The following is a 72089-nucleotide window of genomic DNA, read 5'->3' as shown; positions in this document are numbered from 1 at the left end:
TCACAATGTTAAAAGGGTGTGTCTAGCTCCACATATGGGTGTACCTATGTTTAAATGCTTGTTGTTGAGAGATATTTCTATATAACATAATTAACAATTTTGAGACGTTTTGCATACAGTATTAATACTAACATTGCTTTCTGGAATATGGGGTTTCTTGTTTGCAGCTATATATTCGCTGTGAGATTTCTGTTCTTCGCACTCAGCACGATATACATGATTAATGTGATGCTTATGCAATAAATTCCAAATGCAATTTGACATTGTGTGAATTCATCCCTAAGCATATAAGTATGTTTTTGGTGTATTAAATGTTATTTTATTGTCAACATTAGACTGCATGCATCTTGTAGGTGCTACCTAAATTAAATTAAGGGTTAGAAGTAACTGAGCTATGAAGAAAAGTTAGCCAGGTTGCTATGTTTACATGGGGGGAAAAGCCGATTAAGAGGGGACATGCTTAACATCTAAAAATATATCAGGGGTCAATATAAAGGAGACTCAGGGGCTCTGTTCACTTTGAGGTCTATGCACAGGACACTTTGGCACCTCCAAATGAAGGGTTGCGTTATGGTTAGGGCAGTTAAGGTATGGAATTCTCTGCTGGAAGAAGTAGTGCTGGCACACTCATTAAATACATTTAAGAAAGGTTGAGGCAAATTTCTAGTGGACAAAAACAGTCATTTATCAGTGGAACCTCTAGCTTAACATACCTGATCTTGATCTAGAGTTACCTCATCTGGAATTAGTAGGCGAGATCTCAAACGTTTATTTACTATAGATTGGAATTGATGGGCAAATGTCTTTCTTCAACCTCACTATGGGCCTTATTCTAGTTCACTCTTTCTGACCAAATCCTTCTTTGATGGACAAAACCATGTGCACTGCTGGTGGGGCAGATGTATCTTGCGCAGAGAGAATTAGATATGGGTGGGGTTTTACTTCAAAGTGAGATCTACTGTATATTGCAGTGTAAAAATAAAGCAGCCAGTATTTACCCTGCACAGAAACAAAATCTAACTCTCTCTGCACATGTTACATCTGCCCCCTGCAGTGCATATGGTTTTGTCCATCTAAGAAGGATTTTGTCAGAAAGAGTGAACTAGAATAAGGCCCTATGTATGTAACTCTGTATATATGTAACTCTGTTTAATGCTGCCTGTCCTCTCTGGGCTTCTTCTGGAGATGAGTATTCTCATGACTGTATTACACAACTGCTTATTTCAATCACACAAGTACTGTATTTTATAGTTAGCTGACCACTAGAAATAAAAAGAATATAGGGCAATTGTTGGTACTTGTGTATTATGTAAAAAATCGCGTCGCATCACATGCAATCATATCGCATGCGATGCGATGCGACGCGATTGGACCCGATTTTTAATTGTACAGGCACCCAGATGCCTGATTCCTATGTTAAATGCCCCCCCCCCCCCCCAGACCTGATTTTTTATTGTACACCCACCCTGATGGGTAATTACTACGTTAAATGGCCCCCCCCATTGTTAACGCCACCCCACTATCAACGCCAACCCGAAGCGTGGCGAGCGCAGTGAGCCCACGAGGGGCGGCAGTACGCGTCCTCCGACCTTTTCATACCCCCACTATCCACGTCAGTGTGGAGTCAATTTAACAGTGTGATAGTGTGGCGAGCGCAGCGAGCCACCGAGCCCGAAGCGTGGCGAGCGCAGCGTGCCCTGCGAGGGGATGCGGATAACTTCACATATATTCTGCGGCCCCTCGCAGGGCTCGCTGCGCTCGCCACGCTTCGGGCTCGGTGCCGAGCTGCGCTCGCCACACTATATGAAATCAACTCCACGCCTACGTGGATAGTGGGGGTATGAAAAGGTCAGAGGACGTGTACCACCGCCCCTCACGAGGCTCGCGATAATGGCATGCAATGCAACGCGATATTAAAATTGTATACTCTGCCTGGGAAAGCCTCAAATCGGGTCCCATCGCATTGCATCGCATGCCTTAATTAGTGGCATGCAATGCGATATATCGGGCGCCCAGATAATACATGTCAATACAAGTACCCAATTGTTTTTCTAGATTGCACATGCAAAGCAGCACATGTAGGGTATTTCCTGGGCTGCTTTGAACCTCTGGAATGTTTCCCATGCTCCACTAGACTTTCATCATTAATTTTTTTATGCTAGCCTGCCAACTGTCCTTCTGTTTGTACAATGTCTGCCCTCCTTTACTCTGCCATCTTCTATGTATTGTGCCCACCCATATACCGTGTACGCTCATGCTAACAATGTCCTCTTTGTTTTCTCGACATAATTATGCTAAATTGCAAATTGTTTAATTTTTGTTCTATTGTTAATTTATGTATATAGGCCTGGACTTGTAACCTATTGTCAGTTGTATTTACCTTGTACACTGCTACAGAACACTTATGGCACATTATAATTAAATACAGAAAATAAATATGCCCTTGCTGGGTTTTACCCACATTGTACTTGGGGCCTGATTCAGACCTGATTGCTGGGCATGTTAGGAGCCCAGCAATCAAGGAAAATGCTGCCCCGCCACCATGTCTACCCGTACCTGTGAATGCGTACACAACTAGTAACACACAGGGGGGAATCCATTCGTAATCAGTCACCATCGAATGGACTTCCCCCTGTTTGCAGTAAGTCTAAACTTCCTCGGCGCTGTGAATGCTGTGGGGAGAAGGAGGCCTCTCTCCCAATGGACGGGCAAGGCCTGTGTTTTCCAGGGCACGTCCAGAAAACGCCAGCGTTCCGCCCCCAAATGCCCGGAGCCTGGCAATCAACTTGCGAATGGCCACCAATGACTAGCCATCACTGGCTGTGATCGCAAGGACGGCTCGCACATGGGCACTGTGAACTGTGTGCATTCGCGGTTCGATAATCGCTTATGCTGCAATTTCGCAGCTGACCGTGTGACAAAGGAACAGTTTGTAAATGAAAAGCATTTGTGGGCATACCACTATTGCACTTCATTTTTCGCAATGCGATCACATTATCACATATTGTTCACCCAGAAGCTCCACTAATATCATTAACAATATCGCTCCGTGAGCGAATCTTGTCATGTTTATGCACCTTACGTCTGATTTAAATCAGTTAAACAGAGTATGCATTCATTTATAGATTATATAAGAGTGTTTCAAGATATTCTTGAGCTTCATCGATAACTTGGAGCAATCATCTCCTTTATTGGCGCACGAAAGCAGTGGCGTAACTACTGTAAGGCAGCCCCAGCTGCCGCTTGGGGGAGCAAGGCACAGTGGGGTCTATGTGGGTGCCAGCACCCGCTGGATGCACTGACATTCTGCTGCCTGCCACTGCCCACTGGCTGAGCACCAGAGGCGAGTCAGCCACAGCGTGGGTGTGGTCATGGCAGAGATGACAAATTCGCCCACTGATTCAATTAACTGTACACAGAGCCGGCTATTGGCTACTGTGTAAGGATGGGCGTGCTGGGCCGGCCTAGGATGTGTTGGAGCCAATCAGCAGAAATCTGTGTAACATGAATTTGTATTATTTTTTTAGGAGGGTTTACAGTACTAATAGAATGCCTATTAGAACCTAGAACCACCACTGAAGGAACCTTTCTTCTCATTTGCCACCTCTACACTATAAAAGATTGACTGTTTGATGGTATATGATTTTTTGCACTTTCATTAGGAAAGTCAGTGGTTGTTTTTATTTAAACTAATTTTGCTTTGTGTGCATAACTAAAATAGAACACTGAAATACATATCACTTTCTAATATTCAAATGATTATTAGATATGATCTACATATCAGAACCACAACTCCTCTATATGCATATAATCCCGCTATCCTTGGGGTAGATTAATCTGTTGAAAAAAACATACAGTACAGCGTGCTTCCAATAGAGCATCTTTTTTATATATATATATATATATATATATATATATATATATATATATAAATTATGCATTAGTCTGTGACAAAGGAACAGATGTACTAAGCTAGAAAAGTGATAAAATGGAGAGTCAGCCAATCAGCTCCTAACTGCCATGTAACTGGCTTTGTTTCAAATACCAGTTAGGGTCTGATGGGTTGGTGGTTTATCACTGTCCATTTTATTACTTTTGAAAGGCCTAGTACATCTCACCCAAAGAGTGTTAGGGCAGGGCCTTGCTGACACCATTGAGAACCACAGGGATACAGTCGCTGTTATCATGGACCAGCATGCCAAAGTAATACCCCTTTTACACCAAAACGCCGGCTTTTTTAGACCCAGGTTCAAGCCGGGTGCGACCCGGCGTTTAGTGCCATTTACACCGGGCGGACAGCCCAACCCGCACCCGCGCCCGCCCCCACCGGAGCTTGGAGATGACAGCGCGATGTCATCTCCAAGCGCCAATCACCGCCGCGTGCCGCCGCCGGACCGGAACGCTGCTGGGGGCAGCCCATCACTAAGGTAAGCTGCTAGGCTGCCCCCAGTCCCCGCGCACACTCCCCCCGCTGTCGCACAGGAGGTAAATGGATGCCGCACACAGGCATCCATTCACCTCCCTCCCCCGCCGCCGCTGCTGCTGCTGTCTGCAGGGTATAGCAGACAGCAGCGCCGGCTGTCAGTGACTGTCAGGCTGACAACCCGTCCAACCTGCGGACGCTGCGGTCCGCAGGTTGGACGTTCCCCATTCATGTAAATGGGAGCCGGGTCATCCGACCCGGCGTTCCCATTTACACCGCCCTCTACCCAGGTCCTAGCCGTGTTCTATCCAGGTCAGGACCTGGGTAGAAGTCCCGTGTAAAGGGACACGGCGTTAGGGATTTACACCGCCGAAGATCCGGGTCTGACCCGCCGCTGACCCGCATTTTTCGGCGGTGTAAAAGGGGTATAACTGATGAAGCCAGCGTGGTATGTGCATGCTGGATTGTGTACGTAGAATTGGTTTTGCATTTGCGCTGCTGAGTCTAGATTGAGACTTTGTGAACCACGCTGAACAAAAGGACACCTGGAAACACTATAAATATCAGAATTTTATGTATGAAAAGACATGTTAATAAAAACTGAATGTACACATATAAGTAAATCACATTAAAAAGCAGATACAATATCGCTCAAGTCTATATATGAAGTAGACATTATATACATCAAAGCTCATTCAATACTTGCATATATAATCCGAGATCACATAAAAAAGAGAGAAAGCTGAATTATTATATATAATCAGGTTTAGTTGTCAAGGTTCACATGAGATTAAATTAATTAATTAATTAATTAGTCAATTAACCGATATATTTATACAGATAGTGAAATATGGACTTGACCGATAATTACTAAGCTTATAATTGAATCTAATTATATAATTCCTCTCTGTAAAAAACGTTTTTAAAATGATATGTTTATAAAGCATTCCTCTAGTTGAATATACGTTGTTGTATGTATCTGTATTGTATCTTTATTCATTATTCTGACACCGGACACACTTGCTGTTAGCATTATATTGTTATTTCATCAATTACATGGCAATTAAGTAGATATGCACATGCCTTTAAATAGCATAGAGGTGGACATGAACAATCCGTCTTGAAAAAGTTTCCGGTTGCTTGGGAAACGAAACACGTCGACGTCACTTCCGCCCCTGAGCCAACCCATCTCTGAGGTCACGACTCTCTGTACACAGAGCCGGCTCGTTTGACTTGTCTCCGCTATCACATTTGGAGCCCACCTATTGCCCGCAGCATCAGCAGTGCTATCCCACGGCTTATTCATCTGCCGCATCCCACCGTAGCGCTCACTCACGGACGACACAACATCACGTGCGCCGGGTCGAGTCGCCGTGCCATCAGGCTCCCCGATCCCTCCAGAATCTACTACCAAGGAGGGTGAGCATAACACAAGGATCTATTGCGTTACCTGAAACTTTACCACCTGGCATTGCATGTGCTAACATGTTACACGCAGCTTGGTCCCTATCTTCATTCTGGCTGTGTTGGCTTGCATCTTCCCCAAATTCATCTAACAAACTACCCCCCGCTACTAACACTCTGGCTTATCTCATCCACTATTGACTTCATATTGCTCCTGGAATCCATCTCCCATTTATTAATTAATTTGTGACCTCATTTGAGTTGGCTACTGATACTGCCTTATTCAAGCGCTTGCCTCATATTGAAACCAAGTATATGAGAAGTTACAAATTATTTTATTGTATCTGCTTTTTAATTTGATTTACTTATATGTGTATACTCAGTTTTTATTAACATGTCTTTTCATACATAAAATTCTAAACGTGATATTTATAGTGTGTCCAGGTGTCCTTTTGTTCAGCGTGGTTCACAAAGTCTCAATCTAGACTCAGCAGCGCAAGTGCAAAACCAATTATTTTTGCAAATTCTTGGTGAGTTGCTAGCAGACTCACCTGCACCTGCTGCAGCTGTTAATCTGGAGGTTTGATTTTCTTGTGTTTCACATGTGGTTCCAAAAATTAATTTTACTAAACGCCAGGTCCTGCGGACTGAGGAGGAGCCTAAGAACACTCCTACGTCCACAGATTTTTTTCTTTGATTTGTGTACGTGTCTGTGGAGAAGGAAGTTACCTGGGAGATTTATGGTTCATCCCTGGCTGCCAGTAACAATTGTAGACATCACATACTATATAGCTTGTACTGCATGTCAATACCTTAAGTATTATTGTGCTAATTGTATTCCTTATGATTATTTTTGTAAGCATTTATATGTTTTGCTCATTATGTCATTTATGACATTTATGTAATTAAGGCCACAAACTGGTGTAACTTGTCCTACATGTTTAGAATATCATTTCGTTTTTGTACTTACTGTGTCCACATCTGTGAGCAGTGAAGTACAGAAAAGCTTTTTATAAAACACAGATACAGTAGCATGGAGATATTAAATGGACAATTATAGAAATGCTTGAATAAATACAGTAGGAACATCTTGAATCTATTTTTGTAGGATTCTAGAGTGAGGGCTTCTCACACTGTGCAAGGAAGCGAGTTCAAAAGAGTTGAAGACATATGGCTACAAGCTTGACCCATGAGATTAATTACAGGAGACCATAGGCACTGCTAAAAGTCCTTCATCTACAGATCATAGTAATTGAGCAGGTCAATATGGAATCAGGAGCTGCTTCAAGTATCTTGTCATGTAGAGCTTTGAAAGTCAGTAAGCCAATCTTGAAGATAATTAACCATTTTACAGGCAGCCAGTGGAGGGAATAGAGAATGGGTGATATGTGGCGGGAATGGAGCTGGTTGGTTGATATTCTGGCAGCTGTAAGCAGTGCTAAAAACTTTTGCTGGGAGACCAAGGTAGTTAGCATTGCAGTGGTCTAGGCATGATGATACAAATGCATGTATGACTTTAGGCAGATCTTCTGGGGGAATAAAGTGCTTAATTCCAGATAGAGTATGTTCCTTAGATAAATAAGGATTTGAATGTGGCTGATACCTGATGTTTAAGTGTCAAGCCACCATCCAGGACAATGTCAAGATTCGCTACATAAACACTGGTTTGTAATTCTGAATCCCCAAGTGTAAGTCCAGTTGGTTGGCAATGCTGCAGTCTCGACCATTGATGTTCAGGTCTTATCATCCACTCCAGGAGCTGAGCTAGACAGCCATTTAAGGTTGTTATTGGGCTATCAGTACCAGGAATAAAGGATAGATACCGTTGTGTATCATTTGCATAGAAGTGGTAGACCAGGTCATGGTTTCATGAGCCCAATGGTAGCATACTGGATATACCTCAAAGGGAATGGGGGATATTGTAGCACATGGTAGTGCACTGGTGAGGAAGAGTTTACTCCAGATTAAACTCTGTGACCTGCAAATGAGAAATGATTTGAACCAGCTTAGGACAGTGCCATCCAGTCCACAGACATTTTTAATGTGCTCAATGAGAATGGTCCACAGTATCAAGTGCTGCAAAGAGATCCAGATTGAACAGTCAACTCTGTTTCTTGCCATCAGAAGATCATTTAGCACAAATATGAGGGCTGTTTCAGTACTAATTTGGTAATTTTACTAAGATGGGAGTTCCATTGAAGATGGAATGTTGCCCATAGCAACCAATCAGATTCTATCTGTCATCTAAAAGGTGCGTAATAAATAACAAGCAGAATCTGATTGGTTGCTATAAGTAACATCCTATCCTCAATAGAACTTCAACCTTAGTAAATTTACACCATGTGTTCTCATGAATTCCAATTGGTTTTGTTTTGTAAATTTCATGGATTGTCAGGCTTAGAAAAAGGAAGCTTTGAAGCTGGCCTGTAGTTAGTCATTTAGTCGGGATCTGAATTTGCTTTTTCAAGAAGAGGTCTAACAATTGTTGCCTTTAAGGTTTCAGGAAAAATTCCTGTCTGCTGAAAGCATTTCATTATTATTGCAAATACAGGGCAAATTATGTCATACACCTTATTAGGAGCATGGCTGAGGCCAGGTCCAGATCACAGGTACATACCCTCCAACATGACCCATCCCATTAGGTACAAAATGCTCTGTTCCTGGACTTCCCTGACAGTGGCAGTTACAGAGGTGGGGCTCCAGCACAGTCCAAAATTCAAAGAGGGGGGTCACATCAACTGCCAGTGAGTCAAGGACAGTGATGTTTGAGGTGGCATTAGGTGTGGCTCCCCTTTTTGAATCTTGGACTGTGCTGCAGCCTCACCTCTGCAACTGCCACTGGTATGGAAGTCCAGAAACATAACATTTTGTACCTAATGGAATGGGTCATGTTGGAGGGTATGCAGGTACAGTAGGTGGATGCAACATTCAGGAAGTTTTAGAAATGACTTCTACATCCATTGGGTCAAGCTGTTTCAGTATAATGGGTGGCTTACATTGACTGGCTTGGCAATTTGATATTCCTTTGATTGCACTGTGGAGATTCCAGCCTGGAGGGTGATACTTCATCTGAAAAGAAGTTTGCAAATTCATTTCATCTAGCCTCAGAGAGGGTTTCATCGGACACTAAGCATGTTGGCTTGCAAAGCATCTCCATTGTACGGAAAAGCTGGGCTGGACTATTATTTGCTGCTATGATGTCATGTGACAGGAACTCAGCTTACTTACAGGTGATTGTCCATTGTTATTCTTCATAATGCTTAATGAGTCTTGTCCTCTACCAGGTCAGTCTGCCTCCATCATCTTTCAAGTATAAACCCCTTTTCATAAGCTCATTAACACTTTTGTCAAAACAAGGAACTTGATGGTGTGGTTTGCAATATTGTATACGCCCACAGGGGTGATAATATCTAGTGCAACTATCACTCCCCATTATAGTAATGGACTATGGAACATTAGTCTTCACAGGCACCTAATACTGCAGAAACTGTAGATCCTGATTTGAATGCTAAGAATTCATTACTACTTCCACAACATACACTATAAAGCTCTAATAGAGGGTCTGATTCAGACCTGATTACATGGCTGCGAATGTGTATAGGCCACAATGCACATGCGATGAACTCCTGCAAATATTTTCTGTTTGCTGGTCGTTCACACGGTGAATGCCAGGAAGTAGGCGTCTGGGGGTGGGAAATGGCCGCTCAGTGGGAGTCCTAAAAATACAGGCATGTCAGAAACAAATGCTGGGAGTGACAGGAAAAACCAAGGCGTGCCTAAGGAAACGCTAGTCTGTTAGGCAGTGTGTTTGTGAGGTCAGCTTCATCAAGCTTTTCCATTGCACCGCCGAGCAAGTCTCTGGCTATGTTGTGCCTGCCATGACTTTTTTGCCTATGGGAATGCTCACCATTTCATGGGCATTTCCATGAGAAAGCTGGGCGTTTCCATGGTAATTCCCAATGGTGCAGGTGCGGGGACAGGCAGCTGATGTCAGTGGATGTCTGCTGCTCGCCGGCTTCCCACACAGGAAGAGACATCGAGGTGTCTCAGTTCTGCGAGAGCTGAAGAAATCATGTGATGGTCGCCGACAATCGAATGATTTCTCCCCCACACCCAAGGCTGCAAATGGATGATTATGCAAATCATCCATTCGCATGCCTGCGGGGTTGGGGGGTGTGTGGCCGTGCAGGCGGTGGGCGTCATCTGGGGGTCTCAAAAGGCTGCGAGATTTGCAGCCTTGCGAGTCAACCAGAATAAGGACCTTTATCTCAATATCTCCTATACAATATAATATTAAAGTAGTGACAACCCCTGTATAGAGATTCATCGGTATCTGAGAGTAGTGCTGCACCTTCACCGTCTGTAGTAAACTTGTGCCAATTGAACCATTTAACTAGGGGAGAGGAGGCTGTAAATGAGTGAGGTTCTCCCAGTGTTTCCAGGTAATGGGTATTTTCACTCGGTTACTGGTAGGGAAAGCTAGGTACGCCTTGGTTGCATAGTCAATTCTGATATTGTATACTTAAATGATGTAAACTTAAATGTTGCTATTATAAACTGTTTCAATGAAGTAAAAGTGCAATTACAATATTAGTTTTGTATTTCATCGCTGATTACATTTTGTTACACCCACCATTATGTAATGCATTTACCTAATACAAAACTTATCATGTTAGAGCAGGTTCTATGTGTCTGCTCATTGAGGAAAATCTAATGGTTTCATAGGCATTCATGAAATTCCAATGCTACGGTATGACGTAGGACAGAAATACAGAACTGGTGTTCAGTGGTGCATTAAATGCTATTTTCTATGTCAGCCTGATTCCACTATATGTCTACTACTTGTTACTATACTTGTAAAATGTTAATTTTATTTATAATTATGCCCCCATTGTACTTAATTAATATTGTTATTATTATTATTGTTATTATTATTATTATTATTTATTTTGTATATTTATTTTGTATTGGCTTTGCTGGAAAGGATCTTCATAGGATAAAATATACATAAGCGTTTTTCTATGGTTTTCTAAAGTAGAACAACGTAAGGGCTGAATAGACATGGAGTGAGGTAAACATTCCAGGCTGGGTGTGTACCTTGGGCAGCATGTGACTCGGAGAGCCAATAAGGAACTTAGGAATGGCTTTGTTGGCTAAGATATTGGGGCAGGAAAGGGAGGAGTCTTCCCCTGTTTCCTGATAAAGTTTTGGGTGAGTGGACGTGTGTGCTCTGGCTCTCTTCAAATACTGCTATAATACATAACATCGGTTACTGTGCCCACTCACTGGTTCCCTTCACCCTCTAGTGGCCCATTGCCTGTGTGAGGATACCCAGATCCCCGTGTCTCTGACCGCACGCCCCCGCCGCTCTGCCCGGCCGCCCACTCGCCTTGCGGCGGACGACAGGCTAGGCCTGGATACTCCCGGCTCCCCTGTGCTGGTGTCTGCGCCCCCTACCTTAGCGGCGGGCTCTGGTGGCAGGCGTGCAGCAGTGGCAATCCCCCGCACATAGGTGATAGCTGCTGTAGCCGCCTCGCTCCGGCCTGCGGCAAGGGGGTGTGGCGTCACGGGACGGGTGCCACGTGTAAGCAGGGTCAACATTGATGGCGGGAGGGTCCCGGTGGCTCCGGCTATGGAGGATGGCATGCCGGATCCCGGCTCCACATCGAGGTCGCGGCCCGGCCGTGCCGGGGCCGGGTGACTGGCGAGCGTGCGGCCTCCACTGCACCGGGTGACAGGGTGCATGGGGGTGTTCACAGGGGGGTGAGTCAGGAAACCCTAAGTCACAATGAAGGCTCCCCAGCCGGAAACTATAGGCCCAGCTGGGAGCGCTGGTATACCCCAGGTCACGAGGGCCATGGCTCAGCAGTGGCAGCCTGGGATGGCAGTCGTCCAGGGAGGAGGGCATCAGGCTGTAGCGGCCTCTCCGGTTCTGTAGCCGCCTCACTCCAGCCTGAGGTGCGGCAAGGGGGTGTGACGTCACGGGATGGGTGCTGGTCTTCCGGACTCACACACTGCAGAGGGTGGGGGGGCTTCAGGCCTCCCCATATGTAAGTGGGGTCGGCATTAATGACGGGAGGGTCCCGGCGGCTTTGGCTATGGAGGATGGCACGCCGGATCCCATTCCACATCGAGGCCATGGTCCGGCCGTGCCGGGGGACGGGGCCAGGTGACTGGCGGGTGTGCGGACTCCACTGCACTGGGTGACAGGGCGCATGGGGGTGTTCACAGGGGGTGAGTCAGGAACCCCTAAGTCACAATGAAGGCTCCCCAGACGGCAACTATAGGCCCAGCTTGGAGTGCGGGGATCCCCCTGGTCACGAGGGCCATGGCTCAGCAGTGGCAGCCTGGGATGTGAGTCATCCAGGAGGAGGGCATCAGGCTGTGGCGGCCTCTCCGGTTCAGTGTCACGGTCCAGTAGGGGTGGTGGAGCTGTGGTGCCTTCCCCCGGGATTTGATCCGGCCAAACTGTCTGCGGGTTTGTCCTCAGTGGCTGGGGCCTTGGCCCCACTGGTGGAGGGTTTGCCAGGGGTTTCCGGGGTGTCATGGACCAGTAGACACTGGCCCTCTGCAGTGTACAGGGAACCCAGCCCCAGCTGCTCTTGCGTCGTCAGGGCGTTTAGAGATAATGGGGTCAGCAGTTGCCAGATTAGGCCAAGGGGCCCCGCGAGCATTCAGGAGGGAGGCGGAGGACACCGAGCACAGGGGGGCCCCTGGCCGGCATCGCCAGTCCCCGGGACCTCCGTTACATATTCCCTCAGGTGACGGAGCAGGGACAAAGTATGAGGACGATGATTCAATGGCAGCTGACTGCTTGGATGATGAGGAAGATGGGGATGACGATACGTGGGCAGCGGAACCGGACTCTTCAGGTGAGGTCTCTTCTGGGGATGATGTGGGGTCGCTTGCTGTCGGTTCTCATACTACGCCTTATTCTTCTTCTTCCTCCTCCTCCTCTGCCGGGGGCTCTGACGTTGGCAGCATGGCAAAAGCATGCAAGCACCACGAAATATGCTAAGAAAGAGGCTGGTCGGCAGGTGCGCCGCTCTTAGCGCAGGAAGGTGGCGGCTATTTCGCGCAGGGAGAGGAAGAGGCGGAATCTACCTGGTGTGGTTCATTTTGACTACTTCTCCGGGGTCTCAGGGAGAGATGCCGGGTTAAGATAGAGAAAGGGGACTTCGTCGACCTCTTTAGCCTGACTGACGAGCCCAAAAAGGAATTTAAGGTGGCTAAAGCGAAAGGGGGCATAGGGGCTGACGCCTTCCGTTCGTATGATAACTGACTGGCTGGCTTTTGTGTGTTCGCGGCCTGCTACCTTGAGGACAGGCCTGAAGAACACATGACTGTCAAAAGGTATATTCACATGGTTCATGACATGTATCGGGGGGGTTGCATGGAGGACATATGACGAGTAGTTCCGGCGCAAGCATGATTGCCTTCATATTATGGACTTCGGTTGCATGGATGTAGGAGGCCGACCACCGTTCCCCCTCTACCTTATGCCCCTCCGCAAAACACAGCAGAGGCTCCTGCTCTGAAGCGTTTCACCCCCGGAGCGCGGGCATTCTGGAGGGTGGGTGCAGCAACCCCCAAGCCCTCTGGCACGGGACCCTCTCGCTAGGGCTACTACCCTAGTATGGTTAGGGGCCATGATCCCGTGGCTCCAGCGTTACCCGGACAGGGAAGTGGCTGATTTCCTGCTCAAGGGGTTTAGCGATGGCTTTAGGTTGCCCATTCGGGGCGAGGTGCGGGGGGCTCCTTTAGGAACCTTCAGTCAGCACGCTCGCTTCCTTTGATTTTGAGGGAAAAGGTTGATAAGGAAATTCAGCTGGGGCGTATGGTGGGCCCTTTTTCAGAGCCCCCCCCCTGGCGGACCTGGTCATTTAGCCTGTGGGGGTGGTGCCGAAAAAGGTCCTTGGGACGTACCGGTTAATACAGCACCTCTCTTATCCTGCTGGGCTATCGGTCAACGGTGCCATTCCCTTGGAGTGCTGCTCGGTGATATATCAGTCCTTCGACAACGCGCTATCAATGGTGCGGTCATTCTGGACTGGCGCCCTGATGGCTAACATCTATGTGGAATCTGCATTCTGGGTTCTTCCCTTACACCCCGATGCATTCAGATTCATGGACTTTCGCATAGGAGAGGAGTAGTTCATTGACAAATGTTTGCCAATGGGATGTTCAGTATCCTGTGCATTCTTTGAGAGATTCAGCACCTTTTTGCATTGTTGTGTCGAGGACTCATCTGGGGGAGCGGGATCGCTCAGTACCTTGATGATTTCCTGTGAGTGGGGTTGGTTGATTCCGTGCACTGCGTGACCCTTTTGGCTACAGTTCGTTCTCACTTCCTGTTACAATCTGGGGAGTAACTGAGGTAACTGAACGGCTCCCAGACTGTATGGTGGACGGTTACGATCCGGGGAGTAACTGAGGTAACAGAACGTCTCCCAGACTGTATGATGGTGCTGCCTCTAACCTCACTCTATTGACCCTCCCTGACAGGTGGTCATTGACTGTGGGATGCTAGGCTTCGCCTGTAGCCGCCACAGCTGAAAGGGCGAGTTAGGCCCGCCCAAGCTCCGGTGCAGCCAGGTGTTAGGTGGTGACAAGCCCACAATGACCGCCAAGGATAGGTCCAAGAGGACAATCTGACTAGACTAATAACCCCGACTAAAGAGGATAATGCAGAAGTACAAGTCCCTGAAGTGACACAAGTATGGAAAATAATAATGAAAATACTGCCAAAACAACAGTGATGTGATGACACATCCATTCTCAGCCCATTTTAAAGAAAAGAATACACAATCCACCAAGGGTATAAAGAGTTTCTGTGGTATCTCTTTAGTGAAAGAAGATTGGAAGAACAATAACAGAGATGCCAGATTGGCCCATAGGGAAATGTGATGCATCTATGATCTAAATACACTCAAACCATTTGGGCTTAATTCAGAATATATAGTCAAGTGGTTTCTGATAGAGAATTGTTTTGTATTATATTATGAATTTTTTATTATCGATGATTTTTTACAGTTATGTGTTTTTTAGGTATATATGTATCTATATGTTTATATTTTTATTCATGTATAATGAAATGTATTGTGTTAAATGAAAACCGGGTATTAGCACTCCTAAAACCACTTGGCAAAACTATAGATTTAATCCACTTCATTCTGTCCTGATTTGTGTAGCAGATTCCTGGAGTGAGAGACAGGAAAATGCATCACTAGTCTGGATATGAATGGAAGATCACGTGATGTGTTGTTTACATCACGTGATAGGACTAATACACGCTGTCATAGTCTAGTAGAAGTTTTCCTTGTGGTAGAAACTAGGAAGCACTCTTACGCATATATCTTAATGGAGGATCACGTGATGTTTATTTACATCACGTGACCGGACCTGTGACAGCCTGACTAGTGCCTGTAATCTGCGCTTTCTGCCAGACATCTCCCAAACCGGAAATGGTCACACAGTCAGGTGACCAGAGGTCCGGAGGTCCCCGCCGTGATGCCAATACTAGCGCGATCCCCGGTCCACGGGGAGCACTTGTAAGGCATAAAACGGCTCATAGGACCAGGCCGGATGCATTCTCTATCATCACAGGTTAAAATATTATACAGGAATAATTTTAGTAATTCCATTATTTACGAGTGTGCCTCCCCCATAGTCACTTCCGGTGAATTCGACTTCCGGACTGAAGGGGGAATAAATATATGGATGCACACACTATACACTCCACCTTGAGAAAGACGCCTGGAGCGTCAAAACATGTTGGAGGAGTGTTTTTAACCCCTTCACGACATATGACGTATATATACGTCATATGTCGGTTGCGGGGGAATCAAGCCAGCTCACGGAGTGAGCTGGCTTGAAAGAGAGCAGGTAATGGCTGTATATTACAGCCAGGTCCCTGCTCTCACGGCCACGAGCGGCGAGTTCGCCGATCGTGGCCGTTTAACCCTTTAAGCACCGCGGGCAAAGCGCCCGCAGTGCTTAAATAGCTGATTGGAGGGGGGGCGCCCCCCTCCGGCGCCGATCGGGGCCCCCCGCAGCGAGATCGGAGGGTGCCGATCGGTTGCCATGGTAGCCAGGGGTCTAATGTAGACCCCTGTGCTGGCCGTGTATGCATACCTATTACATCCTGCCTCAGGCAGGATGTAATAGGAAGTGCATAAAATCACTACGTTAAGCCATAGAGCTCTATGGCTGAACCTAGTACAGGCGATCGCGCCCCCTAGTGGTCAAGTACACTAGGGGGCCTTGTAGTAAAAGTAAAAAAAAAAAAAAATATTAAAAGTTCAAATCACCCCCCTTTCCCCATTTCCCAAATAAAAATAAATAAAAAATAAAAAAAATAAACATATTTGGTATCGCCGCGTTCCTAAAAGTCCGATATATTAAAATATAACATTAGTTATCCCGCACGGTTAAAGGCGTAAACGGAAAATAATCCCCAACGCCAAAACTACGTTTTTTGGTCGCATCGCCTACCCAAAAAAAAATAGCTAAAAGAGATCAGAAAGTCGCCCATATCCCATAATGGTATTAATTAAAAAGTACACTTCAGCCCGCAAAAAATGAGCCCTCACCCAGGTCCGTAGGGGGAAAAATAAAAAAGTTATAAGCCGCAGAACATGGCGACGCAAATTCGAAAAACCGTAACATATTCTATTTTTTTTTTAGTCGTAAAACGTAACGAAAACTATATAAGTTTGGTATCACCGGAATCGTAACGACCCATAGAATAAAGATAACCCATCATTTTAAACGAACTATGAACTCCAAAAAAAACGTAACCAGCGCAAAATTGTGGAATTGCGTTTTTTTTTCTTTTTACCCCACATTGAATTATTTCCTGATTCCCCAGAATATTATACGGTATAGTAAATGGTACCATTAAAAAGTACAACTTGTCCCGCAAAAAAAAAGCCCTCATGTGTCTATATAGCCGGAAAATTAAAAAAGTTACGCTTATTTGAACGCAAGGAGGAAAAAAAAAAAATTACCTTAAAAGGCAATGTCGTGAAGGGGTTAAAAGGTCATCCCCTGTCACCAAGGACCAGGTTGGAAATATCCAGCAGGAGCTACCCGGGTTCCATCAACTACCTGCTGTTATCCATGTTTTCTACGGTACGAGGCTTGCCTTATCAGTTTTTATCTTGTGTTAAATAAAGCCTTCTGTTTTTTATCATATCTGCACCATGAGGAGTTCTTTATTTTATTTCATATGGTATACCATCTGATTGGGAACAAGAAAAGATACCTTTACATGCTTGGCATTTACATCTTACCACATAAGACAGTGTGAGCATTGTTTAGAGTTAAAGATACCATTATATGTGTTTCCCCAGTGTCCTGCATGTAAGCACATGTAAGATAATTCTTCCATCCTGAGCACTGTGTGGTGGTCCCATTAAAAGATACCCAGATAGGAGTACACACACGTTATACTCTGTAAGCACGTGTAAGCAATCCAGCTCTGGGAAGTTGGGGTATTTCCCTTTAAATCCAATGAATCGATATACATATGAGAAATCATGCCTGATGGTCTTTTTTTGTTTACTTCTCTTTTTCATGTATGGAGAAAAAGTGCATATCAAAGCTAAAGAAGTGTCATCATATATTGAGAACAACATTGAAACGCACCACTGGGACAGTATTGTTGTCATTGAATATTTTAAGAACATATTTGTGAGAGGATAAGCAGCGCAGTGATCTCTATATTTTTGCTTTGTACATTCCGTTGTTTTGGTAGCATTTGTAGTTGCTATCAATAGAGATTTTTTGCAGCAACTTTGAAGTGAATCGCCGGTTGGTTTACTATTTTCTTGTATTTTCAACCCCACATAAATAAACTGGAGGAATAATGACCAACCTCCTCTTGGGCAACTGACATGCACCACAGTGCAACCTAACCATAGCCTAAGACTACTCACGACACCGGGCATAAGATGGAAGGTAGTGGTTAACAGATGCTTGGGAGTCAGCAGGCTCACACAGGAAAGGTAGCAGCAGCACGTCCCAGGAAGAATCCTGCATAAGGCACAGGATGACTGGACACAGGATGACTGGACAAGACAATCCAGACCAGGAAATTGCACACCAGGAACCAGGAAACTATCACTGGCTCTGCATTGCTGGGGAGAATGCCTTAAGAAGGACTCAGGTGATTAGCACACCTGTGATATCTCCAGCCAACCTGCTAGCAGGAATAATGAGCTCATTATCAATCAGCCTTGTCAATAAATCAAGACTCCAGAAGATTTGAGCTGCAATGGCACAGACTGACCACCGGAGGCCACCAAAGAGTCAAATGCCAAACACAAACTAAACAGAACACAAAACAGAACTGGTTCCTAACACTTCCGGCTGTTCGGCGTGCCGATCGTAGAGGAGAAAACAGAGTGCCCAGTAACCTGCTTGTCATTTCTGGGGATCCAGATTGACACGGTACGGGCTGTTGCTATCTGCCGCAAGATAAGGTTAGCAAGCTGAAAGAAGCGATCGAGAGGTGCAGCGAGGCACGCAAGGTAACTTTGCGCCAAGCTCAGTCAGTATTAGGGCAGGTTTACTTTGCCTGCCCGGTTATTCCCATGGGTAGGCTGTTCTGCCGTAAGCTGGAGGGGGCCACCGCCGGGGTCACCAGGTCTCATCATTTTGTGCGCCTGTCGACCGAATTACGGCATGGAGGACTTCTAGGAAGACTTCAATGGGCTACGCATCTGGCTGTCTCCGGTGGTGAACAACTCTAGGCTGCAGCTGTTCACTGACGTGGTGGGCTCTACCGGTTTTGAGTGCTTCCTAGGGGGCAGCTGGTGCGCTCAGGCTTGGCCTGAAAGATGGGGTAGGGATGGTCGCACCAGGGACATGTTGCTCCTGGAGCTGTTCCCTATTAGCTTGCTTTTCTGGTGCAACAATATCAGCGCGGTTCATGCTGTTGTAATACTAGATTGTAAGCTCCTACTAGATTGTAAGCTCCTCCGAGTAGGGCCCTCTTCCCTCCTGTTGTCAAAGCCCACTTCTCTTCACATTTCACTCACAGCTCTCCTTTACTCCAACACTCAGTGACCATCTTCATACTCATCTCCATCATTGGCCTCAAGCCTCTAGTTGTATGTTGATTGGGTCCTCACTACTTATATTTAAGCTGTAATGTGTATTGAACTGTGGTGCTCTTTATTTGTACTGTATTTTTGTTATTTATTCAATGTTATGCCAAGTTTTGTCTCCATGTATTGTTCCTTGTACAGCGCTGCAAAACACTTGTGGCGCCTTATAAATAAATAAATAAAATTATAATAATGCTATCAACAATCAGAAGGCCAAGTCCCTACAAGTGCTGTGAGTTTTGGCTCAGCTTTCCCTTCAGTGCTTGCGCTTTCATATACTGTTTAAGGCCCAGCATGTTCCCGGGGTGCAGAACGAGGTGGCGGATGCTCTCTCTCGTTTTCAATGGGGGCGTTTTTACAAGCTGGCCCTGGGTGCTGACGATGTGGTGGCCCTCTGCCCTTCTTATGTTTGGCAGGTCATCGGGCCGGATTGGAGGGGCTAGCGGAGTTGTTAGTAGCACCTGCTACCCTTAGGACATATCGCCAGGCTTGGTCAGAGTGGGAGTCTTTTGCTGGAGGGACGGCACCGTCAGTTAGGAGCGGTCAAACGCTGTTGTCTTTTTCTGTGGGGACTGTACAATGCAGGCAAATCCAGGGCAGTAGCTGCACGTTATTTAGCAGGCATAGCCTTTTTTGCACAGCTGAAGGGTCACCCCGATTTCACCAAGGGGTTTCTCATTCATAAGGCAATGAGAGGGTGATCGCAGGCATTTCCCATTGCACCCGATAGTAGGCGCCCCATATATGCCTCCCTCCTGTTTTATATTATAGATGTGGTTGACCGTTACGCATAGGCGACAGGGCACTGAGGTGCAGGATCAGGTGCTCCAAGACAGACCAGGCGGCAAGGGGGAAGTGGGTGTCCATGAGTCCGGTGGTGCTGGCAACAATCTGCCCGGTGGCCTTGTCGAATCACTATGCACAGGTCCGGCCGGTGGTGGACAAATCTTGGCTGTTGCATTATGATAGGTCAACCGTAACCAAATATCAGTTTGGTTGGATTCTGCGACAATGCTTGGTCGGCCTGGGCCTGTCACCAAGGGATTTTGGCACCCATTCCTTTTGCATAGGTGCGGCAATGGCGGCTGCTGGCGCAGGCTGTTCTGTTGCGGACATTAAGTCACTGGGGCGATGGCACTCTGCGAGCTATAAGAATTCGTCCACACCTCCTGCCCTGATGGTCTGTGCGTGTTTGGTTTACTGTTGAGTGGTTGTATTCCTATGTTACCCCTACCCTGATCGTTATTCCTACTTGGGGATTAGTTATGCTCTGCTGTTGCGCCAGCGTCCAGAGTTTTCACGCTTTTTTGCCTGACCTGATGGACTGAATTCGGCACATTTAATTTGGCTAATTTGGCTCCAATTAAGAGCCCCTCAGCAGGTCCAGATGTTTTTTCTCCGGCCGAGTTATCCTTTTCTTCCCTGACCTCCCTTCCACTCCCCTTCCCTTCCATTGTTTTTTTCTCCCCTTTCGTGTCTAGGAGAGGCTTCAATTGGTATTGAAGCAGTTCTACTGCACCAAATTTGTGCTCCTTCAAAAAAAAAATATTTTTGGCAGATCCTCCTAATATATACATCTTACCTGCTCTTTATAAAACCATACTAATCCCTCTTTACGCATTTCTCTCCCTTATAGGTGTGGGTATGGATAGACTCAGGGTGTGGATAGTAGGTCACTCCTTTGTACATTGGGCGGACAGGCTAGTAGCTTCTGGGGACGGACCCGTGTTTGATTGTTGTCCCCTTGTGCATTGGCTGGGAGTTAGGGCGATGTCCTGGCGTGAGCTTAGGGCCTCCCTCCTGGTGAAGGTATGGAAGTAAGGGTTGCCCGAGGTCTTGGTACTTCATTTAGGTTGCAACAATCTTGGGAAAATGTCCCAGTTGGAGCTGCAGGCCTTGATCTTGGACGATCTGGCCGCTATAAGGGCAGCGTGGCCTTCGTGCACCTTGATATGGTCATTTGTAGTTCCCCGCCTGTGCTGGAGAGGGGCGAGGGATTGTCGAGGCCAGGAAAGAGCTTAACTCAGCTGTGGCACGTTGGGTTCTGGAGGCCGGCGCGGCAGTGGTCCCGCATGAGCGAATTAGGTTTAGGTGCCATCATCTTTTCCGGGCTGATGGGGTACATCTAGTTAAAAAAAAAAAAAAACAGTTTGTATCCCAATTGCACACTGAATGAGAAATATACATATAATAATCAAATAATACAGAGATCTTGGTTGCATATATCTGCAGATATAGGGCTAAGCCCCCAGGCCGTACGTCAAGGCATCTCTGTCACTGGGGGTCCCTAACACTGGGTATGGGTCTGGGGTGTGGGCCCCCAATATGCCGGCACAGGCTGACTACTCCAGGGTAGCACACAAATGAAAATTAGTAGGGGTTAATAAGAAGCACATAAGTGCTATGTAAGGAGGTGAAGGTGTGGTTAAAATAATACATACATTGTGATAGGGAAAAACATAAATGTTAATAAAGTGTTAGGGTGTGCTAACCTGGAGCAGACCAGCCATACCAACAAAGAGGGAACCACACTCCCAAACCCATCCCATGCACAATAACAAATTTTTGGGCCTAATAGCCCAGTGTAAGGCCACATGATAATGGCTTACAACATCTGAGAGCCAGCTTACCTGGAGATACCCCTGGCTTCTCCAATAGCACTCAGGTGTCAGCAATCCCTCCTAATGCTGACCCATCTATGCCTCTCTCAACTGCACAACATTTTTATTGGCAAGCTGCTCAATCAGAGGTAATGTCATTCAGGTGCCAACAGGGAGGGGTAAATCTGGTTAGGAAAAAAAAAACAGTTTGTATCCCAATTGCACACTGAATGAGAAATATACATATAATAATCAGATAATACAGAGATCTTGGTTGCATATATCTGCAGATATAGGGCTAAGCCCCCAGGCCGTACGTCAAGGCATCTCTGTCACTGAGGTTCCCTAACACTGGGTATGGGTCTGGGGTGTGGGCCCCCAATATGCCGGCACAGGCTGACTACTCCAGGGCAGCACACAAATGAAAATTAGTAGGGGTTAATAAGAAGCACATAAGTGCTATGTAAGGAGGTGAAGGTGTGGTTAAAATAATACATACAGTGTGATAGGGAAAAACATAAATGTTAATAAAGAGTTAGGGTGTGCTAACCTGGAGCAGACCAGCCATACCAACAAAGAGGGAACCACACTCCCAAACCCATCCCATGCACAATAACAAATTTTTGGGCCTAATAGCCCAGTGTAAGGCCACATGATAATGGCTTACAACATCTGAGAGCCAGCTTACCTGGAGATACCCCTGGCTTCTCCAATAGCACTCAGGTGTCAGCAATCCCTCCTAATGCTGACCCATCTATGCCTCTCGCAACTGCACAACATTTTTATTGGCAAGCTGCTCAATCAGAGGTAATTTCATTCAGGTGCCAACAGGGAGGGGTAAATCTGGTTAGGAAAAAAAAACAGTTTGTATCCCAATTGCACACTGAATGAGAAATATACATATAATAATCAGATAATACAGAGATCTTGGTTGCATATATCTGCAGATATAGGGCTAAGCCCCCAGGCCGTACGTCAAGGCATCTCTGTCACTGGGGGTCCCTAACACTGGGTAGGGTCTGGGGTGTGGGCCCCCAATATGCCGGCACAGGCTGACTACTCCAGGGCAGCACACAAATGAAAATTAGTAGGGGTTAATAAGAAGCACATAAGTGCTATGTAAGGAGGTGAAGGTGTGGTTAAAATAATACATACATTGTGATAGGGAAAAACATAAATGTTAATAAAGTGTTAGGGTGTGCTAACCTGGAGCAGACCAGCCATACCAACAAAGAGGGAACCACACTCCCAAACCCATCCCATGCACAATAACAAATTTTTGGGCCTAATAGCCCAGTGTAAGGCCCCATGATAATGGCTTACAACATCTGAGAGCCAGCTTACCTGGAGATACCCCTGGTTCTCCAATAGCACTCAGGTGTCAGCAATCCCTCCTAATGCTGACCCATCTATGCCTCTCTCAACTGCACAACATTTTTATTGGCAAGCTGCTCAATCAGAGGTAATGTCATTCAGGTGCCAACAGGGAGGGGTAAATCTGGTTAGGAAAAAAAAACAAAACAGTTTGTATCCCAATTGCACACTGAATGAGAAATATACATATAATAATCAGATAATACAGAGATCTTGGTTGCATATATCTGCAGATATAGGGCTAAGCCCCCAGGCCGTACGTCAAGGCATCTCTGTCACTGGGGGTCCCTAACACTGGGTATGGGTCTGGGGTGTGGGCCCCCAATATGCCGGCACAGGCTGACTACTCCAGGGCAGCACACAAATGAAAATTAGTAGGGGTTAATAAGAAGCACATAAGTGCTATGTAAGGAGGTGAAGGTGTGGTTAAAATAATACATACATTGTGATAGGGAAAAACATAAATGTTAATAAAGTGTTAGGGTGTGCTAACCTGGAGCAGACCAGCCATACCAACAAAGAGGGAACCACACTCCCAAACCCATCCCATGCACAATAACAAATTTTTGGGCCTAATAGCCCAGTGTAAGGCCACATGATAAAGGCTTACAACATCTGAGAGCCAATTTACCTGGAGATACCCCTGGCTTCTCCAATAGCACTCAGGTGTCAGCAATCCCTCCTAATGCTGACCCATCTATGCCTCTCGTAACTGCACAACATTTTTATTGGCAAGCTGCTCAATCAGAGGTAATTTCATTCAGGTGCCAACAGGGAGGGGTAAATCTGGTTAGGAAAAAAAAAACAGTTTGTATCCCAATTGCACACTGAATGAGAAATATACATATAATAATCAGATAATACAGAGATCTTGGTTGCATATATCTGCAGATATAGGGCTAAGCCCCCAGGCCGTACGTCAAGGCATCTCTGTCACTGGGGGTCCCTAACACTGGGTAGGGTCTGGGGTGTGGGCCACCAATATGCCGGCACAGGCTGACTACTCCAGGGCAGCACACAAATGAAAATTAGTAGGGGTTAATAAGAAGCACATAAGTGCTATGTAAGGAGGTGAAGGTGTGGTTAAAATAATACATACATTGTGATAGGGAAAAACATAAATGTTAATAAAGTGTTAGGGTGTGCTAACCTGGAGCAGACCAGCCATACCAACAAAGAGGGAACCACACTCCCAAACCCATCCCATGCACAATAACAAATTTTTGGGCCTAATAGCCCAGTGTAAGGCCCCATGATAATGGCTTACAACATCTGAGAGCCAGCTTACCTGGAGATACCCCTGGTTCTCCAATAGCACTCAGGTGTCAGCAATCCCTCCTAATGCTGACCCATCTATGCCTCTCTCAACTGCACAACATTTTTATTGGCAAGCTGCTCAATCAGAGGTAATGTCATTCAGGTGCCAACAGGGAGGGGTAAATCTGGTTAGGAAAAAAAAACAAAACAGTTTGTATCCCAATTGCACACTGAATGAGAAATATACATATAATAATCAGATAATACAGAGATCTTGGTTGCATATATCTGCAGATATAGGGCTAAGCCCCCAGGCCGTACGTCAAGGCATCTCTGTCACTGGGGGTCCCTAACACTGGGTATGGGTCTGGGGTGTGGGCCCCCAATATGCCGGCACAGGCTGACTACTCCAGGGCAGCACACAAATGAAAATTAGTAGGGGTTAATAAGAAGCACATAAGTGCTATGTAAGGAGGTGAAGGTGTGGTTAAAATAATACATACAGTGTGATAGGGAAAAACATAAATGTTAATAAAGTGTTAGGGTGTGCTAACCTGGAGCAGACCAGCCATACCAATCTGCAGATATATGCAACCAAGATCTCTGTATTATCTGACTATTATATGTATAATTCTCATTCAGTGTGCAATTGGGATACAAACTGTTTTTTTTTTTTCCTAACCAGATTTACCCCTCCCTGTTGGCACCTGAATGACATTACCTCTGATTGAGCAGCTTGCCAATAAAAATGTTGTACATCTAGTTAACGAAGGTTTGTTTCTGTTTGTGGAGGATCTGTTGAAGGGGGTAGCGTCAGTGCTTTAGTCTGGTGGCAAGCTGAGGTCTCCGGGTCCGGAGTCCTTGCTTTGGCGGGAAAAAAACGGCAAGTTGATAGATTTTAAGTCTTCATTAAGTTATGTTGCAGCATATCTGGTGTGTTTTTGGTGCGCTCGCCTTTCGTTGACTTAGGCCTTCGCTGAACCACCCGCTCGGGGACAGTGAACCCACCCGGCTGAGTGGGTAGTCAATGCAGTAGGTGGAGCGGAGACCGCTTGTTAAGTTAGGCTGAATTACATATGCTAGTTTTGGGGTGGAGCTTACTGTAGTTTAAGAGCAGTTATTTCTGGGCCACCATTAATTAGGTAATCAATCAAATAAATTCAGCTAACAATTTCTGCCAAACCTATGTCTCAGAGTCATTATTTCAGGTTCCAATAAGGAACTTAGGAATGGCTTTGTTGGCTGGGATATTGGGGCAGGAAAGGGACGAGTCTTCCTCTCTTTCCTGATAAAGTTTTCCCTCCATCCCTTCCCTGTTTAGGTGGCTATAGGGTGGTGCTTAATTGCGTTAGCTGATGGGTGGGAAAGAGCGGCAAGTTGATAGATTTTAAGTCTTCATTTAGTTATGTTTGCTGCGTATCTGGTGTGTTTTTTGGTGCCCTCGCCTCTCATTGACTTAGGCCTTCGCTGGATCACCCACTCGGGGACAGTGAACCCACCTGGCTGGGTGGATAGTCAAATACAGTAGGTGGAGCGGAAACTGCTTGTTAAGTTAGGCTGGTTCTGGGGTGGAGCTTAGTTTAAGAGCCGTTCTTTCAGGGCCACCATTAATTAACTAATCAATCAAATAAATTAGCTTAAATTATTCAAATAAATTCAGCTAACAATTTCTGCCAAACCTATAGTATATCTCCGAGTTGTTATTTCAGGTTTAGTGTGATAAGATAATTAAACTATTATGTTTTACATGCTAGAGGTCACACATCTGCTTTTAGGATGTTTAATATAATATAAAATTGTGAACTGTTACAGAATGTAACCTATCTTAGCATTGACGCACATAAGGTAAATCAGCAATACGTTTTAAGAGCTTTAAAAATATTTTTCGCCCTCCTAGGCACTCAAAAGTGCATGATAGAGTGCTTTAGTGGATAACTAAGAGGTTCAATATAAACACACAGTTCAGTTTTCATGGTTCATTTTACATCCGTATTATTTGTCTCCATTGAGCCTAATTCAAGACTGATCGCAACACTATAAGCAGTGCAGTTTCCAATGGTTGAGGAACTGTGCACTTGCAGAGTTGGTACTGTAGTGGCATCATAGTTGTGCAAATACCACTGCCTGATTGAAATGGTGAAGCATTCAGGGAAGGGGCAGAGTTGGAGAGCATTGCCAAAAATGGGAGCATGTTTTTTTGGTCTCACAAGCACCCTCCAATGGTCCCAATTTTCCTCTAGATCTGCAATTGCAGTTTTTCGCAATTGCAAATGCAGGCAGGAGGTGGTATGCACCTCCTCCTGATTTTGCATTGCTAAGGATCGCAAGTACTCAGTGGCATCACTGAGTGTGCAGCCTGCACCGGTGTGCAGCCTGCACCCGGGTGTCACACTACACTACTCTTAACAGCTGCACTCACATCCGCACCCCCGCTCCGCGATCCGCACATCCTTGCCAGCAAAACGCAACATAGGAGGAGAAGCACTGGTGTAGTCAATCTAGTTATGTATAAATATAGAGCTTTTTTCCTCTTTTTCTCTTTGCTTTCAATGGGAAAGTTTTTGTCTCCAATTTTGTAGAGAGTTATTTTTTGATATACAGATAGATAGATAGATAGATAGATAGATAGATAGATAGGCTTGCGCACATGGTAGCCTAATGTCTGGCACCCCCATCAACAGTGCCAGCATGCTCTCTGCATTATGTATAATTTGTATCAGACACTGTAAACATTTGACATAATTGTTTAACATAACATGGTTTCCAGTTAAAATTGATACCCAACGCGTTTCGTCGATGATCGACTTCTTCATGGGTTATTGACTCGAAATTTTGATGATGTCCAGCGGGATCACAGATTGGTCATACAATTTGGTGGGTCATTGATATTTGACCATCCAAAAATTGTATACACGGACCAGGTCTGCCAAACACTGGTCAGGTCCGGATCCGAAGAAATCCATGGTGGACCTGTGGAAGGAAATCCAACTCACCCAGGTCCTCCATGGAAATTATTCTTGCTTGGTCCGACATTGTCCAGACATTCTTCCATCTTCTTCCATCTTCTGGCTTCTTTTTCAAGCTGCCGGCGACTCCAGCAAAGCTCCCCGACTGTCAGAGCCGCAGAGATGTTTCCTCCTCGGCGTCTGCACTAAGAATGAATTCTGGCCAATCAGAAGCCGACTTTCCTGGCTCCTGATTGACCGCTAGGCGGCTTCTGATTGGCCAGAATTCATTCTTAGTCCAGACGCCGAGGAGGATCTCTGCGGCTCTGACAGTCGGGGAGCTTTGCTAGAGTCGCTGGCAGCTTGAAAAAGAAGCCAGAAGATGGAAGAATGCCTGGACAACGTCGGACCAAGCCAGAAGAACTTCCATGGAGAACCTGGGTGAGTTGGATTTCCTTCCACAGGTCCACCATGGATTTCTTCGGACCCGGACCTGACGCTGACATGAAGATCGACATGGTGAAGAAAGACGACATGATCCGGAACCAGGACAAGGCACCGGATCAAGACTCTGCGACCTACCTACGGGATCAAGATAGGTAAGTATCAGTGTGTGTGTAATGTATGTATTAAACTTTTATTTTTCAGGTGTCAGTGTGTATTTATTACAAGACCCAGTGGGCCCTTTAATGCCCCGCAGGCTGGGACTTGTGGTTCACCAAGTCCCAGCTTGCAGGGGAGGCTTGCTGGGACTCATAGTTCCACAGTTTAAAACAATAGTTTATTGTTCTATTTTTTACACCAAGATCAGCTCGATGCCCACCGCCCAGGGACATCGAGGACAGCACCAGGCTTTAGCCTGGTCAGGTAAGTCCTGGAGGGGGGGGACCCCTTTATTGGGGGGGTCCCCACTCCCCCAGGGCCCCTGGCCAGGCTGACTGGTCGGTAGGGCTGAATGCTTTGGCCGGGGGGACTTGTATAAAAAGTCCCCCCCCCCGGCTGTGGCATTACCCTGATGGCTGGTTTGGCCTGGGGCTGGTTCTTAAAATACGGGGGACCCCTAGTCATTTTGTCCCCCGTATTTTGGGAACCAGCCCCGGACCTGGAGCCTGGGGCTGGTTGTTAAAAATCGGGGAACCCCTATTTGTAGGGTTCCCTGATTTTTAATTACCGGCCCGGCTCTTTCAGCCTGGTGCTGGTTACGGCTGGGGGGGGTGGGGGGGTGGGGGTGGCCACACTGTTTTTTATTTTTTTATTTATTTTTTCTATTTTTTTTACACTAAAGCCTGCACGGATCTGACTGATCGTGCAGGCTTAAAGCAAATACAACAGGGAAAGCAAGGTGTATTTTCCTGTCATATTTGCGTGCCTGTTTTACACCAATTAGCAGTTGTATTATCAATACGGCTGCTTAGTACATCAGGAACCACCATTCTTTTGAATGGTGATTCCTGTCGTATTCTATCAATGGTGTAGACATTCGTATTTGTAAATACAAATACGAATGTCCCATCATTAGGAATACGAATTGTTGTATTTTCGGGATTGTAAATCCCGAAAATACAAATGTGTAAAAAATAGGTGTATTTCTGCCTACGAATACACCTATTTTTTACGAATCCATTTTGGTAAATTTCCCCCATATTATCACAGTTCAATATACCATGGAATGTCAATGGAGAATATTCTTTAAAAAGATCAATGCATTGATTATATATTAATGGTATGGTCCTTTCTCTTTAAAAACTGATATTCTGCTTCTAAGGTATAATTGTGTATGTGCTTGCAGAGGACACTGCAGATACAGCCGCTGGGTGGGAGATCGGGATAGGGGGTGGAGTTACTGCTGCCCAGTGGGAAAGAGGGGGAACTGGAGATACAGCTGCTGAGTGGGAAGAGAGTAGAGGCCCCGGAGACACAGCCACATGGTGGGAGGGCAGAAGGGTGGAAATTAAGTTGCTGGGTGGGAAGAGAGCAGGGACTCTTAGACACAGCTGCCTGGTGAGAGAGTGGGTGGTGGAGATACAGCCAACAGGTGGAAGCACACGGGGTGGGAGGCAAGAGCAGCCACTGGGTGAAAGGGAGACAGGGGAGGGGTTAGACTGGCCGGTACTTGTTTCCTAGCACGGCCACACCGATTTGTATCGGGGTGATCGTGTCGGAAAAATCGCGACCGACGCGATCGACCCGATTTTTACATTGAATCCAATGTGAATAGGGCCCCTGGGACCCTATTTTACATTGGATTCAATGTAAAGTATTCCCCAGACCCCCAATTTTACCCCCTCAACGGCACCCCACGATTGACGCCTACCCGAAGCGTGGCGAGCGCCGCGAGCCCGCGAGGGGCGGCGGTGCGCATCCTCCGACCTTTTCATACCCCTACTATCCACGTCGGCGTGGAGTTGAGAATATAAAGTGTGGCGAGCGCAGCGAGCCACTGAGCCCGAAGCGTGGCGAGCGTAGCGAGCTCCGCGAGGGGACGCGTATAACTTCACAGGTATACGCGTGTGCTCGCCACGCTTCGGGCTCGGTGGCTCACTGTGCTCGCCACACTTTATATTCTCAACTCTACGCCGACGTGGATAGTAGGGGTATGAAAAGGTCGGAGGACGCGCACCGCCGCCCCTCGCGGGCTCGCTGCGCTCGCCACGCTTCGGGTTGCCGTCAATCGTGGGGTGACACTCACAATGGGGTTGGTTAACTTTTTAACCATGACGGGGCCATATACAATGTGAATTGGGTCATATTGGCCCATTTCACATTGTTTGCTATGTAAAATGGACTTAATCAAGTCCATCTCATCTTGTGCCATTATAATGGCATAAGACCGACGTGGTGCTCCCGATTTCAATGTTAAAAATATTTTAACATTGAAGCCTATGGCAAAATCGCGTCCATCGCGTCGGTCGCGTCGCGGGCCATGTTAATGCTCGCGACCGACGCGATGCTCCCGATTTTGCCTTTGCCTGCAAAATGGACCCGATTTCAAAGGAAATCGGGTCCATCGCATACCTTAACTTTAAGGTACACGGTGGACAAGATTGTGGCCATTCTAGGAAACAAGTACCGACTGGCCTGCCCGATCGGTGATAGGGACAGGAAGAGAAAAAAAATCAGTGCTTCATCTGCCGGTATGACATTCTGGAGTAGGCGGACACATGTCGAACACTGCATTAGCTCATAAATACTGGACATCTTTATTTTTACACTGCAATTTAGATTTCAACATAGTTTCAACATGCCTCTCATATATGTAAATCTCTCATTTTAAATTTGCCCCACCTCCATTGCAACATGTATTTACCAAGGTGCAAAGGTACTTTATTTTTTTCTTTTTGCTTTACTCCCTAGAATCAGGCTCTTAGACAAGGAAATTGAATAAGAAAATCAGAATATCCCGTAGTCTCTTTGGCCCTTATTCTGGTTGGTGCGTATATGTCCGCGTGCGTTCGTTCCGCCGATGTTTTGTGTTTGCGCATGTGCAGAGGCATATCTGCGCATGTGCGAAAGGGACATAAGTCCAAATTCCGCATGAATTGTTTACACTACGAACAGGGGGAGGAGAGGGGCGTGAAGGGCTGTTTGGCTTTATTAACATATGCATACGCCCCGCATTTCATGGGCGTTCCCATGAAAACGCTGGGTGTACGTATGGTAATGCGGCCGTGACGCACGTGTAGGGGGCGGACATATGACATTGCCGGATGTCAGCTGCCCGCCCAGATCCCTGCTTTTGCATGGAGAAATGCCCGAGTGGTCTGAGCTCGCGGGAGCTGCCTGACCGCTCGGTCCTGCATTCGATGGTATGCGACCATCGAATGATGGGGGAGGTTCCCAGAGATGGAGGAGGTGTATACATGAGAAATCCACTCATGCTCCGTGCGGTCAGCGGCTTACCGCATTCGGACGGAGTGAGCGATCCGTACGGAAGGCGGGGTTTAGGACGCACGGTCCTGGCCACATATTTGGCTCCGGCCGCACAGACCAGAATAAGGCCCTTAGTTACAGTATATGGTGCCAGTTATTGGCCCCTATTCAGATCTGATCGCAGTGCAAATATGTTTTCAAAATGGGCAAAACCATGTGCACTGCAGGTGGGGCAGATGTAACATGTATAGAGAGGGTTAGATTTGTGTGAGTTATTTTGTTTCTGTGCAGGGTAAATACTGGCTGCATTATTTTTACACTGCAATTTAGATTTCAGTTTCAACACACCCCACTCACATTTAACTCTCTCCACCTGCAGTGCACATGGTCTGCCCATTTTGGGAACAAATTTGTACTGCAATCAGATCTGAATAAGGGCCATTATTCTGTTCTGTGTGTAAAACATCACAAAATAATTAAGGGAAACATTTCATTTAGAATGGTTATTTAACATATTTTAGTTTTTGTTATTGTTGCCAAAAGTTTGAATAACCTTACTGTAAAATATCAAAGTTTTAAAATCTCCTAATATATTTTTTTACAGATTTTCAGTCCAAGAAGAAGTTACCATGGATACCAGCATTTTCCCATTTTATCTCAGGCCCAGGACACATTTTCTATTCGATACCAGAATTGTTGAAATAATCATTATATGTTTGGTGACTGCCACAACTTTTATAATAATATTTCCTGGCATCAGAGGGAAATTGGTAAGTATTTTCAGAGCTTATAAAACAACACAAAACAAGTTTGGAACAAGTTACAGCAGGGCCGTCTTAACATTGTCAGGGGCCCCTGGGCAGAACAGTAGTGTGGGCCCCCCTCACATACGGCACCCCTCACATACAACCCCCCACATACCTATGGGCAGCAGGGTCTGAGCAGCGGCGTCTGGGAGTTGTAGCGCTATTTGCTGGGTCGGTGGGAAGCGCTGCTGATTTTGAAAAGAGTGGCCCGGATGCTGATTGGGTGAGAGAATTTAGCCAATCAGTGTCCACTGGACACTGCATCCGGCCAGTTTCAGTGTCCCACCGACCCGGCAAATAGCGGGACACTGTCCAGCTGCTGTCAGGCAGGCAGATGGAGCACAGTACACCACTCCGCTACGCCCGTTTGTCAGGCAGCCTGCGCACAGGATGCCCCCCCATATCCCAGCTAGCCGGAGCACCACTTCCCCCAGGTACCCGGGAGGCTGCAATGCTGTGATTGGCCGGAGCGCGCACCCGTCAGCTGATGCAGCCTATCCAGCGGAGAGGGGGTGTGCGGGTGGGCACTGCTGGAGGCTGCACCGGGCTTGACGGAGAGCAGGCGGATGACTGACAGGACTGCCCCTAGCTGCCACCTCCAGCTGGTGTGGGTGTTCGTGCAGTGCTGTCTTCCCCATTGGGGTGTTCCCTTAGGTCAAAGGGCCCCTGGGCAACTGCCCATTCAGCCCAATGGGAAAGACGGCCCTGAGTTACAGTAGTCAAATAAATCACAGTGTATACCAGTACTATTTTTCTGGAAAAATAAGTCCAGGAACTCCAGGCCTGGGGGTGGATCGATTAAATAAAAAGAAATATCCCAGTATTCAATGCTTCCGATTCACCATTTTTTCGGCGAATCGGGCTGTTTTCACTCCTTGCGGTGAATTGTTTTCACTGAAAATCTGATTCACCCTATTCAATGTTCACTGTTTGCCAAAAGCCAACATTGAATACCGGCCAGTTCTTCGTTTCATGCTCGCTTCAATTCGCTGGTGTATTTCAATGGGGTTTTCACAGGGATTCGCTGAGAGTGTATTCAATGCTAGGATGGCGAATTGCTTTCTCCCTGATTTTGCCATAATTCACCATTTTCAACATCGTTTTAAGGTGAACTGGAAAGTGATCGTTTAAAATAAAGTTTTTTTTTTTTGGTGTTAAAAAAATCTGATTTTTTTTTCTGTTAAGGGGCATGCTATTTTTATTCATGTGCACAAAGCACATTAATATATATTTAATTATTTATTTATTTTTTTAAACTTTCGCCATCAGGGAGCCGGGAGCTGCTCATTAATATTCATATATTCACTGCACTCTGGTCCCGATCATTACATATGCAGGATCGGGACCAGTGAGTGCAGCGGCTCCTTATCCCAGACCCCTGTCAGCTCTTGGGGGGCTCTCCCTGTGTCCCTGCAAACCCTCCATAACCCCCTCAGTGTCCAGTGCAGGCAGGTAGGCTTCCATCTACCTGCCTGCCGCCGTCCTCCAGCATATGCTGCAGGGGTTAAAATTCGCTAAAATTCGTTAAAATACGCCGCCAGGGGCTCGCTGCCCCTGACGCGTTGAATAGGTTGACACGGAGGGCTGGCATATTTCGAAAACCAGCATTGAATACTGCACATAGAGAGAGAGAGAGAGATAGAGAGAGATGCCTATAATTTTATTTAGAAACAAAGGTGACTTTAAAATAAAACATATCTTATGGAAAGTACATTTTGGCCCAGAACAGGTTCTGGAACCCAGTTCTTGATGATGTCATATTTTATTAGAGGTTCAGGAACTGAGTTCCTGCTGGTTCCTGTTGAAAAATAGCAATTGTATATACAATAGAAAAGTATTGGATTTAAACAAAATTTATTTTTTGAGGTACAGTTTAAGATACAGGAACATAACACTTGTTCCATGAGCAAGTGCTATAAAACACACACACATAACAAACTGCCTCTGGTGAACAACTCTCCAACTGGTAACCCACCCGTGCAGGTGGTGTAACCCATCTCCCGTCCAGGACAATGGGTTTAATGACATATAGCAATGTCAGGAGAGTGCAAGTTTTGTGATCATTTTCCTACAAAACACTTCTTGACATCATGCAAACAGAAAAACATATAAGACAAAACCAGGCACTATAGGCCTTAATCTAGTTCACTCTTTCTGACAAAATCCTTCTTAGATGGACAAAACCATGTGCACTGCAGGTGGGGCAGATGTTACTTGTGCAGAGAGAATTAGATTTGGGTGGGGTGTTACTTCACTAGTGATAGGGTTCAGCTATACTTATCAACCTTCGATGTCAGCCAGAGGATTCATCTTCTAAGTGACGGCCGGAGATCAGTTGAAATGACACACACACACACCAATGGAGTATGCTAGTCAGACAGTGATCTGAAGTTTAATCTTAGGATGCTCATAGTTATACCAAAAATGTGGAATGCAATCCACGTCATTGCTCATTAAATATTTCTTTTGAAGTTTTAAGCTAAAGCAATAAATTCACACTTTTTAATAAGATGTCAAACCAAAAGTTTGTTTATAATAGAAATAATTGGATCAATGTTGATAAGCAAGCAGTCACTGTGCCTCCTCCTTCTGATTCTCAAAACATTCGAAAACGCTATCTTCATGTCGCAGGTGCAATATCTTCTGATCTTGGTAACATCTCTTGAAATCACCTCAAACTTTTCCATCTTATGCTGAAATTAAAATCTGTTCTGCTAGAAGCATTTTAAGGAAAAGACATCTTAACCCCTTCACGACATTTGACGTATATATACGTCATGGCCGGGAAGTACTTCCCGACCGTTGACGTATATATACGTCATGGCTTAAAACTGTCACTGCGTCTAGAGACGCAGTGACAGAGGGACGATGTCTGCTGTCCCTGACAGCAGACATGTCCGTGCATGCCCAGGGGGGGCGGCGATGCCGCCCCCCCGTCGGCGATCGCTGTGATTGGCTGTTCATTGTGAACAGCCATTCACAGCGTTTTCTGTGTCACCGGCGAATAACGTTCGCCGGTGACACGGGATCGGAGGTGATTGGTGCTGTAAAGTACAGCACCAATCACCGCGGGGTGTAAGGGTGACACTGGTGTCACCCCACCTCACCCCTCCCGCCCCCAAAGGCCGTGATTGGTTCGTCGGACCGACGGACCAATCACAGCCATGGAGGGGGGTTTAAACTAACGGTGACTGCACTGCAGACGCCATTCCGGTCTGGAATAGCGTGCAGTGCGGTCACCGTGCCCAGCTGCCGCCTATACTGACCAGAACCCATCCAAAATACTTACCTGATCATTGATATTGCTTATGCTTGTGACATCTTGTGACATCCTGTGACATCTTGTGCTGCTGCGATTTATTAGATAGAGAGAGAGTTAGAGAGAGAGAGATAGAGAGAGATAGAGAGAGATAGAGAGGCCTAGTGCTATATTTTGTGCTGCTGCAGTGTGATAGAGCTATAGATAGAGAGATAGAGAGAGATAGAGAGAGATAGAGAGAGAGAGATAGAAAGAGAGATAGTGACAGATTGTGCTATATATTTTTTATATAACTGAAAGAGATAGAGAGAGATAGAGAGAGATAGAGAGGCCTAGTGCTATATTTTGTGCTGCTGCAGTGTGATAGAGCTATAGATAGATAGAGAGAGATAGAGAGAGATAGAGAGAGAGAGATAGAGAGATAGTGACAGATTGTGCTATATATTTTTTATATAACTGACTGCTGCCCCCCCTTTTGTGCTGATCAGTATAAATTAACTGATCAGCAACTTTTTGGGGGCGCAGGTTTTTTTTTATATATAGATATACCTGTCAGTGCTGCTGCTGCAGTGTCATAGAGTGATAGATAGTGAGAGATAGAGAGATAGAGAGAGATAGTGACAGAGAGTGATAGAGAGTGCTAAATTTTGTGTCTGCTGCCCCCGCCTTTTGTGCTGATCACTATATCTGAGGTGATCAGCAACTTTTTGGGGGTACAGAGGTTTTTTTTTTTATATATACCTGTCAGTACCACCAAAGGTTGTGCACCTGCTGCCCCTCACTGGTAATCAGTGTCGCATCACTGATCACCTTTTTTTATTTTTTGTGAGTGCTGTGGGGTCTTTTTTACATTTTTTTTTTTACACACACTGTGATTTTGTGTGTGTCCTGTGGCCACTGTGCGCTGATCAGTGACGTACATCACTGATCAACTTTTTTCGGCACAGGGTTGATCTAATTTTTTTTTTTTTGGATCAAATTCCTGTTGCCTTTGAGCGCTGTTCAGTGACGGACGTTACTGACCAACATCTGTGCTCAATTTTTGGCGCAGGACCTTTTTTTTTTTCTAACCCCTTCCATTTTTTTTTTTTAACCCCTTCCATTTTTTTTTTAACCCCTTCCATTTTTTTTTTTTAACCCCTTCCATTTTTTTTTTTTTGAACCCTTCAATTTTTTTTTTTTTTATTTTTTTTTTTCTGCACTACATACACACTACACACTACATACCCCCCGGGTTGAAATAAAGTTTGTACCCCCCCCTACACTATACACGTGTTGAAACATTTCACTACCAGTAACACAAAAATATAAATGGCATCCCAAATGTCATCCCAAATGTCGTCCCAGTCATCCAGGAGAATGTATTCGGTGGAGGAGGCATATGCCATGCTTGCCTCTGACTCTGACACAGCCAGTGAGGCAAGCGGGGAATTTGAAGGATTTGTCTTAAGCTCCTCTTCCTCCTCTGATGATGAGGGACCCCCTCAAAGACGCCCCCGTAGAGCAGCTGAGACCCCCCCCCCAATAATTGATCTCATATGGACCCCACCACCAGACAATTTTGAGCCCCAGGTTCCTGAGTTTTTGGCCATCCCAGGAATCCAATTTGATTCAACAGGTCTCAGAGAAATTGACTTTTTCAAATTATTTTTCTCTGATGATTTTATAAATTTAATGGTGGACCAAACTAATTTATATGCCCAGCAGTTTATTGCTCAAAACCCCACGTCATCATTTGCTAGGTGGACCCCTGTAGATGCAGTAGAGATGATGACGTTTTGGGGTCTGGTGTTACATATGGGCATAGTAAAAAAGCCACAAATTAGGCAATATTGGAGTACAGATGTTCTGTACAGCACCCCATTTCACCGTATGGCCATGCCCCGGGCTCGTTTTGAGGCAATCCATAAATTTATACATTACACCGATAATGCACAGTGCCCACCCAGAGATGATCCCACCTTTGACAGGCTATTCAAAGTCAGGCCGGTCATTGATCATTTCAGTGCCAAATTTGCAGAGCTATACATCCCTGATAAATGTATTAGTATCGACGAGTCCCTTATACATTTTAAAGGAAGGGTTAAATTCCGCCAGTACCTTCCCAGTAAGAGGGCAAGGTATGGCCTAAAAATGTATAAGCTGTGTGAAAGCACCACAGGGTACACCCACAAGTTTAGGGTATATGAAGGGAAGGATTCAAGAATTGAACCACCAGAATGCCCCCCCTCCCTCGTAGGTGTTAGTGGAAAAATTGTCTGGGATTTAATGCACCCCTTCCTGGATAAGGGTTATCACCTCTATGTGGATAACTTTTACACCAGCATCCCCCTGTTTAAGGCCCTTGGCTCAAGAGGTACAGCAGCTTGCGGTACTGTGCGCAAGAACCAAAGAGGCCTCCCCAAAACGCACATTGCCCAAGTAATGAGAAGGGGTGAAAGCAGGGGAATATGCACCGAAAATATGTTGTTGGTCAAATATAAGGACAAGAGGGATGTCCTTATACTGACAACAATTCATGGAGACAGTACCACCTCCATCCCTGTACGAGGTACCAGTACCCACACCTCAAAACCAAATTGTATCCTAGATTACAATAAGTACATGGGCGGAGTGGATCTTTCAGATCAGGTACTGAAGCCGTACAGTGCCCTGCGGAAAACAAATATCTGGTACAAGAAGCTGGCCGTGTATATCATCCAGATGGCACTGTATAACGCTTACGTGCTATTCCGTTCTACCGGCCAGAGGGGGACATTTATGCACTTTCAAGAGGAAGTCATAAAGAGCCTAACATTTGGGAATCAGCAGGCAGAGGGCCCCAGTACTTCTAGTACTGGCCCCCGTATTGTACCAGGGCAGCATTTTCCCAACGAAATCCCCTCCACTGCAAGAAAGGGCAGGACACAAAAAAGGTGCAAAGTTTGCTATAAAAAGGGAATAAGAAAGGAAACTATTTTCCACTGTGAAACTTGCCCCGACAAACCCGGCCTATGTATAAAGGAGTGTTTCAAAATATACCACACATCTATGGATTATTAGGTTCATCATTTCACCGTGCTTCGGGGGTCTTGCTAATGCCACATAGCACCCACCATTCATTCCAACAGAATCTGAGCTGCAAAAAACAAAAATCACTCCTTCCCTTCTGAGTCCTGCCATGCACCCAACTGGTATTTTTTGGTCACATGTGAGGCATTGCCGTACTCTGGAGAAATTGGGGCACAGATTTTGGGGTGCTTTGTCTCCTTCATTCCTTGTGAAAATGAAAAATTTTGAGCCAGAAGTACATTTTTGTGTAAAAAAATGTATTTTTTTCATTTTCACTGCCCAGTTGTACCAAAATTGATGAAACCCCTGGGGGTTTGAAATGTACACTATACCCCTAGATGAATTCCCTGAGGGGTGTAGTTTGCAAAATGGGGTCACTTGTGGGGGGGTTCCACTGTATTGGTAATGCAACATAGCACCCACCATTCATTCCACCAAAATCTGTGCTGCAAAATCCAAAAATCACTCCTTCCCTTCTGAGTCCTGCCATGCACCCAACTGGTATTTTTTGGTCACATGTGAGGCATTGCCGTACTCTGGAGAAATGGGGGCACAGATTTTGGGGTGCTTTGTCTCCTTCATTCCTTGTGAAAATGAAAAATTTTGAGCCAGAAGTACATTTTTGTGTAAAAAAATGTATTTTTTTCATTTTCACTGCCCAGTTGTACCAAAATTGATGAAACCCCTGGGGGTTTGAAATGTACACTATACCCCTAGATGAATTCCCTGAGGGGTGTAGTTTGCAAAATGGGGTCACTTGTGGGGGGGTTCCACTGTATTGGTAATGCAACATAGCACCCACCATTCATTCCACCAAAATCTGTGCTGCAAAATCCAAAAATCACTCCTTCCCTTCTGAGTCCTGCCATGCACCCAACTGGTATTTTTTGGTCACATGTGAGGCATTGCCGTACTCTGGAGAAATGGGGGCACAGATTTTGGGGTGCTTTGTCTCCTTCATTCCTTGTGAAAATAAAAAATTTTGAGCCAGAAGTACATTTTTGTGTAAAAAAATGTATTTTTTTCATTTTCACATCCCAGTTATACCAAAATTGGTGAAACCCCTGGGGGTTTGAAATGTACACTATACCCCTAGATGAATTCCCTGAGGGGTGTAGTTTGCAAAATGGGGTCACTTGTGGGGGGGTTCCACTGTATTGGTAATGCAACATAGCACCCACCATTCATTCCACCAAAATCTGTGCTGCAAAATCCAAAAATCACTCCTTCCATTCTGAGTCCTGCCATGCACCCAACTGGTATTTTTTGGTCACATGTGAGGCATTGCCGTACTCTGGAGAAATGGGGGCACAGATTTTGGGGTGCTTTGTCTCCTTCATTCCTTGTGAAAATGAAAAATTTTGAGCCAGAAGTACATTTTTGTGTAAAAAAATGTATTTTTTTCATTTTCACATCCCAGTTATACCAAAATTGGTGAAACCCCTGGGGGTTTGAAATGTACACTATACCCCTAGATGAATTCCCTGAGGGGTGTAGTTTGCAAAATGGGGTCACTTGTGGGGGGGTTCCACTGTATTGGTGCTTGGGGGGTCTTGCTAATGCGACATAGCACCCACCAAAATTCCACCAGAATCTGAGCTGCAAAATCCAAAAATCACTCCTTCCCTTCTAAGTCCTGCCATGCACCCAACTGGTATTTTTTGGTCACATGTGAGGCATTGCCGTACTCGGGAGAAATTGGGGCACAGATTTTGGGGTGCTTTGTCTCCTTCATTCCTTGTGAAAATGAAAAATTTTGAGCCAGAACTGCATGTTTGTGTAAAAAAATGTAATTTTCCATTTTCACATCCCAGTTGTACCAAAATTGGTGAAACCCCTGGGGGTTTGAAATGTACACTATACCCCTAGATGAATTCCCTGAGGGGTGTACTTTGCAAAATGGGGTGACTTGTGGGGGGGTTCCACTGTATTGGTGCTTTGGGAGTCTTGCTAATGCAACATAGCACCCACCATTCATTCCACCAAAATCTTTGCTGCAAAATCCAAAAATCACTCCTTCCCTTCTGAGTCCTGCCATGCACCCAACTGGTATTTTTTGGTCACATGTGAGGCATTACCGTACTCTGGAGAAATGGGGGCACAGATTTTGGGGTGCTTTGTCTCCTTCATTCCTTGTGAAAATGAAAAATTTTGAGCCAGAAGTACATTTTTGTGTAAAAAAATGTATTTTTTTCATTTTCACATCCCAGTTATACCAAAATTGGTGAAACCCCTGGGGGTTTGAAATGTACACTATACCCCTAGATGAATTCCCTGAGGGGTGTAGTTTGCAAAATGGGGTCACTTGTGGGGGGGTTCCACTGTATTGGTGCTTGGGGGGTCTTGCTAATGCGACATAGCACCCACCAAAATTCCACCAGAATCTGAGCTGCAAAATCCAAAAATCACTCCTTCCCTTCTAAGTCCTGCCATGCACCCAACTGGTATTTTTTGGTCACATATGAGGCATTGCCGTACTCGGGAGAAATTGGGGCACAGATTTTGGGGTGCTTTGTCTCCTTCATTCCTTGTGAAAATGAAAAATTTTGAGCCAGAACTGCATGTTTGTGTAAAAAAATGTAATTTTCCATTTTCACATCCCAGTTGTACCAAAATTGGTGAAACCCCTGGGGGTTTGAAATGTACACTATACCCCTAGATGAATTCCCTGAGGGGTGTACTTTGCAAAATGGGGTGACTTGTGGGGGGGTTCCACTGTATTGGTGCTTTGGGAGTCTTGCTAATGCAACATAGCACCCACCATTCATTCCACCAAAATCTTTGCTGCAAAATCCAAAAATCACTCCTTCCCTTCTGAGTCCTGCCATGCACCCAACTGGTATTTTTTGGTCACATGTGAGGCATTGCCGTACTCGGGAGAAATTGGGGCACAGATTTTGGGGTGCTTTGTCTCCTTCATTCCTTGTGAAAATGAAAAATTTTGAGCCAGAACTGCATGTTTGTGTAAAAAAATGTAATTTTCCATTTTCACATCCCAGTTGTACCAAAATTGGTGAAACCCCTGGGGGTTTGAAATGTACACTATACCCCTAGATGAATTCCCTGAGGGGTGTACTTTGCAAAATGGGGTGACTTGTGGGGGGGTTCCACTGTATTGGTGCTTTGGGAGTCTTGCTAATGCAACATAGCACCCACCATTCATTCCACCAAAATCTTTGCTGCAAAATCCAAAAATCACTCCTTCCCTTCTGAGTCCTGCCATGCACCCAACTGGTATTTTTTGGTCACATGTGAGGCATTGCCGTACTCGGGAGAAATTGGGGCACAGATTTTGGGGTGCTTTGTCTCCTTCATTCCTTGTGAAAATGAAAAATTTTGAGCCAGAACTGCATGTTTGTGTAAAAAAATGTAATTTTCCATTTTCACATCCCAGTTGTACCAAAATTGGTGAAACCCCTGGGGGTTTGAAATGTACACTATACCCCTAGATGAATTCCCTGAGGGGTTTACTTTGCAAAATGGGGTGACTTGTGGGGGGGTTCCACTGTATTGGTGCTTTGGGAGTCTTGCTAATGCAACATAGCACCCACCATTCATTCCACCAAAATCTTTGCTGCAAAATCCAAAAATCACTCCTTCCCTTCTGAGTCCTGCCATGCACCCAACTGGTATTTTTTGGTCACATGTGAGGCATTGCCGTACTCGGGAGAAATTGGGGCACAGATTTTGGGGTGCTTTGTCTCCTTCATTCCTTGTGAAAATGAAAAATTTTGAGCCAGAACTGCATGTTTGTGTAAAAAAATGTAATTTTCCATTTTCACATCCCAGTTATACCAAAATTGGTGAAACCCCTGGGGGTTTGAAATGTACACTATACCCCTAGATGAATTCCCTGAGGGGTGTAGTTTGCAAAATGGGGTCACTTGTGGGGGGGTTCCACTGTATTGGTGCTTGGGGGGTCTTGCTAATGCGACATAGCACCCACCAAAATTCCACCAGAATCTGAGCTGCAAAATCCAAAAATCACTCCTTCCCTTCTAAGTCCTGCCATGCACCCAACTGGTATTTTTTGGTCACATGTGAGGCATTGCCGTACTCGGGAGAAATTGGGGCACAGATTTTGGGGTGCTTTGTCTCCTTCATTCCTTGTGAAAATGAAAAATTTTGAGCCAGAACTGCATGTTTGTGTAAAAAAATGTAATTTTCCATTTTCACATCCCAGTTGTACCAAAATTGGTGAAACCCCTGGGGGTTTGAAATGTACACTATACCCCTAGATGAATTCCCTGAGGGGTGTAGATTGCAAAATGGGGTGACTTGTGGGGGAGGTTCCTAACTTTTAGCACTTATGGTGCCTAGAAACCTACATGGTGCCTAAAAAAAAATCTCATAAAAAGGAGGCTCCAAAATCAAGTAGGTGCTCCTTCTATTATGAAGCCTGTGGTTTGGTCAACGTGCACACTAGGGCCACATATAGGATATTTTTGAAAACAAAAGAATTGGGGGAATCAATTTTTAGTCACATTTCTCTAGTAAAATCTACTGTATTCGTTAGAAAAATGTATTAAAATTGAAACTCTGCAAAAAAAAAGAAATTTTGAAATTTCACCTACACTTTGTTTTAATTCCTGTGAAACACCTAAAGGGTTAACAAACTTCCAAAATGCTGTTTTGAATACTGTGAGGGGTGCAGTTTTTGAAATGGCATCATTTATGGGGGTGTCTCACATACAAGTCCCTCAAAGTCACATCAGAACTGAACTGGTCCCTAAAAAAATCAGTGTTTGAAATTTTCATGAAAATTTGAGAATTTGCTATTCATATTGTAAGCCTCCTAGTGTCCAAAAAAATTAAAAGGAAGTTGAAATAATAATGGAAACATAAAGTAGACATATGGTCTATGTTAGTTATTAACTATTTTGAGTGGTATGATTATTTGTCTCACAAGCAGAAAATTTAACATTTTGCAAATTGCTAAATTTTCCATTTTTTCACGATATTTTGGTATTTTTCACAAAAAAACACAGACTGTATCGACGAAAATTTACCACTAACTTGAAGTACAATGTGTCACGAGAAAACAATCTCAAAATCACTGGGATAAGTAAAAGCAAAAAAAAGTTATCCCCACTTAAGTGAGACATGTCAGATTTGAAAAAAAGGGCTCTGTCATGAAGGCACAAACTGGCTCTGTCATGAAGGGGTTAAAGGGACAGTGATAGTTCTGAATAACATATATAAAACTTAAACCTTCCATGTATATAAAAGGTGAGAATCATATATATACTCTATCACTAACTACTTAAAACTAATACATATAACAAGCGACTGTTCTTTATCGCCGCCCAACATAAAACATAAAAAATAGGGATGGGAGGGAAAACACACAAATAGGGCTGTTAGATCACTTCCTGCATCCTTCTAACTGCCCATTCCTCACCTCTTGCACCCCATTAGCCAATGCTCCATCATCAGATCTAACTAACACTAGCTACTTAAAGTGACAGCATCTCCAGAGCCCTAGAGTATTATTATTTATTTATTTATTAATTTACAGTTTCTTATATAAAGTGCATACATATTACGAAGCGCTTTACAGAGAATATTTGAACATTCACATCAATCCCTGCCCCAGTGGAGCTTAAAATCTATATTCCCTACCACATGTACACGCACATACAGACATTCTAGGGTTAATTTTGTTGGAAGCCAATTAACCTATCTGTATATTTTTGGATTGTGGGAGGAAACCGGAGTACTCGGAGTAAACCCATGCAAGCACGGAGAGAATATACAAACTCAGCACAGTTAGAGCCATGGTGGGGATTGAACCCATGACCTCAGCGCTGTGAGGCAGTAATGCTAACCATTACACCATCCGTGTAGTACAGTGCTTGATCTTAGTGAATGCTAGCAAAACTAATTATTCTATTTGTAAGTACAGATTGAGTTTCCCTCATCTGTATATCCCAAAAAATTTAATATTCCGAAAACCAATATCCCCCCTGTACCCTTTTCGTATACTCACCTGGTCCCCTGGCATCCCAATGATTCATTGCGGGGGTGCGCATGTGACATCATGATGTCATCCGCTTCCCTGGTTCAATGCATCATTGGGATCGGGAATGCCTCTCAGAATGGACACGATCAACACCTGTAGGGACGCCGGGGGAATACCTGGGATTCCAGGTGAGTATATAAAAAAAATTCCCAAATCCGAAATTCTCGCATAAGGGATAATCAACCTGTAAACCTATTTATTTTACCATTCATGTGCAAGGGAGAGAGTTGTATGTGATTAAAACAAAGAACGCATTCCAGTTACCAAGAGCCTCATTCTCCTCTTCTGTTATACAGTTCAATACATTATACATTTTGTATATATATTATGCTGTACATATGTCATTTGCTCTGCCAAAAAATGGCAGACATATTTTTTACTATGAATAAATATTTACTCTTTAGACAGTATATTTTCCCGCACCTGATGGTCCAGCATCTCTTTCAACCCAGACACATCTGGTGCCAGGGGGAGGGGACTAGGATTCTCTGGGTTGAGTGGCCAGGGGGCCAGCGGGAGGGTTATGTGGGGCAGCAGAGAGCAGAACTGAGGTGTACCTGTACAATGGGGTTATTCAGAGCGGATCGCTGTTTTGCGAATTTTCAAGCCAATTAATTACCGAATGACTGTGCCTGAGTACGGATCATAGCACGCATGCACAAAGCCAGTGACAAAAATCACTGTTACTTTTTTTTAATCCCCTCACAATTTATATGTTGTCTCTTATAATCCTGGAATCTAAAACTGCCAAGTACCTACAACTCTAAGCCACGTATTCAATGTGGCCGTCAAGGGGGTGAAACAGCGGGGATTGCAGAAAACAAGTGATCCTCACTGTTTAGCCCCTGCGCCGGCTGCTCACCCTATTCTACCTTTTGGGGGAATCTTCACTGTCAAAGGTCAGCGAGGATTCCCCCAAACAGCGAGGCTCACGGTGAATGCAGGAAGTCCGCTGCATTTAGCCACGAGTCTCGCTGTTTTAGCGGCCGCATGTGTTGATTCCCCCTCGCTCCAAAAACCTAGCAAAGGGGAATCGGTGTATGCAGGGGTGTCAGTTGAATACTGACCCTGTGAGCTGTGACAGTGAGCAGGCAGCGCTGCGAGCAGTGACAGCTAGCCAGCAGCATTGAATACACCTCTAAATGTAAGTGCAAGTTTTGTGATAATTTTCCTACAAAACACTTCTTGACATCATGCAAACAGAAAAACATATAAGACAAAACCAGGCACTATGGGCCTTATTCTAGTTCACTCTTTCTGACAAAATCCTTCTTAGATGGACAAAACCATGTGCACTGCAGGTGGGGCAGATGTTACTTGTGCAGAGAGAATTAGATTTGGGTGGGGTGTTACTTCAAAGTGAGATCTATATTGCAGTGTAAAAATAAAGCAGCCAGTATTTACCCTGCACCGAAACAAAATAACTCACCCAAATCTAACTCTCTCTGCACATTTTACATCTCCCCCCCCCCCCCCCCCCCCCTTTCCGGTGCACATGGTTTTGTCCATCTAAGAAGGATTTTGTCAGAAAGAGTGAACTAGAATAAGGCCCTTTGTAACTATGAAATAGGAAAAAATGAGGCAAGCAGTTATGTGTTATACTGTGTTATACTGTGTTATACTGGCTGTTATACTGCAGCCATCATGAGGGAGGGATGCCAGCCCAGCCTCCAAGATCACAGTCCAAAATGTTTGTGTTTTTTGGACTGGGTAACTACAGTATGTACTGTCTGCAATATTGAATGCATACTTACTATTCTTACTGGGACTATCCAAATAGTTTAATTATTTTATTTAAGATCATATGCCATTTTATTACAGAAGATAAAATATTACTCCCTTTTCACAGAGAACCCTCTGGCTGGTGAGAGTGCTGACAAGTCTCCTTATTGGTAGTGTAATTCTAGGTAAGTTTTTGTTGGAAGAGTATCAGCTTTCTTGCTACATTAGCTTATGTTTATCTAGAACATGTATTGTTTGGAGTGCAATTCTATAAAAATAAATATCATAGAACATTAAGTAGAGATTGTGGGTAAAACCTTTTTGTGTTCACTGGTGTTATATATCATTTCTGTCTGACAAAGCACTGAAGAATTAAAGTTTAAATTTATAAATAAAATTAAATTTGTGTTGATCTACCATGCTAGTGTATTTAGGGCCTGATTCTGGTTCACTTGCTAAAGCAGATTCTCTCTCTAATGGACAAAACCATGTGCACTGCAGGTGGGGCAGATGTAATACGTACAAAGAGAGTTAAGTTTAGGTGTTATTTTGTTTCTGTGCAGGGTAAATACTGGCTGCTTTATTTTTACTACTAACATGTGCGATTACAAAAGCAAAGGATACTGTAGTTCTTGTTATAAGAGTTGTCTTTTGCAATGCAGTGCCGTCTCTGGACTTCCAGGTCTGAGACCCTGGAGTCCCTCTGTGTATGTGCAGAGTGACAGCACCAGCTGCAGTGAATGCTGGGAGGGATCCATGACAGACATACGTAAATGCAGTAAAAACCCCAATAACACTCACCAATGGTCATTCCTTCACAATTTTACTTTACTCAATACTAGTCTTCTGTGATAGCATATGAAGTATTTTCTGCACATGTGATAATTTCATGTCCTTCTACCGTTCCCTGTAGGTGTGAACTTCACCCGTGATTGGGAGGTTGGATCAGTAACCACCAAAACTGTGTACAAATCTTTCAGCCATACCATGGTGAATGCCAGTATTGGATTATGGATTGGCTTAAAGGGTGTAAACATTACCCTGGCAGGTATTTGTAGTAATAATAATTTTAAACAAAAGAGAGCGCAGTTGTCACACTGTAATAATCAGATATAAAATTTAGTAATATCACATAGATATAATCTCTATAAAATATAACATATTATTCAACACTGACATCTGTTGGGCACATTAGTTAAAAAAGCATTGGAGACAGTGTTTCATATAAATATTACTTCTAGAAACTTAGGGTGACATTTAATAGGATGCGATTTTATTGCACTTTTCAAAATCGCACCATATCGCCGCACATTTAATGAAATGCGAATTCCCGGCAAAAAAGCGTGATAAAGTGCGATATAGTGCGATTTATAGTCATGAAAATGTGCGATTTTCAGTCATGAAAATCCACACATTTTCAGACATGTGCAATTTGTGTAAAAAAAAAAGTAAAAAAAAAAAAACAAAAAACGGAGTGGGGTCCCCCCTCCCGAGCATAACCAGCCCCGGCTCAAAGAGCTGGCCCTAGTTTAATAAAATCATGGGGCAAAACAAATAGGGGTCCCCAGGATTTTATAAAACCAGCACCAGGTTCAAGGGCCGGTCCTGGTTCCCAAAATACGGGGGACAAAATGAGTAGGGGTCCCCCCGTATTTCAAGAACCAGCACCGGGCCCAACCAATCAGCAAGGTAATGCCACAGCCGGGGGGAGACTTTTTATACAAGTCCCCCTGGCCAAAGCATTCAGCCCTCTGACCGGCCAGCATGGGCAGGGGTCCTGGGGAAGTGGGGACCCCCCTCCAGAACTTACCTGCCCATGCTGAAGCCCGGGGCTGTCATCGATGCCCCTGGGCAGTGGGCATCGAGCTGATTTTTGTGTAAAAAAAATAGAAGAACTATTGTGTATTGCTGTGGAACTATGAGTCCCAGCAAGCCTGCACCGCTTGCAGGGACTTGGAGAACCACAAGTCCCAGCATGCGGGGCATTAAAGGGCCCGCTGAGACTTGTAGTCCCACAGTAGAACAAATAGTTAAATAAATACACTTACACACTGACAGTAAAACTTTATTACATACGGAGCCAATTCGTCCAATACTCACCTTTGCTGCCACGAAGCATCGGTCCCCTTGTCCAGTAGTATCCTCTCGGGTACCTGTAGAGAGAAAACATACTCACCGGACATCTTCAGGGCTTCTCTGGGACCCCTGCACTGCTGCCACCATGCTCCGGTCTTCTGTTTGATGACCTGTGATGACCGTATTCGCAGTCTCTGTGTCTCCTGCAGGAGCAATGGTCGGTCCGGGGGGATGTCGTGGCAATTGCTTGGACACGGTCAGACCAGGGAGCAACTGGTGGTGGCTTCAATGGCAGTTGGAGAAGGTGCCCCGCAGTGTCAGTGTTTTAAATTAGAGGCTCTTGACGCATTTCTCCGGTGTAACAAAATACCGGTTTACTCAGAAGATGCCCCTGTGCATGCAGGCTCCATATTTATCTGTCTATCCACCAGTCTGGTGCTTTGCTCTAAAAAATGCACCTGACTGCTTATTCTAGACAGGTGTTATCTCAGGTGCATAGGTATATCATACTTATTCAGATTTCCAGATAGCATGGAGTCTGATCAGATTACATTTAAACATTTAAAAGTGCATGTTACTGAGATTGCAAGTCTCATATTGACTAGAGTTTATTAACAGAAAAATACTTTTTATACATTCCTCTCGTTTAATATATATATCTTATAGCAAGATATCACAACTGCTGATTTAGCATCCTATGATCAGGCTAACAAAAAGACAAGGAAATATAACAACCAGATAGGAATCCCCTGTGGCTCCACCCGTAGATCACCACGGTTAACAAGCTTGGAGTCACAGGTTCATCTCCCAGCCGACCCCAAAGCGATGGTGCATAAGGAAATAATTATTTTAATTTTGGTATTTTTAGTATATAAGAAAAAGCACATATAGAATATATACAGAAAATCACATGCCCCCAGGAGAAAACCCCCCGACTATCTTCATGTACAGTAGCAAGAGTATCTATAGACCAGATGGTGTTCTATTTCAGGGTCCCAGATTGTTCAGTTCTATTGATTCGTTTAGTCCTAATGGAAAAAGGGATCCCAATGAAAAAATCCCGAATGCCTCTCTTTTACAAAGTTTATTGAACCTATTTCCACCCCTATCAGAAATTGGTATTCTTTCAATTGCCTGTAGTTTCAAAACCTCAACGTTCCCTTGATGCTATGATTTTACATGTCTAGAAATATTAGTAATAATAATAATAATAATAATAATAAGCATAAAGTGATCAGAAATATTGTATTGAATGACTGTGGGCCTGATTCTGGTTCACTTGCAAAAGCAAATTCTCTCTCTCATGGACAAAACCATGTGCGCTGCAGGAGGGGCAGATATAACATGTGCAGAGAGAGTTAGGTTTGGGTTAGTTATTTTGTTTCTGTGCAGGGAAAATACTGGCTGCTTTATTTTTACACTGCACTATAGATATAGTAAAAAACCCACCCAAATCTAACTCTCTTCACATTTTACATCTGCCCCATCTCCAGTGCACATGGTTTTGTCCATTAGAGAGAGAATTTGCCCTTGCAAGTGAACCAGAATCAGAGAGGCCCACTCTCACAGCCAATCAGCCAGCACCCCGCCAGGAGAGCCAATCAGGACCTTTCTCTTGCTATTAATCCCCAAAATCCGGGATGCACACTTTCAGACAGCCGGCGACTGGGTTTTTGGAATTAAGACCCGGCATAAACCCTGGTAAATTTCAGGATTGAAGCCCCGGCATTTAAGATCCAGGTTGAGCCTTTCAGACAGAAAAAAAAACGGGACTGCCCTCCTGGACCAGTGTAATTCCCAGGGTTTTTTTCTGTCTGAAAGGGGTATAAATAATTCTAAACTAAATGCTGAGATACCAGCCATTTGAAAAACTGTATATTTTCCTTTTCTTCCCAGGACATCCTGTACACCAACTGAATGAAACCATAAATTACAATGAGAAATTTGCTTGGGAGTCAAGGACACAGTATGACAAAGATTATCAAGAAGGTTTAGAAAAAGGTCTCCCCAACCCGATATTATATGTTGCTGAAAAATTCTACAGTGAAAATCCATGTAGGTTACATCAACAATACTGTGTATCTACGTACTACTCATCTGCATTAATGTGGTAAGATGATTTAGAATGTAAATGTGCATGTACATGACACTAAATAATCTTGGTACAGTATTGTTTCTTCATGGGAATAACATTACAGTACTGTACCTGCTAAATATTTCAGACATATAAAGTTGAACTTATGTATTATGTATATAATGTAGGGGGATGCTGTCAAAATCCCAGCGGTCGGAATCCTGGCAGTCGAAATACCAACGCCGGGATCCCGACATGCACAATTCCGACATACTGTATTCTCCCTTTGTGGATGTCCATGACTCCCATAGACATCCATAGAGTGAGAATAAATTAGCGTACTGAGACACAGGGCCTGCAGTGTGGCAAGCGCAGCGAGCCTGCAATGGGTGGCATTGTACTCACCCCCACTGTTGGGATTATGGCAGCCGGGATCCCGGCATCGGTATTTGGACCGTCGGGATTCTGACCGCCGGGACCACATACCGGACCCAATCTAGGTCCTAGTATTGCATGCATGGAAAGGGTGGCCTGTTATTGGATGGACAGATATCAACATAGACAATCATTGGCAGGACATACAGTATGTGGGCAACCAAAACAAATTTGCTTAGTAATAACTATAACAGGCATGTCCAACGTTGGCCCTCCAGATGTTGTGAAACTACACATCCCAGCATGCTTTGCCATAGTTTTAGCATTCTCTAATAGCAAAACTGTGGCAAAGCAAGCTGGGATGTGTAGTTTCACAACATCTGGAGGGCCAACATTGGACATGCCTGAACTATAACATACTGTAAGAGGCTAGGGTAGTATTCTCCAACCTTAATTGCATGTGAGCTACTAGAGACAAAATAAACGTTGGGAACCAGTTAACCTCCAAGTATATATTTTGGATTGGAAGGAAACCGGAGTACCCGGAGGAAAACCATGCAGGCACGATGAGAATATACAAACTCCACACAGTTAGGGCATGGTGGGTATCGAACCCTTGTACATTAGCAAACTGTTGCAAGTAAATGGAAAATGTTATTAGTGCAAATTTGTACCTTTGGTTCCATAGCAGATATATAAATATTACTTGGATCCTGGCCAAACAATTTTAATATCCATCATATGAATATAAATAATTTTAAAATTAATAATTTGCAAAGCTGTTTTCTTGTTTAATTTTGTAATATTTCCATATTATTTTATTTTGTATTTTATCATTTTTATATTTGCTATTTATTATAGGTCTGCATTGTGTTCATGGATTCTCAGCAATGTCCTCTTTTTAATACCAGTTCCACTCTATGGGATCTGTATGATGTTTTTAACTGCCGTGTGTATAACAGTCTCACTCATTTCATATGCAACAGTTAGACATGCACCGGCATGCAATATTCATTTTGGCAGTTCCGTTCTACAGACAAGATTTGGACTTTCCTTCTGGTTGAGTTTTGCAACAGGTAATGTTGATATCTTATACATTTTTGTCTAACCATATTAACACAATCTATCATACAATAATCCTCTCCACTAATAAAATATTAATGCCCAAAAAAAAGTATTTGTGTAGAAAGTATATACTGTGCTGACTCAAAATGGCATCTTCATGAGTACAATGCCCCAAAATTGACCCTGCTTCTTGCCAGGAGTTTTTTATGCCCTGAAACTATCAATGCATGAAGATAATGTATCACCACATGAAATTGCATTGTTTTCCAACATACCTGCAACAAATGCAGGGTTTTAAACACAACCTAATAACACAATGGGCAGTATTCAATGAGAAAAATTCGCCCTGTTTTATAGTGAATTTGTGCTTTTTTCGCCTTGGACGGAGCATTTTGCTCTCCAAAAGCGAGCAACCCTATTCAATGTGAAATATTCGCCGTCTTTCTAAGTGATTTTCGCCGTCTCTCGCCGTGTAGCAATTCTCCTTCTTTTCATGGAGAGCTGGAATGTGAACTTTTAAAACTTTTTTTTTTAATTCTGGTGTCAAAAAATCAGGATTTTTTTCTGTGAAGGGGCATGTTATTTTTATTCATGTGCTTATAGCACATGAATATATATTTAATAAAAAAAAAGCAGGGGGCCGGAGCGCTCGAGCCGCTTATTAGATATTCATATATTCACTGCATCCGATCATTACATATGCACGATCGGGTGCAGTGAATACTGGGTCCCCCGCTGGCTATAGGGGGGGGCAGCTTGTGCTGCCTGGGTCCCGAGGAGCCCCCTCCCCTCCACATATGTTCTGGGGCAGCCAGGGAGACTTTAATCTCCCTGGCTGCCACGTCCCACGGCTCCCTGCCAGCTCCCTGCCGCGGACGCTCGTCCGCTGCAGGGGTTAAGACTCGCCGCGAGTGGCGGCGAGTCTTAATCACATTGAATAGAGGGAGCAAGAGTGGCAGTGAGCCCTCCGGAACAGGGCGAGTGCATGGCGAGAGAAAAAATCTCTCGCCATGCACGGCAAATTTTACACATTGAATACTGCCCAATGACTTGGTTTCTTCAAGTTTTCACATTTCTATACTGAATACTAGTGCGATCAAGGAGCAAAACAAATATACTGTTCCAATAATAGTCACCTATATAAGTACAGTGCGTGTGTCCATGATAAGTACTATTAGCTTCCTAAATTCAGTGATTTTTAAAACTCCATTAGTGTTTGATCCTGTCTGATTGCTGACACTGTCTGATTTTTATGTGCTTTTAACTTGACGTTGACAAATTATTTGGTCCAGCATCTACGCATCTATTGCTGAACGTGTCTTAACTTGGCTTTCCTATTCCTATCTTTGAACAAAGAGCCCACTTTATCCCTGTGGTTTGGAATTCTGTGTCTCCTGCCAATAAAAAATACTATTCTTTATTGGTAGGTTAAAGGCAATAGCTTTATGTGAAGAACATGCTAATTTGGTAGACACTATATGGCCTACATGGCATACCTGTAGGTTGACTGGGTCAGAATGTCAACATGGTCAGTAGGATGACACGCACAGGGTAGACAGAGTCTACTATTCCCGATCATAGTCTGCTGGAAGGAAAATTATGAAAAAGTTGAAAAAAAAAACCACACTTTGCGATGGTGACCATATATACCTGTCAAACGTTTGTACCTGTCGACCTTAAGCACTGTCGACTATATGGTGTCCACCTAGTTAAGGTTGGCCTATTGTCCAGATACCATACCTGGCACAGGATATATATAAATACCAGATAACAACCGGGGAAAAACAGCACTCACAAGTCTGCAGCGATTGATGGCAATGCAAGTCCAAAGTTTATTTCAAGTGTAATCTGCCTGCCGACATTTCGGTCCTTGCAGGGACCATTATGAAAGCATTCCTACAGTATAGATGTAGTCAAAGATCCAAACAATGTGAGGAGAAACTGTCCCTGTTGTCCCCTCTAGTGGAAAATGCAGGATTTTTGGAGTGGGGTTTCCAAATGTAATCCAAAATCTCCCATTCTGCAGCACATTGGAGTAAGAACTGGAGTCTGGGGGAGTGGTAACAGCTCTGAAAATTGGTATTTTTATACACTGGATACTGAATGGAATACAGTATTAAAATTTAACAGTACAGATGGTTTATACTAGTATAGGCTGTTTTAAACATTTAAATAGAATAAAATAGAACCAGTGCTGCACTTTCTAAGCTCACACTCTCCCAATTCATGGTAAGGCTCCTGCCTCTTCCTCCTGCCAGCTACTTTCTGGTCCATTGCGATGTTTGAGCACAGTAAATGTGGTAGAAGAAGCCAGTACACTTGGGCATATGCAGCAGCTCTGCTCTGTCCCTTAAACTGCATGATGTGGTGGCAGCTCTATTGATCATATTATATACCAGTGCTACTGTTGTCCTAATTTTAGGCACTTGCTGAAAGGAGAGGGCAATACCAGAAACCACCCTGCGTTAGCCTATAATCCCCCATTGTTTGGATCTTTGACCATATCTATACTATAGGACTGCCTTGATAAAGGTCCCTGCAAGGACCAAAATGTCAGCAGGCAGATTACACTTGGAATAAACTTTGGCCTTGCGTTGCCATCAATCAGTGCAGACTGGTGAGTGCTGATTTCTCATACTTGGGATTATCTAGTATTACTTTAAGAGGGCTGCTTTCTTGACGTTTCTCTTTAAATGGCACCCGAGCAGCTGACCGCTTTAAAGGTGAGAGTGCAGGGCATTTACTTTATACAGATATATACAGTATGTATATATAGTATGTATATATAGTATATATAGTTATTTTGTGGAGGTAGGTCGGCACTCTGATTGACGGGTCCAGATACCGGGTTGCCTTCCCTAAGATGTGGTGTACAAGCAAGGAAGAAGGAGGGTGGCACTCACGGGTTTGAGGTGGAAAAATCTTTAGTTAAAAAGTGTCGCAGGGTCCAACGTTTCGAGGCTACTAGGCCTCTTTTTCAAGGAGTTATAGTACAGAGGAGATCAGAGTTGTACAATGTCTTTGGCCACAGTAGTGCTGCGAATATATGCTAATGCCACAGGAGACATCAGATGGTAAAAGATGCCCACTGCTGGCATCGCATATCTGATGGCTGCATCCAAAGATGCACCATTGGATCACCATTATGAACTTCAGTCTTGGGATCTCATACCTCCCAACCCACTGGGGGTCAGGACTCCTGTGCGCAGGCCCACTGCACGCTCCTGAAAATGGTTTTGGCTTCCGGTATAAGGGGGAACGCAGTGGCAAATGCAGGATTTTCAGAAGGGGGTTTCCAGAGGGGCGGAGCAAAGCACAGAGATGGACACTTAGGTGACCCAGTATATGCCGGGTCAGTTAAAGTATTATAGATAGACCAAATGTATATAAATAATAATAAGAAGAAGAAGAAGAAGAAGAATAAACACACACACACACACACACATATATATATATATATATATATATATATATATATATATATAGTATTTGAAATTTTTAGAGAGCACTCACCAGGCTTTTTGTAGAAATAGATAAAAAGGTAAACTTTAATCCAACATCAATCACAAAAGATATCTTTTGTGATTGATGTTGGATTAAAGTTTACCTTTTTATCTATTTCTACAAAAAGCCTGATGAGTGCTCTCTAAAAATTTCAGACTGTGTATGGCTTCCCATGAAGGTGGATTAGGAGCCTGAGAATCTATGCACCCAGGCAGATGGTGAATTTTGGTGTGTGTGCCGTCCCAACAACAAACTTGTATTCAAAACATGAAGAGCATAGTGCAAAAAATCACAGCAAAGGTGGTGTCAGCATTAGCATGTCGACAGTTTCGAGGCTTGCGCCAATTCCTCAGGACTGCTGACTGTGCAACATAACAAAACGTAACATCAAAACTGAAGTGCAGAGAACAAGGAATGAGTGCTAAAACAAGATTTAAATACATGAGCACACTTACGTGATCCCCTGTGAGCGCTGAGCCGCGGGGCTGTCTTCCGGCAGCGTTGTCACGTTGTGGAAGGCACCTCCCTGTTGCCACTTATTGTACCAAGTGCCGGTCGTCACCCACCAATATATATATATATATATATATATATATATATATATACACACACACACACACACACATACATATTTATACATAGAGGGGCGTCAACAGCAGTGTAGACCCCTGGGCATAGCAATGTATTGGGGCACCTACCGATCCTCCAGCGGTAGGGGTGGGGGAAGTTTTGATGTCCCCCGGGTGGTAGGGGGTATTATATCAACCGCTCAGCATGTAGGGCCTGGATCAGTAATTTCCACTAATTACCCCTTTACTGCACAGATGGTGGGAGATGGGGTGGAAGAAGGGGGCATTGGGCTGAATGAAGGGGCCCTGATACATAACTTCCAGGGTGGTAGAGGATGTTTAATATGCAGAGGAGGGGTGTATAGTGGAGTGGGCTTATTATTCATAATTTTCTGGTGGGAGGACAGCTTGCTTGACTGCAGATTTCTCAAGTTCCCAGAAATAGATTACTTAGATTTTAATGGAATTAAAAACTAGAGAATCCCACCTACCAAATGGTGGCCTAGGGGATCAGAGTTCAGGAGGCAGAGCAATCTGCCAACGAGAATATAAAACTATATACCAGGTGTGTGGAGCTGTAGCAGTAACCAGCTGCTGGAAGGCTGATATCTCTGGTTCTGGGAACAGTAGAGACAAGCTACTAGTGTCCATCAAAGAAGGAGAATCCCAGCTTTTGGAATATGCCCTCAGAAAAACTCTAAGTCAGACAGAAAGTGAAATATCTGACTGAGAAGGGCAAATAACTGGCTTGGATGGGGACCACTGCTTTGAAGTCACATATCTCCGGTTCCCATGGGCCGATTTTTAAAATTCTTGTACCCATGGAAACAAGGGACCCTCAGCTTTGAGTCCAGGGTCCTAAGACTCCTGGGGGGGTTTCTGGGTACTCAGAAACCCCCCTGCATGCACTACTGGAATGGCTTCACAGGAATGTCTGTGACCCCATTTTGCCACTATTAGGGCATGGCCAGGGCTCTGAGAGCTGCTGGCCATGCACCCTGTCCCTCTATCTCCCTGTTTAGTGATGGGCAGCGGGGACTTCCAACTACCAACCTACCGTCACTGCCGGCTGCAGGTGGGATGTGGGACACTTCCAGAAAGTTGGAACTGTCTCACGAAAATCAGAACAGTTGGGAGGTATGCGATCTGCATATGCCCAGTGCAGCATTTGCACATGTCTCTCATCATAGGAGTTGCACGCATCAGGTTTGTGTACAACTCTGAATCAGAATGATAGTTAATATTTTATTTAACTTATGTACTGAAATGTAACCATCAGTTTGCAAACTTCAGATTGGATCTAATTCAGAATATTTATTCATAGTTTTATAACGGTTATGTTTCTTTTCCACACATAAAGTTGCTTTATTTTGGTAGTTACTTATATGTGACTGATTTCTATTCAATGTTCCAGGTTTACTGTGTCTTTCTATTAGCATTTTGCTTTTGACACTACACATATTGAAGCCAAATTTCCTCCTTCGTTTATTCAACTGTAAAGACAACGAAGAGGAATGGAATAAATCTGATTCAGAGAGCAATCTTGTGGTTGATGATAAAACTGTTGCTGTCAGCGAGATGCTATGAAATATTCTGCTACTTTATTGGATCTGCATATATTATGGATGGAATTTTTCTCCAATTTCATGAACGTTTATTCAGGTTTTCAAGGGGATCAGATGAAGGACAAAATTCAATGATGGGTTCCTACTATGAGTAGAGGTCAACCAAGAAAAATTGCAATCAGTAAGGCAGCAATGCCAAGCCCCCGCTAATACCCATTATGCAATGTTAAACCACTCTCCAACGGGATGGATCTCCTGCTTTTCCTGAATGCTGTCCTGCTGTCAGTATCAAGTGTTCTCCTATTGGCCGGCACTGATTTTACGCCAGATCAACACCCGTTAAAATAATATAATGTTCTCTAAAAGAAAACGAAGAAACAATAGGACAAGTTTTTATATTACTATATGCTCATTGCATATGGTGTACCTGTACTTTTTGACTTCGGTATCTTTGGTAAATTTCAATATATTTATAGAATTACAATAAATGAAGCATATTTGGCTTAGTTTTCAGAACATCTTATAAACTTATTTAAAATTAATGCACAGGACCAACAGAATCATTTCAAATAGATATGTCTTATACTTACGGTCTGTATGTTTTATTTAACAATCTTTCATGTATATTTAGAAAGTATATACAGTACATTATAAACTGTGGTGGAAGGATGGGAAGCTCGTCTAAGCTGCAAGCAAAGAATGTTAATGTTTTTCTGTTTACTAAATATTTTCTCTGACTGTGAACACTTAGGGGGGTATTCAATGTCAGGGGCACGGCTGTCAAGCTAGCGCGACAGCCGTGCCCCTGTCCCGTTCTCTGTCAGCTCGCCTGGAGCTCGGCAGTCGGGATTCAATGTCCCGGCCGCCGAGCGGCGAGAAGGGGGCGTGGCCGCGAGTTGATGACGGAAATAGACGAGCTCCGGCCGGGAGCTCGCCTATTTCTGACTTTTCTCAGCAGAACGAGCCCGACAGCTTGTGATGTCGGGCTCGTTCTGCGCAAAACCCCTGTTCAATGCTGTCGGGGAAGACAGCATTGAATAGGGCCCGCAGCCATCTCCCCCGTCGGGAGATGGCTGCGGGAGCTCGAATGACATTGCATACCCCCCTTAAGGCGAAATGCAGAGTTCCGGATACATTTTGCATGTTCCCCAAATGATTAGAAATACAGGTAAACCAGTTAAAAAACATTCTGTGCATAAAATTAGAATTTGACTGCAAAATATTGCTCTGCAAATATGGATTTAAGTGTTATTCTAGATCTAGTCATACAGTGGAACAAGTGTGGTATGTGCAATGTCGAGGTCGAACACTATATATAGTATATTGCATCCCCTTGCAAGGCTCTCTTCATTTGCCATCAGGTGTTTCACTCTGCTACCACTTGCTACCACAAGGATGATAAAATACTTAAACTAATTGTGAAAAACTCATGTCAACATTTTCATGTGACGACCATTGCATTGTTGACTTATTGCTTGTGTAGACCTTATGACCATTGCCTGTCAGCCATCCGTATACCCAGTTGAACTCCATTCAGCCGCAAGGTGAAGCAAAAGGAGATCTCAAAGATTGTATCCCTGGTGCTTCAGACCCTTGGGAGACAGACAGTTCCTCAAGCCTCAGTTTTGGGAAATTTTAGTTATGGTGCCCATACACGGTCCGTTAAATGGATCCGTTTGGGTCTTAATTAGCATGCATCGTATCGGATCGCATGCCTAGTGCATGCCTAGTGCATGCAATGCGATCCGATATGATGTTTAGCTAGTACAAAAAGTATGTGCAGCACATACTTTTTGTACCGTACTATGTGATGCGCGGGAGCGCGCATCGCATAGTACAAAACGGACGGTCCGGGAACAGACCGTCTATGGGTACCTTTAGTCTTGTTTTTTTATTTTTACAGTTTAAAGTATATGTACTTATAGGGCCTAATTTACTAGTGATCGGAACGAGACAAATTCAGCCCCGTTCTGATGGTGGGGGTCTGCGCATGTGCACGCGCGTATTTGTGCTTGTGTAGACCCCGAAGAGAGAAGGGCTATGGCAAGTTTCACACTCGCCGAGATGTTCACTCCATTGGGGGCGGGGGCAGACATCAGGCCAGACCTGGGGAACCCTTTAAGGTTTTATGGACATCCCCATTAAAATGATGGACGTTCCCCTTGAACGCGGGTGGGCCGATGCCTGCCAGGGGCGGATGATGTCACAGGACGTCAGCGCCTGTCCCTCTTTGGTAGACACCGAAGGAAATAAAAGTCAGGAAATAAAAATCATGTGATGGCCGGCGATCATCCAATTATGTCTCTCCCCTTCGGCTTGCGAGGGGATGTGTTTGTGTACATCTTCTCACATGGCACCAAGGGGATTCGGCGGCAGGGGTGTTCGGCCATGCATCAGGGTTCGCTAAGCAGCAATTGACCACTGCTTAGCGAGCCTTGCTGAATAAGGCCCATAATTTCATAAATTTTATACTTACATTATTAATTTTTATACTATTATTTAAAACTGCTAGAATCTAGGGCAGGGCTTACACTTACAAGAGTTAACACCTTTGAGTGATATAATGTAGAAGAGTTGAGAGGGATAAATATTTACTTTCATCTGTTACATTATAAAATAACAGAAATGTGTAATTCATGATAAGCCTTTCCTAAATCCTAAAATAGGTATGCAGTCTTAATTACGACATTCACTACGTTGTTAATTCATGGCAACTACAAGAAATGTTGAATGTTATAATATTGAAATGTCAACATCTTAAAAATGTCAGGGTGGGCAAAATGCTGACAGATGACATGACGACATGGTGGGACTGTTGACATTACTGTTAGGGTGTATACATACTGGGTGTTTTTGCCCATGAACGATGTGATGAGTATCACTGGCTGATAAATTGTATAGGCAGCGCAAACCACTGTGTGTTGATATGTCTGTAATTATGTATTTTAATTATTTGTATTAAAAATAGTGAAAGCAAATTGTAGTTTGGTGTGGTGACTCTGGTGTTGGACAACTGTGGGAATATGTCTTGTAGCATTAAATGATGAAAAATCAAGAAAGAACAAAATACAGATACAGTACAGTTCCTACCTGACCCTCTCCATGAGGGAGAAAATGCTCTGTTCCTGGACTTCTCTTGGAATGTATGATTGCCATCAACTGTGGTGAAACACCTTTCTTATCAATTACCTAGCTCACCTCAGGTGATGGCAATCATACATTACCAGGTAAGCCCAGGAACAGAGCATTTTCTCCCTGAAGGAGAGGATCAGATAGGAATAGTCACCAAACTTCAACCGTCCTATAATCTCCCTGACACTTACCACTCACTGCACATTGCCTATTCCATTATTCAATCCTCTCTTCTAAACACTCATTAGCTCTTTACTTACTTCTCTACTTGTACTTTCACATCCACATCCCACCACCAATACAAAAAAAAACACAAACATCCACCTATATCTATCTCTCCTTTCTAATCTTATTAGCTGGTGACATATCACCAAACCCAGGCCCCAACCACCTGTCCCACTCATATTTAATTGGTTCTAAGCCTTATAGAAATTCAGCTAACCTCATAAATATCACATGCCTCCCACCACACACCAAACAACTTAAATGTGCCCTATTGAATGCACGCTCTGTTTGCAATAAATTAACATCCATCCAGGGCCGGCTCTACCACTAGGCAGCTTTAGGCATCTGCCTAGGGCGCCGTGATCTAGGGGGCGCCACCAAGTCTACAAATCAAAAAATCAGAGATGTCTATGAGGATCCTTGTTGTACTTAATGCAGGTGGTGGCCGTGGAACTTCTAAGACCTCACCTTAATACTTTCCCTTGAGACATACTTCCTACATTGCTGCCCCCTCCTCCTTGCACTCTGTTGTGGGTGGCAAAGGGGAGGGTGCAGAGGACCTCCAGGAAAAGCAGGGGTCTTGGCCACCTTCCGCGGGGGGGGGGGGGGGGGGTCACGGGGATTAGATGACCACATGATCTAAAAAAAAATTGGGTGGGGGGGGGGTAGGTTGAAGTTTTGCCTAGGGTGCTGAGAAGCCTTGCACCGGCCCTGCATCCATCCATGACCTCTTCATCTTTCACAACTTCAATCTGATGGCTATTTCAGAAACCTGGCTCACACAATCAGACACGGTCTCGCCTGCAGCACTGTCACATGGTGGTTTTCACTTCATTCACACCTCCAGGCCTGGTAACTGTAAAGGAGGTGGGATTGGTATATTACTGTCACAAGCCTTCACATACTACCACCAGTTCCTTCACTCACATTTACATCATTTGAAGTTCACTCTATTAGGGTTTTTTCCCCTTTCTCTCTGCGTGTTGCTGCTATCTACCGCCCACCTAGGCTTCCCAAATCTCAATTTCTGGAAGATTTCTCTGCCTGGCTCCCCAATTTCTTACCTCTGACATCTCCACTATCATCCTGGGTGACTTTAATATTCCTATTGACAGTCCACCATCTCTGCATGCTTCCAAACTCCTCTCTCTAACCTCCTCTCTCGGCCTCTCCCAATGGTCTGACGCCTCTACTCATGAGGAAGGCCACTGCCTTGACCTTGTTTTCACCAGGCTGTGCCGAGTCTCTGATTTTACTAAAGGCCCATACACACTAGACGATTTTCAGCTGGAAATCACTCAAAACAGCCATTTTGAGCAATTTTCACCTGAAAGTCGCCTGGTGTGTATGCCCCCCCGACTGCCGACTGGCGATGATGCGCGCTCCCGCATCATTGCCAGCAAGGAGGGCTGTCTGCTGGTTTTACTAGCACATCTAGCGATGATGGCTGTTTTTTCAGCCATCATCGCCAGGTGTGTACGCAGCGTGGGCTGAAAGATGATACACTTTCAGCCTGGCTGACCGCCCCGCTCCCTCCCCCTGCTCCCCCGCCGGCTGCAGATCATACTCACCGCCGCTGAAGGACTGCCCCGCTCATCTGCACTGCTCTGCCCAGCCATAGTTCTCCTGCAGCTGCTCCCGCCCGGCCACAGACTAGTCAGCTGACGCCCCGTCCCTCCCGGCTTCCATCCGCCCTGCTCCCTCCTACTTGCTCCACACGGAGCATACTGTACACTGGCCACCAATGTTATTAGCCAGTAATATATACATTGCTGGCACAGGCCAGCAATGTATATATTACTGGCACCACTACCCACCAATGAAAATTTATATATTGGCCAGTAATAAGATATACATTGCTGGCACATGCCAGCAATGTATATATTAATGGCACCACTGCCCACCAATGAATATTTATACATATATATATATATATATATATATATATATATATATACACAATTATGGAAGAAAAAACATCATTCCAGGCTCTTGAAAATACAGTACTTTTACTGCGCTGCCAATGGCGTTTCGGGCCGGGGGCCCGTCTTCAGTCCCGAAGATGCGCAGGGTGGATTTTACCTGATCGCTTGGCTCTGAATATATGCAGCCCAGCGATCAGTTCTGAATCAGGCCCCAAGAACAGAAATGCACTGAATAAAATGGCCGCTGCTCCCACCCTTGGAATACAAACCAAGCCCATTATGTAAATAGCCTTTTATATGAAAGATTTTCAGCAAAGTCTTTCGCCTCCTGAAAATTTCTCACTCTTTTGGAAAATAGCTCAGTGTGTACGCACTACTTTGGTGACAGATTTATCTTTCAAAGATTTTGGCAAAGTTTTTTTAAATGAAAATCTTTGAGTGTGTATGGGCCTTAACACTCCCTTCCCTCTCTCTGATCATAATCTCATCACCCTCTCGCTCTCTTCCATTACCCCAAGCTCACTGACAAGCCTACTCTAACCCACAGAAAAACTAATGCTATTAATTTTCCACAACTTTCCACCTCCCTGCAACAACAGCTCTCACTAATTTCTACATTTACCTCTCCTGCTGTTTCCCACCTTTACCAGACTCTTGAAACAGCCCTTGATGAAGTGGCTTCAGCTACCCATTACACCCCACGTAGGCTTAGATGCCAACCGTGGCACTCCAAAACAACAAGACGACTACGAAATCAGTCACGTAAAGTAGAACATCAATGGTGCAAATCTCGTAATATGACTGATTTCCTCACATATAAGACTAGCTACCACTCCTACTGCATTGCTTTGGACACTGCCAAACAAACATACTACCAATCTCTCATCTCTTCTCATGCCACCAACCCTAAGCGACTTTTTAACACATTTAAATCTCTTCTCTACCCTCCCCCTCCTCCCCCACAGCTACCATCAGTGCACAAGAACTTGCGTCCTACTTTAAGGACAAGATAGATAACATCCGAGATGAAATGGTATCCTCTTTCACAACCTCTAACCCTCTTTCTTCCCCACCTGAACCCTCTGGCAATTTCACTTCATTTGAGCCCAAAAATGAAAACTAAGTATCCACACTCTTCTTATCCTCCTACTCTACTACCTCTCCTCTTGATCCAATACCTGCACAAGTCACTAAAAATCTATCTCCTGTGCTTATTCCAACCTAAACTAAAATCTGCAATCTCTCTCTTGCTACTGGTACTTTGCCTTCTCTGCTCAAACATGCAGTGATTACTCCCATTCTGAAAAAACACAATTCTGACCCTAACTATCCTCCTATCTCTCAGCTCCCATGCCTCTGCAAGCTACTGGAGAGACTTGTCTACTTTTGCCTTACAAACTTTCTTAACTCTCACACACTTTTAGACCCGCTTCAGTCAGGCTTTCGCTCCCAACACTTCACTGAGATATCACTGACTAAAGTGGTGAATGATCTGGTAACTGCTAAGTCTAAAGGCCATTACTCACTACTTATTCTTCTAGATCTTTCTGCTGCATTTGACACTGTGGATCACACTCTTCTCCTACAAACTCTACACTCCCTAGATCTTAATGATACAGCCCTTTCCTGGTTCACATCTTACCTATATGATCGCTCTTTCAGTGTTCGCTTCTCTGACCCTACTTCCTCTTCACTACCTCTGTCAGTCGGAGTTCCGCAAGGCTCAGTCTTAGGTCCTCTGCTTTTCTTAATCTATACTTCCTCTCTTGGCAAACTAATCAGCTCTTTTGGATTTCAGTATCACTTGTATGCAGATGATACTCAAATCTATCTATCAACCCCAGAGTTGTCGCCAGTGGTTTTGGGCCGAGTCTCTGAATGTCTCTCTGCCATCTCATCTTGGGTGTCTTCTCGCCAACTCAAACTCAATATTTCCAAAACGGAATTACTTATATTCCCGCCAACTAAGAACAGTTACAATCCTGATATCTACATCACTGTTGACAACTCAACAATCTACCCTACCCCACAAGCTCGTTGCTTAGGGGTCATCCTCAAATCTGAACTGTCGTTTCTTCCCCATATTCAATCTGTCTCCAATTCATGTTACATGTATCTAAAAAACATATCCAAAGGATGACCGTATCTCACACAAGACACTACTAAATCTCTTATCCATGCACTCATTATATCCCACATTGATTATTGCAATAGTCTCCTAACTGGTCTTCCCAAGAACAGACTCTTACCACTGCAATCCATTTTAAATGCTGCTGCTAGGCTGATCTTCCTTGCAAGACGCTCATCGTCTGCTGATCCGCTCTGCCAGTCCCTCCTTTGGTTGCCTGTATCTTACCGTATTCAATATAAAACACTTCTACTTGCATATAAAGCTATTAACCATACTGCACCAGTATATATCTCCTTACTTATCACAAAATATCTCCCATCTTGACCACTCCGCTCTGCACAAGATCTGCGTCTCTCTTCTGCACGGATCACTAGCTCCCATTCACTATTACAGGACTTTTACTGGGCTGCTCCCATCCTATGGAATGCCCTTCCATGCACAATAATACTCTCTTTCAAGTGTTCCCTGAAAACTCACCTCTTTAGGCAAGCCTATCATATTTAAGTTCTACATGCATAACCCTCGAGGCACTTATGTATTATTTAGCTTCCCTTCTGGACTTGTAACTTGGTGGGACTGCTATGCTATTTCTGGTGCCTGTCCTCGTGTTTCCCTCCTATGTCCCTATAGATTGTAAGCTTGCAGCAGGGCTCTCCTACCTCCTAGTCTGTCTGTTGTTACCCAGTTTGTTTTATCACTGTCTACTATTGTAAAGCGCAACGGAATCTGCTGCCCTATATAAGAAACTGTAAATAAATAAATAATAGGCAACCCTGCAGTAGGTACAATGATATGGTATTAAAATAAGAACTTTTGAATGTAGCACCGATAATTTATAGAGCAGTTGGAGAAAATGTGTGATCTAGTCCACCAGCTCTTTCTGATTTAGGGAAAAAAAGCTTATAGGGACATCCTACTTGTGGAAAAGTTGTCTCTAGTCTTATGCATGGCTGTAGTTACCATATAGTTACACTAGAATAAGGAAGCAATGTTCAGGAAGAAACAGGGAAACCATTTTGTAATTACTGCACTGTATTTTTAATTTGTTGATACCAACCACCTACAGTATTTATCTCAATATTAATAATGGTGTTGGATAGAGGAAGTACAAGTATGGGCAGTGCGTGGCTGCTAATGTGGGGTGTGATCACTCTCATGGCAGGGAAGTGCCTTCCATAAAAACAGCCATGATTATTATATCTTCATAATACAATTATGCTGAATGTTAATTACTTTTTTAATGCATACTGACTTACATAACATGCACACGGAGAACAAATAATCAGAACTGAATGCTGGAGATGAGGAAGTATGAGGAAACTGTCATAAAGGTTCCCAAGGACAAACACTTTAAGTGACACAACAAGTCTTTACAACCCGTGATGTGATATGTAAAGCAATCTACTGTATAAATAGGTTTGAAAGCTTGGGCTTAGAATTTGTCTTTTAGGTGAATAGATAGGATGAATAAATAAATATATTGCCGAATAGTGAAGCATATTGTATTGTGACTACTACCGAGAGCTTGTTTCATATTTTTGGTTACCATTGGAAACAGAGGTAACACCTTCTAAACTATGAGGAGGGATGGGTGGGCGTGGATTAACTCCTTGAGTGCCAATGTTGCTGTGAGAGATGTGCAAAATATCCACTAATAATGCCAGCGTCGCTCACAGCAACTTTTCTATTTTGGCACAATGTTTAACAAAACTTCAATTAATTAACTTCAGATTATTTGCTGGCAATATTTAAATGATTCATATTCCTCGAGTTTAATTCCTGGCCTTTTTAGCTGCTATTTTGGACACCTCAAATGTCATATTGCGCCTGATGTCCTGACTAAAGTGACGGGAGACCACGGGGAAATATTCAAATTATGATTTTTATCACACTTATCATTAAGGTCAACCAAAATGGCAGGCACGATGAGAAAAGCCCCATTTGCATGCCAAAATTGGTGAGTTTTCTTCACTTTTACCTCGCCATCCCCTGGGTTAGCGAGCTAAAATGATGCACCTGTTGGCAGAAACATGTGAATACCGCTTGTGGGCACTCATGCTCATTTAATCATTTGAATGACACCTTCATTTGGCAGCAGATAACAACTATTCTGCCCATATAGCGTGCCCTAGACAACATACATACAAACACACACACAAACACGCAAGCACACGCCAGGTTACATTTTTTGTTGCTAGCCAATTAACCCCAATTAACCTACCAGGATATTTTCGGAATATAGGAGGAAACTGCAGCGCCTGGAGGAAATTCACACAAGTTTTTATAGGTGTTATTTTACTTTGGTGTAGATAAATGAGAAGAGTGTGGTAAAGAAGATCTACAGTATATAGACAGTCCCACTAGGTCTATCCCATATAGTTGACATGCTATAGGTATTCAGGGTCAAAAGGTCTCCAGGTTAAAAGGTCAGCAAGTTAAAGGTCGTGAGTAAGGTCAACAGATCCAAAAGGTCGGCATGACAATGGCTAATACAAAAAAGGTTGACACAAAACTTTTTGGGAGTGTCATTTTGTATGTTTAACCATACCTAAGCACAATCATTGAAAACATGTAATTTGGTAGGATCACATTGCTCGCCATGCTACATGCTCGCCTTTTTTCCCCCCATTTTCTTTTATCTTATATGAAGTTGATGTGGCCCCTGCTCTCCATACAGAAAGAAAAAAGAACTGTTCTCCAGCGCTTAGGTGGTTCTCGTGATATCAATCACCCTTGAAAGTGATTGAATAAAAATGTCAAAGTTATATCACCATGTACTCCTTTCCATGGGCGATAGGTATTAATGTCCAAATGTGTACTCCTCCTCCACAATCGGTACCATGCAATATAAAGAAAAAACAGATAGTGTAGACTGATAATCACTTATCTATTTTAATAAAGATGTACACTTACAATTGCGGGGGGGGGGGGGGGTATAAAAACACATCAATATCAACAACCCGGGGCAATGCAGGGAACGGAACAGTGTCAGCGGCAGGGCAATCCAGTCTAGATCTGGTCAAAGACCTTCCTGCTGAATGTCCAAAGTCCAAAAAAGTCCCAGGTCCAGATAGTAGGTAAAAGGTGGTGGTTAAGAAGCGCTAAATGCGTTTCAGATCCAATAGATCCTTCATCAGTAGCATTCTTAACCAGGTTCCTAAGCGCTTTAAATAGCGCTATCAATTACAGTCACTTCCGCATTTTGCGGCGGAAACAGTATGGCTGTGCGTTCCAAACGGCCGGAAATGCGTTTTACAGTGTTAACTGTGGATGCGCACATGACTTCCCGGGCACACTCTTTGATTGGAACATGTCAGGTGGACTGGGAATGCATGTGTCTAAATATATCACATGCCGACCTAGATACACCAACATATGGAGGATCCGGGGGCACGTCCACTGCTCTAACACCCTACAGGGAACAACTACGGATGTAAATATGAATATTATCATGCACATTGTTAGCATCTATATTTAAACTTACGGACTTCATCATCCGACACCTGTTTCCCATCCATACAGAATTTTCAATAACTAAAGAAGACAACACAAGACCTTAACAATCCTTACATCCACAATGGTTTTAGATATGTGGTGTCTGACGTGAATGCAATTTTCTCGCGTGTGATTCTTTATACCTAACAGCATAGATAGAGCACCTTTCTATTACCAATGTCTGTACCGAATCGTTCTGCTGAATATGCAACCACTATAGTCTAAAACCAAGTCTGACAGTGATACATGAACCATTACACGATAGCTTATTTAATAATAAAACATCTCATGTAGATAACTCCACTTAAGATGTGAAGGTTACATATGGCCAATTCATCTATGTCTGCATTTATTCCTTTCGTGATATATGACTTATCGTTCACAATATAAAAAATATTGTTTACAGCCGCATAATGAACTACCACATGAGAGTTCATTTAATGACAAACATTTTTGTGTAGAGAGTTTCTTGCAAGCTTCTAAGGTTATAAATAGCCGATTTATTTCATTTTATTCTTTTTTGACACCTGAAATTCATTTAAGGGTCAGTGAAAGCATTGAAAAAATTCAATTTCCCTTTTCTTGTTCTCTCCTTTTATCCTTATTACATGTAAGATCACTAAGGCATTTATTATATTCTTAAAAACAGCAATGCGATATATTGTATCTTGTATTTTTCAGACCCATAATACGATATACATGACAAATCTGACATGTCTGTACACACTCAAACTAAATTGCCAGATCGCACTCACTCATTTGAATTGGGATACGCCCACATGACTCATACATGTAATGAATACTTATTAGAAGACAGGTACTTAATGGACTTCCTGGTGCCCCTCAGGTTTGTCCTGAGGAAGCTCATTAGCGAAGCGTACGCCGACCGTACACTTCGTGTGTGTGCCCCACTCCCCCGCTACTCCTAATATGAATGTATTTTGATTTGTTTAGTTTAAAATAATAGAGTTGCGCTCCGGCAGTCTCACACACATAGAGACCAGCCAGTGACACGGCGTGATACTCACTAGCACCGTGTACCACAAGCTCCGGCTAAATAGGTGTATCAGCGGCATAACTAATTGCCACTAGCAGTAACTGATCCGGGCGCAGCGCGTGATGCTACACCCGGCAATACCGTCTCCCCGTGCACACGCTATTCAGTGGGTCAGCACAGCGGTAGACTTACTTTAAAAAGCATCTCGGCACACCTTATATTTAAACGGTTGATTAGCCCTACTTTGCTTTAAAAAATTACTAATATACTGCTTTCACCAATAGCTGTGGTATTGTTAATTATATCCAATGTTGCCCCCTTTGGACAGGGAGCAAAGCTTAGTGTTTATGCGCACCTCAAGTATTATTTAAGTGCACATCAAGCATCATATATATGTCTTTATTTCGCTATTGATTTTAGTAGATAAAAATTAAAAGTTATGTCTTATTGTGTAGATTCTTAGGTGCACCACATAGTGACAATTCTTTTTTATCCTTGTTCAAAATTTATTGTTGTTCACATCTAAGGTTACTCTCAGTTAACCTTAGATATGCGTGGCCTTTTGGCAGGAAGTGGGTAAGCAGCTGACAACTGGTAATGTCAGTTGCCCGCCCCTGGCACCCACATCACCAGGTGATTTCCATGGAAATACCCAGCATTTTCATGGGAATGCCCATGAAACACTGGGCATTCCCATGGGTTGCGACTATCCTCCGCAACCCCACGCCCCCGGCATATGCACATTAGCAGCAATATTGCTGAGCATGCGCATACACCCAACATCAGTCCCCATGTGAACGAAAGCCCTGTGCAAACAGACCAGAATAAGGGCCAATGTGTGTACCCAGTATTTACTGCAATAGGATCCTCTGGGGGTTCCAGTATCAGCAAGTGCATATAAACTTGCTGATGCTAGTAGTGATGGAGTGCCGGTGGAGGCCAATCTGCATCCAGTAGCATGGCCCTTGCTAGAAATTCCATTGCATGTATCATCAGCAACAATGCAGGTATGCACTGGATGATGTGCCTGGTATGTTGGTTTGATCTACTGGATCGGGCAACATATCATTTGTGTGTGTACCCAGCTTAAGAGGGGGTGCCTAATGTCCAGTCCCAGTGGAGGTTCTGAATGTAAAGCTCCAGAAGGATTGTCTGCACATTGCCAGAAGCTCAAAAAGGAATATCTGGGGACCATGCCCAGTTGGGAACCATCTGAGGTTCCTTCATAGTCTGGGACACCCAAGCTTCCTTCGCACCCAGGGCAAATTGAGGTTCATGCCCAGCTGTGGCCATATGAGGTTCCTGCCAGCTGGCACCATCTGAGTTCCTATCAAGCCAGGGCCATCCAGGGCTCCTGCCCAGTCTCCCAAGTTCTGTAATCTGTCCAGAATTCCACATGTCTGGCAGATGCCCAGACTTACTAGTGCTTGCTGACTGTTCTGTGCACATATTTGAGTCTGGAACAAATTGAAGAGATTTTACTAAAGTACATCCGAGAAATACAAGAGGATAAGGGTAAAAACAACTTTTCTTTAGGGAGATGGCACTGTACCAATTATGTTCATGCATGTGTGCTGTTTTTTCCTTGCATGTCTGCCCAGTACATCCAGCCTTGGCTAATTGTCTAATTAAGCAGCTGTGGCTGCACATGCGACTTGCCAATATGAACCAGCTCAAGAGAGCCCGCTTTGCTAGAGTATTCAGTCCATCTGAGGTGCCTGGACCTGTGTAGTGTTTTCTGTGCAGACATTATACTTGAATTACGTTATGTATGCCAATGTTTTCCATGTGCTGCACTTCCTGATATATGGACAAATTGCTACTGTGAGTGGCCTGCTTTATCCCATTATTCCCAATATGCTCACATATATCCTGCATATAGAAGCAACTGCAATAATCCTACAGTACATATTCCTTAGGCCAGTATCATTTAAATATGTTGAATATATTGTTCATAAAGTATCGTCTAATATGCAAATAGTCTTGCATATCACTGTTTCTGATTACTGTTTACAACCTGCTTCACGTTACTCTACCAAGTGTATGTTAAAATAAAGCCTTCACATCACTTATTTCTGTGGTCCTTGTGTATGTGCATCTAGCATTAGACACACACTGGGGATTTTCCCCATGAACTGTGACAAGAGTATGTTTTGTTTATGATGTCATCTAGACAATGTAATTACTAGCTATTTAACTTTGTATGACACATGCTATGTTTGTTTGTTTGTTACTGTATTTGTGTTCAAGAATATTATCCTTACTATACGTTGAGTTTCTGGAAAAAGTGAGTACTTTTTGTTTCCTACAGTCTACAATTTTTTAATTGTTTACATTTTGCTGTGAAAACATGTATCTCGTAATGCTGCCAGTTACTGTGCATACCAATCTTTGTGCCAGGTGTATGCTAATTGGATATGGCTGCACACCAAATAGGAGCTGAGATATTTTTACTTCTACAGACGAGTTGGATTCATATTGCTATGTTATGGATGAAACCTCTACTATATCAATGATGTAAGACTTTAATAGCAAGTACGGTATGGATATTTTAACTCAATGTTGAACTGAGGCATAAAGGTGTAGAGGGGCCCATGCTGAAGGCTGCCACAGCGGCTTTGCCAATAAAAAGGACATAGCTTGCCAATAACATGGATTCTAAAGTACATGGTCTGGGCCCCGCTGTAATTAAATATATACAGATGTGTCCTCATACATTCTTATTGAAATGCATACTCATCACAGCAGGGATATAGTGATATACTGTAGCTTAGAGGGGCCTTCACATGCTCTTGCTATGCAATTTAATACCCCTTTCACTTTGCCAAAATACCCTGGGTAATTGCTGGGTTGCTGACACGTTGACCCGGGTCAAGGTGCAGTGAAAAGCACAACTAATAACCCAGAGTGAAAATGTGCCCGTTTCCTGTTAACTTCAATAGGGCCCCGGAGAGATTTTAACAAGCACTGAATGCATTCAAATTGTGATCCTGCTACATTTAGCTGCTATATGTAGCTGGACACATCTATAGTAAATCAGAGGCATTTTAAGAACAGAGGGGGTCCATATGCAGGCTATGATTCTCCCTCCTCGCCGGCGGTGCTAGAGTC

General features: G+C 44.1%; 1 protein-coding gene across 1 annotated transcript; it reads left to right on the top strand.

Moving 5' to 3' along the window:
• Window positions 1–31595: 31595 nt before the first annotated feature.
• Window positions 31596–57095, top strand: LOC146073028 (dual oxidase maturation factor 1-like). The gene is made up of 6 exons (XM_083180203.1): window positions 31596–31755; window positions 45973–46030; window positions 46759–46893; window positions 49818–50031; window positions 51232–51446; window positions 56923–57095. The coding sequence occupies exons 1-6, from the start codon at window positions 31615–31617 to the stop codon at window positions 57093–57095; spliced, it is 936 nt and encodes a 311-aa protein (XP_083036329.1). The 5' UTR covers window positions 31596–31614.
• The last annotated feature ends 14994 nt before the right edge of the window (window positions 57096–72089 follow it).

The sequence above is a fragment of the Crinia signifera genome, chromosome 4 (genome assembly GCF_055691185.1).
Source record: "Crinia signifera chromosome 4, ASM5569118v1, whole genome shotgun sequence".
Taxonomy (NCBI): domain Eukaryota; kingdom Metazoa; phylum Chordata; class Amphibia; order Anura; family Myobatrachidae; genus Crinia; species Crinia signifera.
This window is presented reverse-complemented; position numbering and strand designations above follow the sequence as displayed.

Bases quoted from the DNA above. Each gene is read 5' to 3' on its own strand.
- LOC146073028 (XM_083180203.1), top strand. From the start codon at position 31,615: ATGGATACCAGCATTTTCCCATTTTATCTCAGGCCCAGGACACATTTT. The intron at 46,031-46,758 runs GTAAGTTTTTGT...CGTTCCCTGTAG, and splicing joins TATTGGTAGTGTAATTCTAG to GTGTGAACTTCACCCGTGAT. The intron at 50,032-51,231 runs GTAAGATGATTT...TATTTATTATAG, and splicing joins TACTCATCTGCATTAATGTG to GTCTGCATTGTGTTCATGGA.